Source organism: Procambarus clarkii, chromosome 67 (genome assembly GCF_040958095.1).
Source record: "Procambarus clarkii isolate CNS0578487 chromosome 67, FALCON_Pclarkii_2.0, whole genome shotgun sequence".
In the NCBI taxonomy this organism is placed as follows: domain Eukaryota; kingdom Metazoa; phylum Arthropoda; class Malacostraca; order Decapoda; family Cambaridae; genus Procambarus; species Procambarus clarkii.
In genome coordinates, this window is record NC_091216.1 from 20,326,952 (window position 1) to 20,399,040 (window position 72,089).

The following is a 72,089-nucleotide window of genomic DNA, read 5'->3' on the forward strand; positions in this document are numbered from 1 at the left end:
CGGAACCCCTTCTAACAGAATGACTGAGCGCTCTAGGAAGTGGAAAGCAAAACTGTACAGCATTGTCGACGGTGCCGGCCTCGCGTCCTCTTGTGAGGTTCCATCTTGCCACAAGTGGGTCGCGTCCGGTACCCGTTTGCTAAGCAGAGGAGATTTTGCTCACGCCATTCAGATTAGGGCAAACGCTGTAGCCACGCCGTCTAGAGCAGCTAGGGGTAGACCCGAGGCTTCTGGTCTCTGCGATGCTTGTCGGTAGCCAGGAACCCTGGGCCACATACCCTAGGCATGCCACAAGACACACGGGGCTCGGGTGAAACGTCATGACGATATCACCCAGGTCCTAACTGGCCGCCTGCGGCAAAGAGGTTTCGAGGTGGAACGCGAAGTTCGTATACCGGATGGAGGGACCTTCTGTAAGCCAGACATCATAGCTTGCAAAGGTAATGAGGCCTTTATATTAGACACCCAGGTCTCAGCTGATAACTTCCCACTCTCCCGTCCACATCAGAGCAAGTGCGACAAGTACGGCACCCCAGAGCAGAGCAATTAGCACTAATTGCAGAAGCCATAATCTCTTCCCTAATTACAGGTAACAATTCTTCCATCCTCCTACCCTAGTGGAGGAAGCTGAGGTGTAGTCACCGAATATAAGCAAGCATAAAGTGAATAGTCAATTGTACAATTTCCAGTCAAGAATGTAGCACTCGGCGTATGCAGTTCTAATCGACCCCAAGACGCTACAGCTTCGACACAGAACAGACAGTAGACTAGAACTGCATCGAGCTACAACGCTCTCCCACATAGAGCTCCACGACTCCGGCCTCACTCAGCTCTCTGCTCTGCTCCAAGCTCCGTCTCAACGTCCACGACACTGCTATATCCAAGACTACTAAATAAATATGAAAACCCACTAAACAGTGTGTATCTAATCTACTCAACAACGTACCATAATCGTACGTTACAAGCTCAACAAACGAATCGGTAAGGCATCTACAACCATGTCCAGACTGACAAAGAGAGTGTGGGCCAACAATAAGCTGAGTATACAAAGATCCAGGTTAACAGAGCCTGCGTCCTGAGCACTCTTCTCTATGGCAGCAAGTCTTGGACACTCCGCGCCCGTGAGGAAATGCCACATGCGCTGCCTCCGAGCGCATGTGGCATATCTTAGACATCACCTGACAGAACAAGGTGACAAACAACAGGGTTCTAGGGAGAGCAAGAATCACCAGCATGTACATAATGCTGAAGCAGAGTCGAATGCGCCGGCTTGGGCACGTAGTGCGAATGGGGGAAGGCAGCATCCTCAAGGATCTCTTGTACGGAGAGCTGTAACAGGGAACACGTTCAACAGGCAAACCCCAGCTATAGTGGAAATTCGCATGCAAGAGGGACTTGAAAGCCATGGACGTCGATCTTGCCCACGTGGAAAACATTGGCCGCAGACCGATCAGCCTGGAGGCAGTCTGCTCAGAAAGGTCTTTCAAAGTTCGAGGAGTCACTTGCCAAGCAATCGGAGGCAAAGAGACAGAAAAGGAAACCTGGTAGCCAGGAAGACAGACCAGTATCAGACTTTGTGCACAGTGTGGGATGGCTTGCCATTCTCGGATTGGCCTAATCAGTCACACCAGACGCTGCACCAGGAATGAAAATCAGAGCGCAACTCTATGGTCTCCCGAGACTGAATGATGCCTACTACTATTGTATATATAAATAAAGAAGTGTGGATCCTATTTTGAAAATAGATTTAAAGAAGAAGAAAACATGAAACGCACATGGAAACCCATCGCTATTGTCTTAGGATCTAACCAACAATCACACAAGCAGATTAGAAGTAGACGGTAAACGCGTCACTTTTCGGCAGTCTTCTGTCTTGATAACTTCCGCAGGGTTTTGCAGGCATCCATAAGGAGGAGGTTGCTTGGTGTTGGGAGGCGGTGTCGACCCCGAAGACAGGGTCTTGTTATTGACCCCTTGTCATCGTCCCCCTGGAGAGGAGTCCCCCTTGGGGTCCTGCGAGGTTATTGATACGGACGGAGGCTATCCGGTTGATGGAGGCACAGCGAGTGAAAACCCAATTGTGCAAGGCGCTGCAGAGGTTCACGGGAAGGTCGTTACATTGTTTGGGCGTGAACCCATTTTTTTGACCTGGTCCACTCGTTGCAGTGGCCTTGCGGCTCTAGCTTCTTTGCCTTTCGGCATATTTCCTCAATTTACCTGAGGGCCACTAATATTAGTGGCCTCGATGAGGACAGGAAGCCGACGGCTTGTCAAAGGTCCCCCATTTCCTCGATCTTTTCCAGCTGTGTTTTAAATCCCAGCAGAGTTTTGGCGTTTACGGGTTCGGTAGGTAGGCGGTTCCACAGATTTACAACCCTATAGGCGAAAAAACATCTCTTGTTTTCTGTCCTACATTGTAGTTTGTTGAGCTTGAACTCGTTGCTTCCCGTTCGTGTTACATCTTTCTTTTTGAAGAAATTGTCCAGATCGACATCCTCCAAATTTTTCAGTACTGTATTTTAAAGGTTTCGATGAGATCCGCCCTGCCATGCCTGGTTTGCAATATATATATATATATATATATATATATATATATATATATATATATATATATATATATATATATATATATATATATATATATATATATATATATATATGTATATGTATATGCACACACTTCCTTAAACACGCAAGTTAGAAGTATATACACTTTAGACACAAACACCCACCAGAGGACTTGAACCCTGGCCATCAAGATGGCAGGTAGGCACTTATACCCACTACACCATACTCAGAGCCCTAAAAGAAGTGGGAATTCTGGGGTATTTAACTAGAGTTAAATACCTCAGAATTCCCACTTCTTTTAGGGCTCTGAGTATGGTGTAGTGCCTACCTGCCATCTTGATGGCCAGGGTTCAAGTCCCTTGGTGGGTGTTTGTGTATGTGTATGTATATGTATATATATATATATATATATATATAGTGGATATATATATATATATATATATAGTGGATATATATATATATATATATATATAGTGGATATATATATATATATATATATATATATAGTGGATATATATATATATATATATTATATATATATAATATATATATATATATAAAATATATATACTATATATTTTATATAGTATATAAAATACTATGCCCAAGATTACCATCAGAGTGCCGTTGGGATGATGGGCAAATAGCCTCGGCTACCATCGTCTTTTGTACGGTCGTGATGGTCCTCACTCTAACAAATTGAAAAGCTGCCCAACTTTTGCCTTATTCAAAAATAAAATCATAAGTACCTAATTTCAATCTGTTTCTTACCTAGTGCTTTAAACTTGCACTGTATCTTATGCTATCCAATACCCCAATATATGTACCTAAGCCATACAACTTCACCATTGTAATCATTGCTAACATCTTATATCATGATTATTATATTAAATGCATATTTTACTGCATTATACCTTGAATTAATCCTTAAATTATGCTACAATTTACCTGTTGATAACTCTCAAATTTTACTTTAATGTACCTACTAATCTTTGTTAAATCTTCTAACAATGTACCTGTTAACATTTTTTCAATTTTTCTAGAAATTACCTACTTAAAATTACGTTAGAGTAAGGACCTGCCCAAAATGCAATGTGTTAGTGGCTTTACAAAAATGTAAAAACATCAATGCTATGTACTCTCATAAACCCTATGTACCTTCTTGTATATAAATAAATAAACAAATAAATAAATAAATAAATGGACCATTATAAGAGTTTGGCTTTGTGACAACAAAATTATACGCACATCCTCTGTCACTGTGATGGAGTGAAAAAGATATGTGAATTCAAAGACAATTCTATAACAAACTTTCCATAGATGTGTAAATATTTCATTCAAAATGATCTGCTACTGGGAGTCTTAGCCAAATATCCCAGTTTGCTAACTTTAGGAAATAACTAAGTGATTGTAACCTACCCACTGGACGGGAGGCGGTGTGCTAGATAAACATATCAATTCTGACACTAGCTCTCCACACGTCAGTTGCTCAATTTAGAAACTGTACCTGTGGTCGGTTTCAAGCCCATTGATGTGACGATGTGCATTGAATTTTGTAATTAGCCTATCAAGATTGTAAATTGCTTAGCTATATGAATTGTGGGGTTCAGTCCCTGAGCCCATTATGTGCTTATGTAACCCTTTCCACTACCACCTACAAGATAGGTATGGGGTGCATAATAAATTAACTGATGCAGCATTGGCAGGCTACACATTTCATGTGTAGGCAATCAAGCCCACACCTTAGCCAAAAGGCTAAGGTGTGGGGTTGGTTGCACATTGTGTAGGAATAACATGTAGAGCACATTTCATGCAAGATAGGATGGAGGGGAGACAGAGCTTGCAAGCAGGCAATCCTATATTTAATGCAATGCAAAGGAGTGAGCATGGTTTTTCAGTGAGGGAATAGGTCAACATCACACGAGTACATGGGGAGTTTTATAGGATCTGCAGGATAATATGTAGTGAAGGCAATAATGATCACTATGGTCATGTAATGACAGAACACTGGTTTCTACCCATAAGCTGTTTGGGAAGATTGAGAGGTCCCAAACACTTGGGCACATTTCCTCACACCAATGTTTGGTTAGAAAAAAAAAAGTCATTGGCATTATAGAACCTCAATAAACCTAACATGCTTCATGATTCAGACAATGGTTAACCATATTAACCCGATGATGGTGTCTTAATCCCAGCACATTATTTAAATAATCACTTTATAGTTATTTATATAATTTAAGAGTTACATTAATATTCCATATCCTCCAATAATTTGTTGCAATGCATGCTGCTTTTTTTTTATTTGGTGAATGATTAGTTTGCGAGATTTAAACTATACCATACCGCTAAGAGCTCTACCATCAAAACTCAAGTTGTAGCTAATGAGATTGTAGAGTGAAAGAATACTTCAAAGACATTATATATAAAGCACTAATAAATTAAAGTCAATATTTTGTGTGTTTGCCAAATCTTCACTCCCTGGGCCACACAAACATTTATGCACCTTTTACATTGGCCATGAGTCAAACATAACTATTCAATAGTGGTACAAATACAAAAGGAAAATAAAACTGAAAGCAATGTTAAATAAATTCATTATACTTTTGACGAATACATCTTTTAAAATCCTTATTTACACCATTTACATATAGCCCCCAAACAGAAGTAATTTACACTTGCATTTCTGCCTTTTATGAAAAATGCATGTACTGTGTGAGAAATATTGTAAAAAGGTTTATATACATATGAAAATTTTAAACATCTTTCATGTCCAAGTTTACAAATACACATCTCCCAGAATAAACTTAAGCAAAAATAAATAAAGTAATATCCACTAATTGCCATCACAGGAAAAGCAATTGGCTTCTGCTACTATAAAAATACCGGTGATAAGTTTGACAAGTTTAGAGTGAAAAATAGCCAGCAATGCAACATTATCTAATACTTTGGGCACACCCACCTCAAAAGTTCCGAGTGTTTTCAACATCACAAGAAGAAAGTAAAAAATAGGAGGAGCATAAACAAGGAAAGAATAGCCTTGTGGAGTATATGCACAAGTCAACCTATTGGACAGCAACAGAAACATTTCAAATACTGCCAATTATAATTTTAATGACAGTCATGAAATATGCCAAATAGCAAGTCGATTTGGGTATGTATGTATATATATGTGTGTGTGTGTGTGTATATATATTATATATTTATATATTTATATAAATTAACGTAGATATATGACCGAACCTAACCAACCCTACCTAACCTAACCTAACCTATCTCTATAGGTTAGGTTGGGTTAAGTAGCCGAAAAAGTTTGGTTAGGTTAGGTTAGGTAGGTTAGGTAGTCGAAAAACAATTAATTCAAGAAAACTTGGCTTATTAGGCAAATCGGGCCTTGCATAGTAGGCTGAGAAGTGAGTTCTGGCTACTAGGTACGACATATATATATATATATATATATATATATATATATATATATATATATATATATATATATATATATATATATATATATATATATATATATATATATATATATATATATATATATATATATATATATATATATATATATATATATATATATATATATATATATATATATATATATATATATATATATATATATATATATATATATATATATATATATATATATATATATATATATATATATATATATATATATATATATATATATATATATATATATATATATATATATATATATATATATATATATATATATTATATTATATATTATATATTATATATTATATATATATATATATATATATATATATATAAATAAAAGAGCTAAAGCTTGTGCATAAACTCTATTAACAGATGAAGACGTAGGAATTCCCAACAGTAATGTGCACAAAATAGAAATAATCTAGACAGATTACGAAGGAGAGATGTAGAAAAGTGACAATAAAAATATGAAAAACTGTATTGCAATAAAGTACTGCTGCAATGCAAATAATGAATTTATAGCTTTAACTTTCTCAAATATAGGTCTTTCACATGGTCAATAGTCCTATACAAGTACAGTATTAAGCAAATAAAGATGGGGAAATATGAAAGTTAATATATTCAATATCAAGTTACAAAGGTTGCTATTGCTAAAGCAAATGGGAATAACACTGTTTAATGCTATTGAACTTAAAGCTCCATTCAACATTAAGATACTTCCCATGATTACCATTCAAGTACTTATGGCTTTCCACAATTTTTTTTATCATAATTGAATAAATAAAAAAAAAGTTAATAGAGTAAAATATTATCTGTTAATACTGGAAGAGGAGCTTCAAAAGAGAAAACTATTAACTTACCAAGATACCAATATACACCCTCGCACATGGAATCTAAATTCCGATTTAGGTGGTAGTTAACACTGTAAACTAACATTGTCATATCATTGAAAGATATGGAACTTATTGGAAACAGGAAATACAATATCAACAAATATATATACAGTATGTAGACCTATACAATGTTATGTAGATATGATCTGTTTCCTATATAAATAGCTTTTCACACACTTCTTGATGGTATACATGAGGTTTAAAGAAGACATATTTTTAAACCCTGCAGTCAATAAATTTAAAAAACTAATTCATTATGATCACAGCAAGGTTACTGTTTTGTTAATATATAACCATAATTTGGTACAATAGTAAGCCTCATCAATTTCAATTAAAGTTGACAAAGAAAATAGAACAGCAAGTTCTTTAGGAATGCTTAAAGATATTTCATAGAGAATACAAAATAAATCTAACATGCCTCTAGCTTAGATCCTCATCACATTTAAGCAAAGTGTATTTAAGTACCTGATGAGAACTGTCCAGCAGTGATACCTGGGTCCTCAGATGTGCAATATGTAATTGCTCATTATCTAGTTTGCTTTTAAAGTAAACTTGTATTTACTGCAGGGCACGAGAGATTTATGACAAATTATCCAGACCTTATCCTGTGCTGTCAACATGGAACTACTCTCTCAATAACCAAGCAACACTTAGAAGAGAGCAGACTTATGCATGGTAACATTTGGAAATACTATACATACAGCATGAAAGTTTGTATACAATAACCATTTTAACATTGTATCAACAATTAACTATCCTTTGGTTATCCATAAATTATGAGGATGTCTTTCAATTAACATACTGTATATATAAAATACAGCAACAGTGATAAAATATCTACCTGAGTTCCATTAAGTAAAAAAGTAATATTTAGATCCTAAATTTCTTAGATAAAACTTACCAGCTTTCAAAACAGAAAGCATACAACTTCAAAATTCATATAGAATATGTGTGTAGTCTCTCTCATTCCAGTTCTATTAAAAGGATTGGGCAGAGTTCACGAGTCAAAATTCTAAAGATTACAAAATTACACCTACATAAATATTTGTCCTCCAACTTACTAGGCAGCATCTAACCGGACATTATTACAGTACAACTAGGACTGACTTTACTTCAAACATGAGCTAATCTTTAGAACCTTTTGAATAATTAAATAAATGCTGTAATTTTTTTCATATTTTTAATTACAATCTAAATTGACGTCTAAAGAGTAAACTCGTTTTTATATTAAAATCAAATAATACGCAATGTAAGATGACCATATCCAAACACAACAGCACAAAACACAATCCGGAAACTACTCATTCAACAAAGATGAAAGCAAGCACAAGAAAACAAAATTAAACTTGAATAAGGGTGTGAATGATACAAATTACCTAAGGATTCAACTTTGTTTCATTAAAATGCATAAAAACTAAAAAATAATGCTTTTCACATGTTGAAAACGACTTACAAAGTGCTAGCCCACTCAATCACCAGCACTATATCTAAAACTTTAAATTCAAGACTTCCATGCACTCTACTGGAATTTTCAAACATGGTTTTTAAGTATGAATGAGGTGCAGACACAAAGTACACCGAGAACACTAACAAGAAAAAAGCAGCTACACCATCCATGACCCTCCGAGATCGTCTTCGCCCGAACCCTTCATCAGTGCTGCCAGTGTTCAAAACACAAGCACAGACCAGCTTTATTTAACCCCAGGTCTGCTAGGTCATATCTCCATATTACAAATTTACACTCAATAATTTTAAGGAAATGTGATTGCTGTTAGGTTAAGATCTGACAAGGAAAAAAAAATGCATTACAGTCTTTCAAAACCCCAATAAAAAGTATTATTAGTTCCAACTTTTACTGCATTCAGAAGAATATATCCTTTTTAAAAAGTCCATTCTCTCTTCTAAAGATAAATAATTTTTTGTATAATTCCCCTAAAATATAAAAGTACTAATATACATTGTTTACTTAAAAAGAAATAATATATTTAAATATTTCCATAGGATTACAGCATTTCCCTTAAATAAATTTGTATAACCCATTACTTGACAAGGGTTACTATATAACGAGTATCATCCACATTTACAAGTTTTCCCCTTCTTTCATTCCCTTAATATAGAGCTTTCCCATTATGAACTCTTCTTCTCTCCATTAGTGTGGTGAACAAGACTCTGTGTGTCTGTTGGTCGGGTCAAGTTCTTTCCTGGGATAAACTCGGCAGCGTACGGGTTCAAGGTACTCTGAAAAATTACATTCATCACATTACCACCTCCACAACTATCATTACCCTATTATCCATTAACATTGAGGGTACGAATTCACCTAGAATGGATGAATAAAGGGATGAATTATATCATATGGATACTTCAAACCCCCAACCCCCCACCATAATGGTCCACTTTAAGCCGAGGGTTTGAACCCCCAGGGTTTAATTGAAAGTCATTCGATCATTGAAAGCAAAGGCAGATTTCTATGATTGGAATGTGCAAGGAATAAATCAAGAGCATAAGTGGTAAATGTTTGTAAAGAAGTTCGTTTGATGTGCTCGGTTTATCTGAAACAATGATAAAAAGAAATAAAGATGGAGGCCAAAACCATCAGTCGTTTTAAAGCATTACATGAAAGGGTAATGGGAAGTTCGGACACCATAAGCATAGCACTCATCCTGTAACTACACTTGAGTAATTACACTGACTGGTGGAGTGTCACTTGCAGAGTATATCTTGAGATAATTTCGGGCTTAGCGTCCCCACGGCTCGGTGGGGACGAAACTTCACAGGGAGCAGCAGGGCATATATTAGACACCCAGCACCTCTGGAGACACAGAACTTCACGAAGAGGCCAGGCCTCCTTTTTGTTACATAGCCCCAAGAAGCAGCCTGTAACAGCTGTCTAACTCCCAGGTATCTATTTACTGCTAGGTGAACAGGAGCATCAGGGTGAACATAACTCTGCCCATTTGTTTCCAGCCTCCACCGGGGATCGAAACCGGAACCTCAGGACTACGAATCCCGTGTGCTGTCCACTCAGCTGTCAAGCCCTCAGGGTACCAAAGGGTTCAGTTCTTGCAAAAGTAATGTTCATCGTCTACATAAACAACTTAGCCAGAAGGCATACAAATTATATGAATATGTTAGTAAGTAGTGACGTACATAGATGGTTTTTTAATTGAATGCAATTATCCTAATTGGTAACCGAATTGGGCTACAAGTAGCCCAATCTGGCATCCCTGGGTCACGTTATGGAACATGGAATCAGAAAAAATAAGACCACACACAACTTACAAATTATGTGGAAAGGAATTACAGAATTCTAATACAGAACGAGACTTGGAGGTGGTTTTGGACAGTAAGCTGTCACCAGAGGAACACACAAAGAACATTGCATGTTCCTTTTCACCATCTACATTAATTATATGAATGGTGAAATACTGAAGAAACTGTTCATAACCTTTGCAAGACCAAAATTGGAATATGCAGCAGTTGTATGGTGCCCAAATCTCAAGAAGCACATAAGGAAACTGGGAAAGGCACAACAGAATGCTGCAAAATGGCTTCCGGAACTGAGAAACATCTCTATGAGGAGAGACTAGAGGTGTTAAACATGCCAAAACTAGAAGACAGAAGAAAAAGAGGTGATATGATCACCACTTACAAAATACTAACAGGAATCAACCAAATTGACAGGAATTCCTGAAACCAGCAACTTCACGAACAAAAGGACACAGATTCAAGCTAAGGAAACAAAGGTGCCCAAAAAAATTAGAAAGTTTACTTTTGCAAGCAGAGTGGTAAACGGTTGGAACAAGCTAAGTGAGATGGTGGTGGAGGCCAAAACCGACAGTAGTTTCAAAGTGTTACACTGTACAACCAAGAGTACTGGGAAGATGGGACCCCAGAAGTGTAACTCTTATCTAGTAGCTATACTTAGGTAATTACACACACACACACACACACAATCTATCACTATCTTTCGCAAACAAAGTGGTAGACGGTTGGAACAAGTTAGGTGAGAAGGTGGTGGAGGCCAAAACGGTCGGTAATTTCAAAGCGTTATATGACAGTGCTGGGAAGACGGGACACCACGAGCGTAGCTCTCTTCCTGTAACCATACTTGGGTAAATATATTAGAAAGACTTTTTCAGTGTCAGCAGTTAACAAATAGAATGTGCTAAGAAGTGTTGTGGTGTAGGCAGACACCATACAGTTTCAAATGTAAATATTTGAGGGTCAAATAGGCTCGGCAACCTGTATATCAGTCCACCAATGATCGAGAGACAGGAGCAAACAGTCAAAACTCCACCCCCTGCAAGCACAACTAAGCAAGTACAACTGATGACCGATAGCCAATAGGTGTTCCTTAAATACTTCCACAATCTTGGAAAATTATCCACCTTTTTTAATTCCAATGCTAATGCATTTGTGATTAGCAAGTACAGTACATGACCCATAAATTATCAACAAAACTAACCTTAGCAGCTACGTTTTCACTCACTCCCATCTTCTGCAGGCTTGAAGTTAAATTTGACGTGGCATCATTTCTCATTCTGGAAACAAAATAAAATCAAAATATAACATATTAGACTGTAAAATGTATGAACAGTCAAAGATTATGTTATAACTGAAGATGGGAGAAAATTATTAGAACCACATACAAAGTGATGAATAGATTAAAATAAGCAGTTTTGTTATGATCAAAATAATGATAGCTGCTTTGTAGGAGTAATGCCTAAAATAACTGAATAAGTGAGGTTGTGAGCTTGAGCATGTGGGGATAATGGGAAAATTGGACAGAACCAAGAAAAGTATGTTTGATGATTTAAGGAAAACAGAACATGCACAAGAGAAATAAGGGGGTCAGGTAAGGTAAGGTAATTATCAAAAGAAGGCACCAAACTGGGAAGGCTATGTAGCACCATCAAAGTGCGAAATAATCAGAGAGCGCTAAATATCACCAAGAATGCCAATACGAGAACAAAAACGCATAAGGCGAACGATATCAAAAGTATCCGATTCACCAAGAATTCTATCGAGGGGCAAGTGACTGCGAGAGACGGTAGGAAAGCAAGTCACACGCACGTCCTGGAAGTCAGGACATTTAACAAGGATATGCTCAACTGTAAGAGGGACAACGCAATTTGGACAATAAGGAGCAGGGCGGCGCTCCATTAAGTGACCGTGAGTTAAGCGAGTATGGCCAATCCACACCCTTGCTAGAGCAGTTTGCCACTGCCAGTTACGGTGGCAGGAGGAAGGCCACGAGGATAGATACTACGCTTGAGAGTACGCAGTTTGTTACCAACTACAGAAGACCAACAACCCTGATATCGGGCAAGGATGGAGGAATGAATAACAGGATAAAAGTAGGAATAAGGAATACTGTACTTTTACGGGAAATGGGACAAGAACGGATAGCTTCCCTAGCGGCAGCATCCGCACGCTCATTTAAAGAAATGCCCATATGGCTGGGAACCCAGCAAAACTCTACCGAATTCAATTTACTAGAAATAAGAAACAGCCAATGTTGAATCTTGATGACCACCGGATGGACAGGGTTAAAGGACCCTAGAGCCATGAGGACACTACAAGAGTCAACTACAACCACACAGGAGGATCGACAATGAGAAAGCAAGAGACGGAGAGCATAGAGAATAGCATAAAGTTTGGCTGTGAAGACGCTTAGCCTCCGAAGGGAGGCGACACATGTAAGTGCAGTCAGGAAAAACAACAGAGGAGCCCACACCGTTCGCAGACTTAGATCCATCGGTGAAGATGGAAACAGAGTGGGAGTGCGAAGAAAAGTGGTCAAGGAAAAGGCGTTTCAGAACCGTAGGAGGGGTAAAAGCTTTAGTGATGCCGGTCAAGGATGTACAAAACTTTGGAAGAGGGACTCTCCACGGGGACAAGGAAGGAACAATACGAGGAGAAACATTAGAAATACGAACGGAAAGGGAATCCTGTAAGCGAGATAGACGGACAGAAAGAGGGAGGAGATGAAAAGGAACAGGAACCACAGGAGGGGTAAAAGTTAAAGCACAACAGAGGCGAGAGGAAGGATGCTGTAAGGACCGCGCAAGATAGCGAAGACAGTAGCGAGAAATAAGAGGGTAATAAGTAATTTTTTAAAATACTTTAAATACTATACTTTCCGACCTTGCTATCGGACCTCAATCATTCGTTTATTCCATTTATTCGTTTGTGATCCGGCCCCCCCAAATCCTATGTAGTTCCGCGGCCACCCAGAGTTTTGGGCGCCGCCGCTGTTTTTTGTTTTTGTTTACCCGCGGTGGACAAAACAATCCCTCTCTCACGCCTTTATATCTGTTCATATTTTTTGCATCCTGTTACTATTGCATCTAGAAATGCAGTAAATGTGTTGTTTAGGGCTTCAACAAGCAGTGAAGTAAGAGAAAACATTGTTGTGATCTATTATCAGAGCATATAGCTTATAAAGGAAGACAAATATGGTATGTCTCCTGTGTGGTGAATAGAGGTGCAGAGGAATGTGTCCAAATTTGAGATTGTGATTCTCTCTCTCTCCTGAGCAAATTATGATGCCAATGAAACAAGTTTGTACTGGCATATATTAACCTAACCAAACCCAACCAAACATAACCTAACTAAATCTAACCAAATTTAACTAAAACTAACTAAAGTAAACCTGACCAAACCTAACCAAACCAAACTAAATAAAAGCTAACCAAACCAAAGCAAACCAGACCTAACCAAATCAATCTAACACCAAAGTTAACTAAACCAAAGGTGACTAAACCAAAACCTAACCAAACCTTACCTAACTAAACCAAAGGTAACTAAACCAAAGCTAACCAAACAAAAACCCAACTCTCCCCTCAACATCTATGCTTCAACCCTCAGTTAACACCACCACTCATACAAGTATGTGTGAGTATGGTGGTGTTAATTCTCACAGGTTTCTTTAAGGAATTTGACTGGAAAGAATTGCTGTTAGGAACAGCGAGTCTTTGAAACCTCAAAACCTTTTGAAACCTCAAAACCTTTTGAAACCTCAAAACCTTTTGAAACCTTTGAAACCTCACACAGGTTTCTTTAACCCTTAACCGCCAGCCCGTCCTCCAAACAAAGACCCTAAAGTGATTCCATGCACCCGCCATACCCCGTTTATGAATGAAAAATGGTTTACACACGATGATGTTCGAACACATCATAACACTTCGGGAACAAGTGGTTCACTGGCGAATTTTGTATGAACTTCAACGCTGTAAATGCTTCACCCACACACTATAAATTATTGCCAACAGAACCTTAACACCTAATCTAGCCTATGCATATATATATGCAAAATATGTTAATATATTATAATAATTTATATTTGAGGAACTTCCCATTTTGAATGAATACACTTAAAAATTTCTGAATGCGTTTGTGGGGTCGACCGCTGGTTGTAAAGAACTTAAGTCAAGTAAGGGTTGTAAACTGCTCGTATTACAGTGCATATTAGGGGCCTGGAAGCCAAAAATATTAGAATTATGAAAAAATAACCTTTATCTGATTTTGTTGTAACCTTTACATCCTGCAGTGCATATATTTCCCTAACTGTGTGAAGATAGAATGAAATTGGTCAACAAATAAATTATTCACAACTTGCAAAACTTGGGACTTCATTTTCTTTGGCTGATTTTTTCTGATTTCAAACTATTATCTTTGTCTCTTTAGGTTGTTTTGATGATTAGGGACCATATTAGGGCTTTTTCACTTATACAAAGTATACCCTAAATATATCCCCTATATCATTATTATAATTATCCCTGTATTTTGGGGATATTTTTTCTTGACTTCATTTCAACACACATTAACCTACAACTTTCACATAATCGAGGACGAATGCCAAACAATGTTTATTAAAACATACAATTAAATTAACAAATTAAAACTACAGTACCTTTATTCATTGTTGATAACTTCAACTTCAATTATCTCTGAAACTAGAATTTTAACTGAGTGGCTTCTAAATTCCCCTTTTTGACCGATTTTCACTATATTTACATTGTGTGCTCAGCTGCCTGTTCTACAATCCCTTCAGAATGGATTTTTCATAACTATACATTTGGAGTTGTAATTTTTTTTTGGTCTAAATTTGCCGCATATTTCAAATGCCTTATTGACAATTCTTTTTACAGTAAACGATACTGGAAACCTATATTCTAATTTGATGAACATGAAGATCATATACTATTCTGAGAGAATAATAACATTAAATGAAGAATTGGTGATAGCTCATAATTTTTATTCTGAATTGAAAAACTGAAGTTTTCAATATTCAATTTTAAAATTAGTTTTGTTTCTCTTGTTTTTCAAGTTGTGTTGTAATCATTTAGACAAAGTTGGAGCATTTGCTTAGATGATTATGGAATTTTTTTTTTTTAAAAGTGTTTGTGCAAGTGAAGGCACAAATATTCATAACAAAACAGATGCAAAACTAGGAAACAGGATTGGTTCAACAGAAATTGCGTGAGGGCCAGAGACCAAAAAGACACAAATATGGAATCAATATAGGAAGAGGACAAACCCCCAAACATACCAGCAATAGAAAGATGCGAGATACAACTACACGGCAGAAAAGGAGAGAGGCAGAAAGAAATTTTGAAAAATGGATAACGGACAAATGTAAAACAGAACCAGCTCTATTCTATAAATTTTTAAAGAACAAACTGCAGGTAAAGGATAATATTCAGAGGTTGAAAATGAAAACTAGATTCACGGAAAATGAAAAGGAAATGTGTGAAACATTAAATGAAAAGTTCCAAAGTGTGTTTGGACAAAATGAAATCTTCAGGGAACCACACACATTAAGAATTCCAGAGAACAACAGAGCACATACAGGTGTCTAGAGATGAAGTGGAAAAAACCCAGCTTTGAATGTAATGTAATGCCATTTTCCGGGTAAGACCCAGAGGCTCCCCGGAGCTTACTGGGCTGATATGCTAATGTCAGACTTTGGCATCAGTCATGTGTATGGAGTTCTGTGGGCCTACCAGGGACCACGAGCCAGAACCTGGCCCCCTCAGAGAGGCATGGGGAGCAATGGCCTATAGAAACCCCCTGTGTGGTTGGAAGCATTCTATGTCTGCCATCGACCGGGTCAGGTACCCAGAAAAGTAAGCATCCCAAAACAAACCTCTATTCTGGTGAAAATATTGCTACCAAAAGCCGAACAACTGGATAGAACTCCCCTAAAAGAAATGAGCAAACAAGCATGACGTCACATGTCGCCGCGCCGCTGTCTGCGCAGCTTTCCCTTGACTGGGACAGGGAAGGTTATCTTGAGATGATTTCGGGGCTTTCAGTGCCCCCGCAGCCCGGTCCTCGACCAGGCCTCCACCCCCAGGAAGCAGCCCGTGACAACTGACTAACACCCAGGTACCTATTTTACTGCTAGGTAACAGGGGCATAGGGTGAAAGAAACTCTGCCCATTATTTCTCGCCGGCGCCTGGGATTGAACCCGGGACTACAGGATCACAAGTCCAGTGTGCTGTCCGCTCGGACGACCGGCTCCCAGAAGGGGGAGCCCCAAACCCCTCGCACCGGCTATCCACACTTCAGTTCTGAGGCTGGATGTTGAAACATGCGAAAAGCTGCCGACCAGAAGGAGGGAGGGATGCCAGGGAGCCATCTGGATCTCGCCTAGAAAATGGCGTTTCATTACATTCAACACTGGTTTTCTGGGGGAAGAAAGTCTTCCCTTTGACTTCCCGGAACTAACTACTCACAGAGGAAAACATAGGGACTTACCCGAGAGGCGGTCGCTGCACACTCCTCAACTCGAAGTCAAGACAACTGGCTGCAGCCTGCCAACCCAAAGCGACACAGGCCCGACGAGGCCCAGGGACGTTCACTAGGTAACGAGCAGCCAGGACCCTGTTCAACCGCCAAAAGCCCCGTGCCCGAATGTCAGCCCAGGACATGTTGCTAAAGACGGCAGCAAGAGCAGCGAACTTACGAATGTTGTGGGCATGGAGATAGAACGCAGGGTGGTTAGCCTTAATAACTCTGCGGACGACCTGGGAGACCCGCACCCGCGAACAGGGAAGAAGGTAAACCGGATCAACCCAAAGTGCGTACCTGGACACAGAAGCCCTGGAGCGCAAATAACGGCGAAGAGCCACAACCGGACACAAAACATGATGCACCCCTGGCCTGACCAAGCATCAACAACCCAGGGACCCTTCCAGAAAGCAAGTCTCATTCTTCACCAGAAAAAAGGGAGATGGCTGCAAACGAACAAAACCATCACGAAGACCGAAAGGAGCAGAAACCCCTGCGCCGGAGGAGAGCATGAAGCTCCCCAACTCGACCCCCAGAGGCCAATGCCAACAGAAAAAAAATTGCCTTGGAGAAACAATCCTAAACCGAAAGGGCCACAACACACCGAGGAGAAGAAAGAAAAGAGCACTCTGTCCAAAGACCAGGAAGGCTCGGGCAGTGCATGAGCAGGCCAGAGGTGAAACAATGCACGAGACAGCTTGCGAAACGATGCAGAAGTAACATCAATACCGAAAGCCAGCTGAAGTGGCTCCACCAGCATCGCACGATACGAGGCGGCAGTGTTCGGCATAAGGTGACAGTCTTGGAACAACCAAGAGAGAAGGAACAACACACGAAGAGAAAGCGAAGCACAATGACGAAAAGGTAAAAAGAACCGGAAGGACCGCCAGGAGACTTCATACTGCCGCCGAGACGAAGCCCGCAGGTAGGACACCAACAAAGAAGCCACCTGATCACCATAGAGATGATGATAAACCAGAGTAAAAAATGCCATACGCAAAGACTCAAGGAGAAGATCGAACCAGCCATGTGACACACCGGGCCGATCTGTTGGAAGAGGCAGTCACAGGAAAACCTCCAGGTTTGGACACCGGGCAACCAGCGCCCAAAATGACAGCTGGGCTGGCCATCCGCGGGGCCAAGAGGACTACTTTTCCCTGGTAGGTCTACAAGCGAAACAAGGACCTGAAGCAACAGCTGAACCAGGGGAAAAAAGTACAGGAATCCCCATCTCGACCAGTCCTGCCGAAAGGCATCTATCCCGATGGCCTTGCAATCGGGAAAGGGCGCCACATATTGGGGTAGGTGCTGCGACCATGCTGACGCGAAGAGGTCCACCTCGAGGCGCCCGAACGTCTGGCAGAGCCAACGGAAGGAGTCGGCGTTGACCGTCCATTCAGTGGAGAGGGGAACGAAACGAGACAGGCCGTTAGTCAAGACAATGGACACTCCTCGCACATGAACAGCCAGGAGAGCCAAGCACTGCATCGAACCCCCTTGGTTCAGGCAATGAACCTACTGGGGAGCATAACGAATGGAACCAGATCGTCAATCCGCGGACGCCCCGAACTCTCCGAAGCGCAAAACCACACTGCTGCGAACTCCCGCACCATGCTGTGGGCTCGACAGAAGGACGGACCCCACCGCCCCTGACCGACCTGGTGAGCACTGGTCACAAAGCCCCAGCCAAGAGACAAAGCTTCCGTGAACACATCAAGCGAGGGCTCAGGGCAGGCGCCAAGGAACTAAACCCTAAAAAACCCTTAGAGAAGGCCGGCGACGCAGCAGCCGAGAAGTGGTCTGCCCCACCAGCCCCGAACCCCCCGAAGGAGGGGGATGGCCATCCAACGCCACTGCGGGCCAAAGGAAATGCCCACAAATCGTGGGACCAGGCGTGAGTGAACAGTGCAAGCCTCCCTCCCATCACTCCATCAATGGGGCGAATCGCGAAAGGGCCAGAGCCACTTACGAGACCCATAACCTCACACAGAGTGAGCACCGTGCCAACCAGACGAAGGCGGGTCCGAAGGCAGAGCCGAACCCAAAACTGGCACCAGTGGCCTACCATGACGACTGGAGCCCCAAGCCCTGGCACGACCTCTCCGGGAAGGCCCCCCCCCCCACCCGGAACCCCCGGAGAACCAACAAGTCCGACAAAATGGCAACTGCCCGAAACAGCCTGAATATACTGAGCCATGGCCGAAGAAGCAAAAAGCAAAGGAGAAAAAGCCAAAAACATCCTAAGAGCCAAGGCCCAGGCCGATTCCAAGGAGGAGGCAAGCACCGCCTGCCGTCTGCAAGCCGGGAAGCGTAGAACAGGGATACCGCATCCCACAAGATTGGCGCAAACAGCTTCAACAAGGCAGACGATGCACTTGCCGCCGAGCCCAAGGCACCGGACCCCAGAACGGCCCCAAGCACCCCCACATCCTCCCCAAGCCAGTCCGAAGACAGCTCCAGGAGGGAAAAGAAGCGCAAGGCCAAAGCCAAGACGCCACTGACACGCAAGTCCTCGGCCACCTGCGCAGCCGAAAGGGAGGGAACCTGCACATGTAAGTGCAGAACGCCAACATCCCAAGGAAGGGCAGGAGCAAACAAGCACTCAACGAGGTGCTCAAGGTCGCTCCCTAGGAAAACATGTATCATCATCGAAACCTCACGCCACTCAAGTGTGCGGGAACGACAGAAAGAATGCCAAGCCTCCAAAGCAAAAATAGGACAGTCCCCAGCCAGGATGACTCCGGAACCTCATAATGGACCCAGATAGAGAACGAATTCCCAAACTTGAAAGACAACGGATCCATCACCGAGGCGTAATCCAGGTCACGCAGGACATAAGATGTCAGGGCTGCCCGCACTGCACACGGTTGGATGCGGGAAATCGAAACCTCTGGAAAGATGGAACCAATGCATCCGAGGGAACACGGAACCGAATCCAACTCATACGCAGAGGGTGGAAAAAAAGAGAACCCCACTCCTTGTAACAATAGGCCCCGCTCCGAGGGTAGAAAAACAGGCGGGATCCAGCGGGGCCCAAGGTCCCCAAGTCAGCCCCAAGATCCCCCTCCTCGGGACCCGGGGCCAAGTCATCCCCCAGAGCACCGGCCCCTAAAGAAAAAGCCGGCGCAGCCGAGAAAGCCGAACCGAAGGGGGGGCCCACTGGTCAGACCCAGAGGCTTCTGCAGGACGAGTGGATTCGAATGCCTCCATCGTCACACCGGAAGGGGCATCCCCCGAGACCGCCGAGACTCTGAAACCCCCAGACGTTTCGGGGCCGAAAGCAGGTGGTGGGGGAGGGGGGGTTACTCGCATGACTCCGGGTTGAAGTCGCACCGACCCGACAGGCAGCGTGACGAAGGCAAAAACCATGAGGGTCACACTGAGCCAAGGGGACCGAGCAACCCCTCAAACTCACATGAGGCGATGGGGGGACTCAGGAGACACATCCATCGGACCCACGTGCCCCCTAGGGAATTCCCAAGGTCCTGAGCGCATAATGGAAACTCACGCCCAGGTAATCCCAGGGAGGGTACTGCTAACCGGTACCCAAAACTACCAAACAACTGTCTAAAGCTAAACCCCAAGGATGTGTACATTCACAGGGACCTAGCAGGGGGCACCACCAGAAGAGAACCATGCACAGGTCAGGTACAAAAATGGGGGAAGCAAGGCAGACCTTCCTACAAGGCAAAAACAAAAAGAAAAACAAAACCCCGCAAAAGGACAACTTACCCCAAGGAACAGAGCCGGCCATTGTAAGTGGTGAAAACTAGCTGCACAGTACCCAGTACCCCACCAGTGCAAGCCGAGAAGGTAAACCAGGAAGACAAAACCCCTAAGCATCCTAAGGGCAGTAATACGAAAACCAAGCAGTACTACGGCCTAGCAGAGGCAGACCCCGAGGAACTTATGGAAGGTAACCCCAAGCTCCTAGGGCAGTACTTACAGAGCACTTAGGGATGATAACCCTAGGCGCATCCAGCCCAAGTACTGTAGAATAACTCCTGGCTCTCGCACCCCTAGAAGACAGCCACCACACTCAAAGTAAAGTGCTGGAAACTCTGGAGCCAAGCACATGACCTCCACGTCTAGCATCAGCCTGAGAACTGAAGGGTAGATAGCTGGCGCAAGGGGTTTGGGGCTCCCCCTTCCCCCTCCCAGGGAGGGGAGAGCTGCGCAGACAGTGGCGTGGCGACATGTGACGTCATGTTCGTTTGCTCGTTTCTTTTAGGGGAGTTCTATCTAGTTGTTCAGCTTTTGGTAGCAATACTTTTACTAGTATAGGGGTTTGTTTTGGGATGCTTACCATTCTGGGTGCCTGACCCAGAAATGTAAGCAGACATAGAATGGCAGACACAGTGCTTCTAACACGGGAGTTTCTATAGGCCATTGTTCCCCATGCCTCTCCGAGGGGGGCCAGGTTTTGGCTCATGGTCCCCGGTAGGCCCACAGAACTCCATACACATGACTGATACCAAAGTCTGACATTAGCATATCAGCCTAGTAAGCTCCGGGAAGCCGAAGGGGCTCCCCAGCAGAAAATGCTCAAGGAACTAAGAACAAAGCAGTTGGCCCAGATGGAGTTTCACCATGGGTTCTGAGAGAATGTGCACCTGAGTTTACCATTCCACCAACTAATTTTCCAGGCATCCCTGTGTACAGGAGTCGTAGCAGATGTGTGGAAAAAGGCTAACATAGTATCAATCTACAAAAGTGGCATCAGGGAAGACCCCCTCAATTATAGACCTGTATCACTGACAAGTGTAATAGTCCAAATACTGGAAAAAATAATTAAAACTAAATGGGTAGAACACCTGGAGAAAAACGATATAATATCAGACAGACAGTATGGTTTTTGATCTGGAAGATCCTGTGTAGCGAATTTACTCAGTTTCTATGATCGAGCTACAGAGATTTTACAGGAAAGGGATGGTTGGGTTGACTGAATCTATCAGGACCTAAAAAAGGCTTTTGACAGTTCCACATAAGAGGTTGTTCTCGAAACTGGAACATATTGGAGGGGTGACAGGTAAGCTGCTAACATGAATGAAAAATTTTCCGATAGAAAAATGAGGGCAGTAATAAGAGGAAGTGTATCAGACTGGAGAAATGTTACAAGTGGAGTACCACAGGGTTCAGTTCTTATACCAGTCATGTTCATTGTCTAAACGATTGATCAGATGGAATATAGAATTATATGAACATGTTTGCTGATGATGCTAAAATAATAGGGAAGATAAGTAACTTTGATGATTGTCATGCCCTTCAAGAAGACCTGGACAAAATAAGTATATGGAGCACCACTTGGCAAATGGAATTTAATGTAAATAAATGCCATGTTATGGAATGTGGAATGTGAGAACATAGACCCCAGACAACCTATAAATTATGTGAGAAATCTTTAAAGAATTCTGATAAAGAAAGAGATCTAAGGGTGGGTCTATATAGAAAACAATCACCTGAGGACCACATAAAGAACATTGTGCGAGGAGCCTATGCTATACATTCATTATTGTTTTTAAATACATGGATGGTAAAACACTAATGAAATTGTTCACGACTTTTGTTACACCAGAGTTGGAATATGCAGCGGTTGTATGGTGTCCTATCTTAAGAAGCACAACAAACTGTAAAACATGCAGAGACATGCCATTATGTGGCTCCCAGAACTGAAGGACAAGAGCTATGAGGAGAGGTTAGAGGCATTAAATATGCCAAACTAGAAGATAGAAGAAAAAGAAGTGATATGATCACTACATACAAAATAGTAACAGTAATTGATAAAATTGATAGGGAAGATTTCCTGAGACCTAGAACTTCAAGAACAAGAGGTCATAGATTTAAATTAACTAAACAAAGATGCCAAAGAAATATATGAAAATTAATTTTCGCAAACAGAGTGGTAGACAGTTGGAACAAGTTAGGTGAGAAGGTGGTCGAGGCCAAGACCGTCAGTAGTTTCATAGCGTTATATGACAAAGAGTGCTGGGAAGACGGGACACCACGAGCGTAGCTCTCATCCTGTAACTACACTTAGGTAATTACCACAAGTGTAGCTCTCATCCTATAACTACATAGGAAAAAAAATTAAGGAAGCATTAATGACTATAAAGCACTAAGTGATGCAAGAACAAGTAGCTGTGATATAAAGAAAACCTATAAATAATACCAAAATACATTATTGTTATCATACCTTATCTCTTTTCCTTGATATAATACTTTTCTCTGCTTTGAAGTGTTATAAAGACTAAAAAGTCTATATACAAACATCAACTATGTTATCACATGTACTGTAACATTTATATTCTATATCCAGATTAACAGATCAATTTATTTTAATTTTGTGCACACTTTAAAGGAATCGCCAAAGATTGGTTATATTTATTAGTGGGATTTCTAGAGCACTTGGTTACTAATAATGGTAGTGTTTATCAACCATACTAAGGTTAACGTTTAAATATTTCTACACCAGGTTGTGCACCAAATGGACTTTTTTGTATGTATATTAGAGAGACAATCAATTTGATTTATTGTATTACAGTACTGTACATGGATTCGGAGATACAGTATGTGGTACCTATGTTATTTTAAGTTACACCTGTCGAGAACAAATAAGTACACTGTACAGTAATGTAAAAATTCTTCAGTAATCCTCGAGTCTTCTCTATTTTCAGCATTAAGTCAGGCTTCCACTCTACATTTTATATTTTCTAAATTTTGATTTATACTTATAAACCAGTGTACAGCAAGCGTTCTGTACTTTATCACGTGCTGATTTTGAGGTGGGAAAGTGAAGTTTCAAATTTTAATTAAAAAATAAATGTATTGTCATTGTCTCTGGAACCAAACCCCATTTTTCCTATATCATGCAAATAAAAGATCACACAAATTTAAATTTAGATAGATGTATTTGATATACCTGCATACATACAAGTTGGAATACAGTAAAGTGATCCAATAGCACAACCAAGACTCAAATTTTCAGCTGGACAAGGTGTATAAAAATTAAGACAATGGTATGCAGTATAATACCATATAAATTTACAGATTTGGCTAAAAAAAAATTCTCTTAAGAAAATTAGACAAATGGGAATATAGTATATTCAGAGGGAATAAAGATCACAAACTTGGTAGTCATCATCTATATACAGCACTGTACATGCCAAATAAGATGCCTGATTTGACTGAAAATAGACTATACACCACAGTACTCACTTCTCCTCCTGGTACTGGTGGTAGTAAACAGTGTCACGTTGCTCCTCCTCCTCTAACATGCGACGGAGGAATTCTTCTTCATCCTCCCGCAGAGTACTTGACTGTTCCATCATTACTTGGTTCACCTCGCAGATTACCTAATTGACAGATTACTCTCAATAAATACAGGAATGAAATATTCAATCTTAATTTAAAAAATTCATCTTACCACAAGACACCATAAATGAGCTCTAAAACAAATTCATCAACAAAATCTCATATCCATGGTCCGCTGCATAGAATGCAAAATGCTGACAATAATGTATGAAACAAAAAATTTTGATTATTTGCAGATAACTGTCTGCCTTAAAAAATTATCAGGTGAAATCTCTTAAAATGCTACTCTAAACTTGGTATTTTTTTTACATTTAACATGAATTAAGAGGGTTCAATGACACATGAACACAGTGGAAGATTTTTAAAATAGACTAGTATTTATGACATGCCATTTTTGATAGTAGAAATATAATAAAAATTTGTAACATTGAAAAGAACAACAAACATTTATATCCTTTACCAAGCTTCTCTACTACTAATACCACTAAAATGTTATTACAATATAAAATGTATTACAATAACCAGTGAATAGTATAATTTCTTTAGTTTATCTAACCCTACCGTAATTATGGTAAAGTGTTTTACCCATCCTCATTAACCTGGTGCAGTCAGATTCTGGTGCTTCTTCTATGTTCTTCATTTGGAATCTTGTAACGCAAGTGATCTTCGATCAGTTTTCTTCCTTTTCTTAGATAACCTAAAATTGTAGAATCTAGGGACCCAACATGCTAGTCCTTTGACCAATGACATACAGTACTGTACTGACTTAATGCAATATAAAAAAAAAAATTATCCTTTGTTAGCACTCAAGGAGGTCTGGATATCAAACTCCTAGACAGTGGCAAAATATCTTTCAAAGATAAACCAATATGACCTGTCAAATATGGTAACCTGCTTAGGTTAACCCAATTAGATAATTTTCAAGACCGTTGTGTTATATCGATAGGGAAAGTTTAGTGTTCAAAATTAAGTCCTAAATGTAACAAATTTATAATTTTCAGAAACCATATTCATTCATCAGCATATTTTTGTCTTTGTAAATTACCTACCAGCCTGCTTAGCGCATAAGATCAGGAAAAACATGCAAGACTACTGTAGTCAGACTGCTTAGAACTAGTTAATTTAATGCATTAGATTAACTGTACGATGTCACATAATACTGAACATCAAACAAAACAAAAGTATTCTCTATGTATGGACTGTATTTAGCCATTTGTGATGAGCCTACTAACCCTATTCATAACAACCATGTCAAAATTATTGAGCCTGAATTTCCATCATAAACAAGCAGAGAATAAGTAGAATCTGGCCAACTTCCCAAAATGGAAAATGGTTCATATCCAGATATTGTTCAACATAACCTAACATTTGCATTCACTCCATTTGTTGCCAATAAGCAAATCATAAAGTGTAAAAAAAAAATGTTAAGTAACTAGAACAATTTTGATGTTACACAGATGTCAATAAAATAAAGTCAACTACTATCTGAATAGGTTTGTGATTATATATAACAAGTGTACAAGTGGCCATCAAACAAGGAGTTCTGCATCATGAAACTGAAGAGACTTCCAGAAAATCATGTAATTTATACAAGTAAAGTGGTCTCAAAATATACAGTAGCCAAGAGATAATACAGTATTGATCTCTTCCATCCATCCATCAAAATAAAAATAAATGGTATAACCCTTCACTTATGAAAGAGCGCCACTAAAATACTACTATACAGTACTGTACTTCAAACTTAAATGGGAAAACTATGGCCATTCTAAATAAGTGCAGTAAAATGTTAAATCTGAATTTTATTGTATTCATATAATTAAGGGGATTTACCTGTTACCCATTTTACTAATACTGTATTCACATGAGTTTTTTCCATTTCCATTAAGTGAAACCTAATTTATACAATTATTTAATTTAATAAAGTGTTTTTACATAAGGGTTTTTCAAAGCAAATATAAATTTTATGTGAATAAAAATATAAAAACTTATTGACAGTGGCCTAAGTAAAATAATATTCATTGTATCAGGAACAGACTTCTCTTTAGATATGCAAGAGGCCTTCAAAGATTTCAGCAGCAATTTATCAACAGTAACTCAACATTATCCACTAATAGATGTGTTCCATGTGTTTTAGCCTATTACATCCCATTATGGACCATGCTTTTGTTATAAAAATAAATTTTTCTAAATAAAAATTAAACCAATTAAAATAGAATACTGTACCTTAAAAAGAAAAAACTTCCGTCATCTTTAAACTTGATTTATACAATGAAGCCAAAAGCAAAATTTAAACTTCACCTAAAATAGAATTAGAAAGGATTTCACTTTGCAGGGATAATCCATGCTACTGCAATGGTTTGACCCATTGTCAACAGTACCAAACTTCAATTCATTCTCATTATGTAAAAGACTACACAGAATACATTTGCACAGAATACATTTGCACTTCACTTGAAACCACAGTACATTTGTATTCATTGTTAAACCAAATACAATATAACAAATTTTTCATTGTATATTTATAAATTTCTTATTACAACATTATAAAATTCATGTAAACAAGAGAATGAATCAAGATATGGCCAAATTATTTAAATATTTCTCTACTAAAACACACCCACTTGAATAAAACAAGAAACAGACTAACTGTTAATCTGATGAAAGTAGATTTAGTATTGCCAGTTGATGGATTTTTAATTAACAGCCTTACAATAGTGACTTTACCTTTATAAACATCTCAAAAGTGCTTTCTTAATGTAGAAAACTACACCAATGAAGCACACAATGACAGTTATCAGGGTAAATGCCCAAGATGAACCGTCTCATGCAAAACATGTGAGAGAGCCTTCCTCCCGCCATCTCCTCCTCATAGGCCAGCCTCACCTTGTGGTCAAAGGCCTCCAGATCCTCCTCGGCCATCCACATAAACTCAGAAAAGTCAGGCTCAGCGTTGGGATTCATCCTGGCACTACCAAAGCCACCACTGGACTCACTCCCACCAGGACTATTATCGGGTAAGCGCATGAAGGAGCTGCCTGCAAGGGCCATCAGTGGGTCATTAGTAATGGGGATTAATATTATTAAAGTAGGTTAGTAGTGATATATCAAGGGGTAGGGCATCAGTCATGAGTGAAGGTTTATTATTATTTAACCGTATGTCTAACTAGGTTAGGTCAACGAGGAAATTATAGTACATATTCAGTGCAAATTTAGAAGTAACACATCAAGGTCAAAGTAATACAGTAATTGATAGAAAAACTGGTGCCACAGAAAATATTTGTGTACACCCATATATTAAAATTACAGTATAATATATTGTGCTGATAGCACTTAATTAGTAAATGCTCTGTATTTACCAGCAGACAGATCTTACAACTTTTATTAAGCTTGCACTGTTTCAAGTACGATATATACCAACAGGGATTCCTATTTAAATCTAGAAATATTACAAACGTACACTGTATTCTAAATGATTGAGTCACATATTCTATCTTATTGTCCTTTTCGGTGTTTTATTACGAGATGAGTATTGAGCTCCGCACTAGAACGAATACCATTTCAGTTTTGTTATTCATTGCAATTATTAACGTGTACTAAATCAATAGTTCATAATTTAAAATATTAATAAGTATTTTCAACCTGAAAGATGATGCCCAGCACCAAATTACGAAATACCCCCAGCATTAAATTATGCACTTCTCTCTTGACATAAAATTGTCTGAACAACCTAATATACTTGTCAATAACTACATCAGTACAGCGAAGAAAATGTACAGCTCCACCTAAGACTCAGATTGAATCTTTCACTACCACTCTTCTCTCTCAAAATCTATACCAATTTTCCAATCTAAGGGGGTTGTCGTGAGAGAAACTACCCTTCAACCTTCAAAACACCATTACTTTCAAACACCTAAATGACTTTATAACCACAATACAACCAGAATGTTCATGTGCAATATAATTCTAAACACTTGTTGAAGACATAATTAAGTGTAGTTACAGGATGAGACCTAATTTCGTGGTGTCTTGTTTTCCCAGCACACTGTCATATAACGCTTTGAAATTACTGACGGTCTTGGCCTCCACCACCTTCTCACTTAACTTGTTCCAACCATCTACCACTCTTTTTTGCAAAAGTATATTTCCTTATACTGTATTTCTTCAACATCTTTGTTTTGTTAATTTAAATCTATGACCTCTTGTTCTTGAAGTTCCAGGTCTCGGGAAATCTTCCCTATCAATTTTATCAATTCCTGTTACTATTTTGTGCACAGTGATCATATCACCTCTTTTTCTTCTATCTTCTAGTTTTGGCATTTGCCTCTAACCTTTCCTTGTAGCTCTTGTCCTTCAGTTCTGGGAGCCATATTGTGGCATGTCTTTGCACCTTTTCCAGTTTGTTGATGTGCTCCTTAAGATATGGACACCATACACCCGCTACATATTCCAGCTTTGGTGTAACAAAAGTCGTTAACAATTTCTTTAGTATTTAGCCATCCATGTATTTAAAAGCAATTCTGAAGTTAGAAAGTACAGTACAGTATAGCATAGGCCCCTCATACAATGTTCTTTACGTGATCCTCAGGTGATAGTTTTCTATCTAGAACCACCCCTAGATCTCTTTCTTTACCAGAATTCTTTAAAGATGTCTCACATAACTTATAGCTTGTGTTGTGTCTAGGTTCTCCTATTCCACATTCCATAACATGGCGTTTATTTAAATTAAAATTCCATTTGCCAAGTAGTGCTCCATATACTTATTTTGTCCAGGTCTTCTTGAAGAGTATGACAATCCTCTATCTTGAGGTTATCTTGAATATCTCTAAGTTACGTATCTTCCCTATTAACTTAGCATCATCAGCAATATCATATTCATATAATTCTGTATTCCATCTGGTAGATGGTTTATATTGACAATGAACATTACTGGTGCAAGAACTGAACCCTGTGGTACTCCACTGACATTTCAATACACTTCCTCTGATTACTGCGCTCATTTTTCTATCAGTAAGAAAATTTTTCATCCATGCTAGAAGCTTACCCGTCAGCCCTCCAATATGTTCCATTTTCCAGAACCACCTCTTAAGTGGACTCTGTCAAAAGCCTTTTTTTTTTTTAGGTCCAGATAGATGCAGTCAACCCAACCATCTCTTTCCTGTAAAATCTCTGTGGCTTGATCATAGAAACTGAGTAAATCGTAACAAAGTATGGTTTTCGATCTGGAAGATCCTGACGGTGTGACATAGTTTTTCTCCAGGTGTTCTACCCATTTAGTTTTAATTATTTTTTCCAATATTTGAACTATTACGCTTGTCAGCAATACGGGTCTATAATTGAGGTGGCCACATTTGTAGATTAGAACTATGTTAGCCTTTTTTCCCACACTTCTATGACTTCTGTACACAGATGCCTGAAAAATCAGTTGAAGTCGAATGCTGAGTTTGGATGCACATTCTCTCAGAGCCCATGGTGAAATTCCATCTGGGCCAACTGCTTTGTTCTTACTTAGCTCCTTTAGTAGTTTTTCCACTTTGTCTCTAGACACCTCTATGTGCTCTATGTTGTTCTCTGGGATTCATATTGTGTCTGGTTCCCTAAAGATCTCATTTTGTACAAACACACTTTGGAACTTTTTGTTTAATGTTTCTCACATTTCCTTTTCATTTTCTGTGAATCTGTTTCCCATTTTTAACCTTTGAATATTATCGTTTACCTGTAATTTGTTCATTAATTTATAGAAAAGGCCAGGTTGTGTGTTAAACTTGTCTGCTATCCCTTTTTCAAAATTTCTTTCTGCCTCTTTCCTCACTGCCGTGTAGTCGTTATTCACATCACTGTATCGCTGGTATGTTTGGGGGTTTGGCCTCTTCCTATATTGATTCCATTTTTGTGTCTTTTGGTCTCTGGCCCTCTCACAATTTCTGTTAAACCAATCCTGTTTCATAGGTCTGCATCTCTGCTTTGTTATGAATGTGTGTGTGCCTTCATCATATATTTTACAAAATTTGGCATACATCTCATTTACGTATATGCCTAGCAACAAGTTTGTCCTATTATGTACTCACTAAAAAAAAAATTTTAAGAACCCCATATTGTCCTCTCTTTGAATTGAGTTTAACAACTGTTTCAATGTCCCCATTTTTTTCTAGATTATATCTCAAAGCATATGCAATGTCCATCAAGACATGATCACTTTTTCCCAAGGGAGGAAGGTACTGGATGTCAAATATGTCTTTCCTGGTGAATATTAGATTTAGTACCAACGGAACATCCTTTCTCTCATTCGTGTAGCCTCCTTATCTCAAGTTATCTTGAGATGATTTCGGGGCTTAGCGTTCCTGCAGCTCGGTCCTTAACCAGGCCTCCTTTTTGTTACACACCGTTAGGAAACAGCCCGTAGCAGCTGTCCAACTCCCAGGTACCTATTTACTGCTAGGTAACAAGGGCATCAGGGCGAAAGAAACTCTGGCCATTTGCTTCAGCCTCCACTGGGGATTGAACCCAGATCCTCAGGACTACAAGTCCGAAGAGCTGTCCACTCAGCTGTCAGTACTCCTGACAGCTACTTGACATGTTGATACATGTCTCCAGAATGAGGTTTACAAATCTGTCTCCAAATGTCCTCTGTTCTTGCTTCGTAGACCTCCCAGTCTATTGCTTTAAAGTTGAAGTCCCCCAGTACCAACAATCATGATTTATCTTTGTCTGCATTTACTATAATCTCTCTATGACCATTATGAGGCCCTCTCGTTTGTTATCCAGTTCTTCCTTTGTCCATGTGTTGCTTGCTGGTGGGCTGTAGGGATCTATAATTATCAGATTATCATCCTGATTCCAGACCTGTATTGCCACCAACTTATCTAGGGTTATCAAGTATTAACTCTTGCCTTCAGGTGTTCTTTCACCAGCACAGCCACTCCCCCCCCCCCCCCTCTTCCTAGTTTTCCTGTCACATCTCCAAACTGAGTAGCCCCTTGGATATACGACCTCATTTAAAATATTTTCTTCAAGTTTCATCTCTGTTAATGCTACAATACCTGTGACCTTAAGCTGAATTATATCTTTCAACTCCAATATTTTTTATCTCACTCCATCTATGTTGGTACTGTATATACAATTTACAGGAACATGTTCCCCTTACCTTTGTCCGTTGCTCCCCCCTTCCTCTAATGATTTTGCTTTGTTTTTACGTAGCATTTTACTAGCTTTCCAGTCCCTAACACTCTGTAGAAAAAAGAATTTGTCTTCATTTCTAATCCCATTTAGACATTTTGCTTCAATGATGTTCATTTTCAGCTTTTCTCTGTCTTCCTTTGAGAGGTCTTGCCTTATTGACCAAAGTTTGCCATCTTCATCAGAATGCAATTTTCTGGCATTCCTAAGCACTTCTGTTATATCACACATAACCCCTAAACTGCGCAAAATGTCACACGAAGTGTGACATTGAGCTCGGTTTTTAAATTTTCTTAAACTCTTTCAAATGTTTTGTGCATAATCTACTAGGCAAATGCTCCAACTTTGTCTAAATGATACCAGCGTAACTTGAAAATCAATAAAATAAAAAAATAATTATATAATTGAATATTGAAAACTTCAGATTTTGAAATCTGCTGCAAAAGTAGTTTACTTTCAGTATATTGTAGTTTACTGTAAAAAAAATTGTCAATATGGCATTTGAAATGTGCAAATTTAGACAAAAATTTATAACTCCAAAAATTTAGTTTAAGAAAAATCAATTCTATTGGGATTGTAGAACAGACAGCTGTGCACATTACATGTAAAAATGGTGAGACTTGGTCAAAGACTAGATTTTTGGATACTGAAGTTGAAATTCTAGTTATAGATATAATTGAAGTTGAAGTTATTGACAATGAATAAGGCAGTTCTAATTCATGAATTTACTTTTATGTTTGAATAAACATTGAAAGAGAAAAATACCCCCTTACCCAAAAAAAAAATACCTGAATAGGGATAATTATAATACTGTAATTATAATGATTAGGGGATATATTTAGGGATATTTTATATATAGGTAAAAAAGCCTTATCTGGTCCCAAATCATCAAAACAATCTAAAGAAACAAGAAAAATAGTTTGATATCTGTGAAAAAAAAAATCAGCCAAAAAAAATTCAAGGTCCCAAGTTCTGAGAATTGTGACTGATTTACACACAGAAATCACACTAACGTGATGCATCCAATGAACAAATCCACAAGGGCCGTGACGAGGATTCGAACCTGCGTCCGAGAGCATCCCAGACACTGCCTTAATCGACTGAGCTACAACAGGGTTAAAAAGAGTTGAAACCGAAGTTCTACTGAACTTACTGGATCCCGCAGCCTCTCTGAGGCACAAACCAGGGTTTTACACAACTCCAAACGTCGAGTTAAGGGGCCTAAATGAATGCTTTCCCTGCACTCGAGCTATGTCAATAGGCCGTTTCCCCTCTTCGCCCTTACATCATTACACAAGGACTATTGACATAGCTCGAGTGCAGGGGGGAAGGGAGTTGTGTAAAACCCTGGTTTGTGCCTCGGAGAGGCTGCGGGATCCAGCAAGTTCAGTAGAACTTCGGTTACAACTCTTTTTAACCCTGTCGTAGCTCAGTCAATTAAGGCAGTGTCTGGGATGCTCCCAGACGCAGGTTCGAATCCTCATCACGGCCCTTGTGGATTTGTTCGTGACTGATTTATTTGTTGATCAATTTAATTCTGTCTTCACATAGTTAGGGACGGGTAGTTAGGGACAGGTATTCATTCTCCAGGATGTAAAGGTTACAACAAATTCAAATAATAAACAAAGGAGGAAAAAAACTAAAACCTAAAAAAAAAATTATCTTTTGGACATTGTTGAAAGTAACTGAAAACAACATTGGGCAATGTATTTATATGATATATAACAAAATAGAGCATAATAACATACTTAATAACAAATAATATTGATTATGTATTACTCACCAATGCTATAAAGACACCAGCTGTATATCCACTTTGTGGTCAATTCTTACTACTATTCTTCTTTGTGCATCGTACAAGTACTTGCATCTCTTTATTATTGCATTATCTATCAGTTCCAGTTAATAGCTGCTCTCCTTATCAACAAAGCATTTTTTTTTTAAATATTCGTCTAAAATCAATTTCTGAAAATATTTTGATGAAAGTTTCATGACGCTGAAGCCAATAAGTTGGAGATTTGTTTAACATTTTTAAGTAAGGTTGACATAACTAATATTTTTCGAATTATACCCCCTTATGCTGAGCAGTTTAAAGGTTAAACAAACACGTGTACTGAATGCACAGTACTGTACATCATACTTGCCTCCTCTTAATTAGAAAATATTTTAGAAACATTATTCTCAATCATTATACAGAGTCTCTGCCCTGAATTAGTTCCTAAATGAACACTCACAGAGGCCTGGATTTCAGTCACCTAATGTTTTCAATCTACAGTATAATGCTTATACAGTACGCATAATATTATATTATATATATATATATATATATATATATATATATATATATATATATATATATATATAATATATACTGTATACAGTATATATATATATTAGTGTATGTATATATGTGTGTAGTATATATATATATTAGTATATATATATATATATATATATATATATATATATATATATATATATATATATATATATATATATATATATATATATATATATATATATATATATATATATATATATATATATATATATATATATTAGTGTATGTGTATATATATAATTATATATATATACACACACACACACATGCACATACTTTTTAAAAAAAAAATTTAACATAATTTAATTTTAATCTTTTTAATTTGAAATTTAAAAGTAAATACATAATTATTGAATAGGTAAAAGAAGAAAAAAATTAATATACAGGAGAAAAATGTTGGCAGAATTCAGTCATTATTGCAAATAAAATTCATAAAATACACTGGTAAATTTATTAATATTTATGGAGATTTTTTTGTATATTGGAACACTTATGGTCTTGTACTTTTTTTTTTTTTTTTTTTTTTTTACACAATACTGAATGTTAATTTATCTACAATAATAAAAAAATAAGGATTTTTTATTGTGAATATAAAGAGCACTTTTCACATTAGTAATGTAATAAAATTGAGAAAACAAAAAACCAATGTCCCTATTCCAAGGTACATATAATAAAAAAATACATCCTCAAATCCTTTGGCAATTATGATCATAGATTGTGTTTATAGTATAATGATATTGATACCTCACAGTATACCTGTAGTGCCAGTACATTTCTTTGCACAAGTGATGCATGAGTGGCTACGATAATACCTGTACAGTGACATGTGGTGCCGATAAATGCCATTACTTTACAATGATAAACATTCAGTAAAGTACTGTACTGTATTTTGTAACAGTGCTATTCTAATCTGTTGTAACAATGCTATTCTTATTATTTATATATATATATTATATATATATATATATATATATATATATATATATATATATATATATAAAATCTATGCAAACATAGATAATATAAAGTTTGTTTAAACTTTTATATAGGACACAGGTTTTGTTGTCAATATAAGCATGACAATCCTAATTTTATGCTCTGAAGCTACTTGCTATGTAATACAGTATGCTATATAATATGGGTAAATTTGTGAAAAATTAATCACTATGAATATCTCCAATACTGAAATACATGAAAATTAATTTAAATACTACATCTCTATGTAATAAAATATTGAAATAATCAGCCTCCAGTACACCTAAACACAAATCTAGTTGTAGATTTCTGTTGCAAACAGTGAGCCTCCAGGTGCCTCCCTCATTATACAACAGTGAGCCTTCAGGTGCCCCCCTCATTATACAACAGTGAGCCTCCAGGTGCCTCCCTCATTATACAACAGTGAGCCTTCAGGTGCCCCCCTCATTATACAACAGTGAGCCTCCAGGTGCCTCCCTCATTATACAACAGTGAGCCTCCAGGTGCCTCCCTCATTATACAACAGTGAGCCTCCAGGAGACCATCACACAACTATGAGCCTACAAGTGCCCCACATTATACAATTGAGCCTCCAATTACCCTACATTATACAATAATGAGCCTCCAGTTATCCCACAATAAGCACAATAGGCACCTGTAGCAATAATGATCTACAGGTGCCCCACATTATACAGTAATGAGCTCCAGTCATCCTACATTATTCAACAATGAGCCTCAAGTTGCCCCACATTACACAATATCAAGCCTCCTTACCCCACATTATACAAAATAAGAGCTTCAAGTTGCCCCACATTAAGCAATAGCGAGCCATCAGTTGCCCCACATTATACAACATCGAGCCTTCAGTTGCCCCGCATTATACAATATCCAGCCTTCAGTTTCCCCGCATTATACAATATCCAGCCTTCAGTTGCCCCGCATTATACAATATCCAGCCTTCAGTTGCCCCGCATCATACAGTAACAAGCCTTCAGTTGCCCCACATTATACAACATTGAGCCTTCAGTTGCCCCGCATTATACAATATCCAGCCTTCAGTTTCCCCGCATTATACAATATCCAGCCTTCAGTTGCCCCGCATTATACAGTAACGAGCTTTCAGTTGCACCGCATTATACAAAAATGACCCTTCAGTTGCCCCACATTATATAACATCGATCCTTCAGTTGCCCCACATTATACAATAACGACCCTTCAGCTACCCCACATTATACAATAATGACCCTTCAGTTGCCCCACATTATACAATAACGACCCTTCAGCTACCCCACATTATACAATAACGACCCTTCAGTTACCCCACATTATACAATAACCTTCAGTTACCCCCACATTATACAATAACGACCCTTCAGTTACCCCACATTATACAATAACGACCTTTCGGCTACCCCACATTATACAATAACGACCCTTCGGCTACCCCACATTATACAATAACGACCCTTCAGTTGCCCCACATTATACAATAACGACCCTTCAGTTACCCCACATTATACAATAACGACCCTTCAGTTACCCCCACATTATACAATAACGACCCTTCAGTTACCCCCACATTATACAATAACGACCCTTCAGTTACCCCACATTATACAATAACGACCCTTCAGTTGCCCCACATTATACAATAACGACCCTTCAGTTGCCCCACATTATACAATAACGACCCTTCAGTTGCCCTACATTATACAATAACGACCCTTCAGTTGCCCCACATTATACAATAACGACCCTTCAGTTGCCCCACATTATACAATAACGACCCTTCAGTTGCCCCACATTATACAATAACGACCCTTCAGTTGCCCCACATTATACAATAACGACCCTTCAGTTGCCCCACATTATACAATAACGACCCTTCAGTTGCCCCACATTATACAATAACGACCCTTCAGTTGCCCCACATTATACAATAACGACCTTCAGTTACCCCCACATTATACAATAACGACCCTTCAGCTACCCCACATTATACAATAACGCCCCTTCAGTTACCCCCACATTATACAATAACGACCCTTCAGTTACCCCACATTATACAATAACGACCCTTCAGTTGCCCCACATTATACAATAACGACCCTTCAGTTGCCCCACATTATACAATAACGACCCTTCAGTTGCCCCACATTATACAATAACGACCCTTCAGTTGCCCCACATTATACAATAACGACCCTTCAGTTGCCCCACATTATACAATAATGACCCTTCAGCTACCCCACATTATACAATAACGACCTTTCAGTTGCCTCATCAATACGTATTTTGATAGGTGGTCATCAGAAGAAAAAACCTTCATACAAACTGAAAGTATCGCGAAGAAGTTGTAGTATTTTGATACGCAAAGGTTTGTCCACAACCTATAAAAAAAGGAGACTGAACTACCGATCCTTCTTCAGACATTTACGTCCCTCCAGGTACTTCATCACGGCGAGGAATATTGCTCCTCCAGATATATTTTTACACCGAGGAGTAATGCCTCCAGAGATCCATCCATATCTAAAATGACCTTCCAGCTGTTGAAAGTGAGCGAGGCTTGGCTGCCCCCCATCTACCCTGTCTGGTGTTGTTACACTTGTGGCAGGTTCCCCAGCAGCTGGGGAGGGTGGAAGACCCACGTCCTCACCTGGTGGTAACGCAGGACAGGTTGGTGAACGTGTACTCACGTGTCAAGACGGGTGCGAGTGAAGGAGAAAGGAGCGAGTCCTAGACAAGCGGAGCGACAATGGCGTAGTGTTGTGGTGGTGGTGCGGGTGCTGCCATCTCCCGACCAGGCCTACCCCGCCATATTTTGAATCTCTGACGCAAGTCATTTTCGGGTTGGAGTTGGAGTTAAGGCATATCACCTGCGTGAAAGTTACTATGGCAATCACAATAGTCACTGACCAACTAGCAAGACTTTAAGACGGTATTCAGTTTCTTAGTAAAGGAAACTCTGTACAGTACTGATGTTCACATTGCAGTTCGAACTCTACCTGCTTTATCTTTATGTTTCAAAAGCATTTGACAAACTAAACAAGCCATACAGTCTTATTACTGAATCTCTGAATAGGTACGAATAGTACGCAATTACTAGATATATCTTACTTGGCAAGATAACCAGGATTTGAAGATCAAGGCAAATGGGGGGAACCTTTGACAAGCTGCCGGCTTCCTGTCCTCGTCGAGGCCACTAGTGTTAGTAGCTCTCAGGTAAGATAACCTGTTCTGTAAAATTTAGGTCAAACAATTTAAGGCTCTCACTTATATACTTTTATAGATTAAGTTTTAAAATATACCTTGAAAAAATTATCAAGGCAAGTGAGGGAAACTTGGCAATTACAGCGAGCGGGTAAGCGGTTCCATGGGGTTATAACCCAATGGGTGAAAAAGAATCTCCTGTTTTCTGTCCTGTAATGTAGCTTGTTGGGTTTGAAACCGTAGCTCCTTGTTTGTGTTCCATCCGACCTTTTAAGGAAGTTGTCTGGATTAATATCCTCCAAATTGTTCTGAATTTTAAAAGTTTCGATGAGATCCGCCATGTGCCATGTCATGCCTGGTATGCTATGTTGTTAGCCCTGTGGCCCTCAACCTTTTCTGATACGGGATTTATTTATTTATTTATTTATTTATATATATACAAGAAGGTACATTGGGTTTGTGAGAATACATTAGATAGTAAATATTTACACTCTTGTAAGTATTTACACTCTTGTAAAGCCACTAGTACGCGCAGCGTTTCGGGCAGATTGGGGGATTTCGGGGATATGGATTTAAGTCCATTTACACCTGGGGGCATTTGAGTCTTTTAATTTTTATTTTTATTTTAATTTTAAGTTCACTTCCTGGTCATGCCCAACCACTTGGGCTGGACGGTAGAGTGACGGTCTCTCTTTATGCAGGTCGGCGTTCAATTCCCAACCGTCCAAGTTGTTGGCTTTCCCCCGTCCCATCCCAAGTTCTTATCCTAAGAGCCCCTTCCAAGTGCTCATAAAGAGCCCCTTCCAGGTGCATAAACTTACTCCACACATTCTCGGTAGCCTGGAAGACAGACCAGAATCGGACTTCGTTTGTGCCCAGTGTGGGATGGAGCCTACTATAGTGTCATAATGGCTTGGCGCTTTCTCTCGATAGTTCCCTTCCCTTCCTTTCCTAATTATGTCGCACATTCTGAGTATAGCCCTTAATTCGTTATCCTTCCCCTCCTTCAAACATGTGTGTGGGCAATGGGGTGTCGTCTAATCTTTCTAGTGTGAACAATGATGTAAAGTATTTATTCGGAGTGTTTGCTGCCCTGTCATCGTCCTTTATAATTGGTTAATCTCATCTTTAAATGACCCTACCGAGTCCTTTGATTTGGTTTTACTAATGAGACTCATTATTAACTTACTTTTGGTTATAATAATAGTAATAATAATAATTTATTTAGATAACAGTACATACATTAAGTATGTTTTCGGTTTTCAGACAACACAGCCCCTCTGTTTAAATCCCTAAACATGCTAAAAATAAACTCATTTCACACAGGCTCTTGTGCCATTTACATATACAAAACCTTGTTCCTAAATGGAAATCCTGATTTGAAACTCTTCCTTGAGAGATTTGACAGAACCCATAATCACCACACCAGAAATAAATATATCTTTGATATCCCCAGAGTCAAACTAAATCTGTGTAAGCACCTTACAAATCAAATGGCTTACAAAGGGAATACTGAAATCCATTAACAAAAAACACGACCTTGAGAAGAAGTATAGGTTAGGAATTGTCTCCAAAGAATTCTCAAAGAATTACTCATTATTGCTAACTAAGATAATTAGACGAGCCAAAACTAATTACTACGAAGATAAATTTACTCAAATAAAGAGCAACATTAAACAAACTTGGAGCACAATTTCACAAATATTGGGATCAAAGAAATCTTTAAATAACAAACCGACTCTCCTGTCTAATAACGATGGTCAGCTTTCAGCCTCTGATTCTGCTATTGAGTTCAATAGGTTCTTCTCTTCCATTGGTTCATCCCTTGCAAATGATATTCCATCTTCCAGTACTGACATTAAGGACTATCTTACAGGTAACTATCCACAGTCTCTGTACCTAAAGCCTATTAACTCCACTGACGTCAATGAGATAATCCTTTCCCTTAAAACCAAGTCTGGTGCCCTTGAGGAGATACCAACTTTAATTTACAAAAAAGCCTCCAGATCTTTAGCCCCTGCTATTGCTTTGCTTTTCAACAAGTCACTTGAACTCCAAACCTTTCCAGATATTCTAAAAAAAGCGAGAGTAACGCCTGTCCACAAATGTGGTGACCCCTCAGATGTTAACAACTACAGACCTATATCAATCCTGCCAAACTTGTCAAAAATTTTTGAAAAACTTATATACAAGCAGCTTTACTCATATCTAGCCAAACTCAATATACTTAGCCCTTGCCAATATGGCTTCAGACCCAAAAAAAGCACTAACGATGCACTTATTAGTATGCTTAACTCGATTCATACAGCCCTTGATAAAAAGGAGCTCCCTGTTGGGTTATTTGTGGACCTGCGGAAAGCTTTTGATACTGTCAACCACCATAACCTTCTTCTTAAATTACATCATTATGGAGTCAGAGGACACTCCCTACAATACCTCGAGTCCTACCTTACTGACAGGCTCCAATATGTTTCTGTGAATAATACAATTTCTCCCACCCTACCCATCAACATTGGTGTTCCTCAGGGCAGCATACTTGGCCCTCTCCTCTTTCTCATCTACATTAATGACCTTCCAAATGCCTCCCAACACCTCAAACCAATTCTATTTGCTGACGACACAACCTTCATTTACTCCAGTCCTGAGCATGACCCTCTTGCTCTAAATGCCACAGTAAATACTGAGCTAAATAAAGTCCATCTTTGGCTAACTGCCAACAAACTCACCCTTAACATTGACAAAACCTTCTATATTCTGTTTGGCAATAAATCCTCTAGTCTTATAAATCTCAAAATAAACAATACCCAAATTTGTAACAAATTAGATGGCAAATTCCTTGGCATTCTCATTGACCACAAGCTGAATTTCCAGGGACACATTCTAAATATATAAAAAAAAGTTTCAAAAACTGTGGGCATTCTTTCTAAGATCAGATATTATGTACCACGCCCTGCTCTGGTGACTCTCTATTACTCCCTTATCTATCCTTATCTCAACTATGGTATTTGTGCTTGGGGTTCTACTACCCAAAATCACTTACGTCCTCTAATTACCCAACACAAAGCCGCTATTAGAACAATATCCAACTCTGGCCCCAGACATCACTCGGTACCCCTACTCAAATCTCTTAATATGTTAGATATTAAGTCACTGCACATTCTCTCATGTGTATTATACATATATAAAACGCTAAACTATAATGCCAATCCTGATCTTAAAAGCTTCATAGAAGGTTGTAACAGAACCCATGAGCACCACACCAGAAATAAATACAGTTTTGATATTCCTAGAGTACGTCTTAATCAAACTAGAAATGCTCTGCAAATCAAGGGGCCCAGAATGTGGAATGACCTTCCCAACCATGTTAAAGACTGTACCTCTCTCAACCAGTTTAAGATAAAAACTAAACACTACCTAATAAATTCCCTGTAATCTACCTCACTCCTCTATTGTCAACCCATGTCTGTTATTTTCTTTTTTTTTTCTTTTTTTTTAATCAACACTGTTTGTCAACCTATTGTATTTGTGCTGCTTTTTCAGTCATGTTCCCCCTTTTTTTTATCTTTATTTGTATTTGTTCTCAACATCTTTTATTCTTTATGCTCAATTAGTATTAAGTTCTAGATATTAATGTTTTTCTTGCCCGAAACGCATTGCGTAATAGTGGCTTTAGGCATTGTATGTACTAGCTCTATCTATATATCAATCCATTAATTTAACATCACTTGTATGTATATACCTTACCTGAATAAACATCTGAATCTGAATCTGAATCTGAATCTGAATCAAGGGACCCAGTCTATGGAACTCACTTCCTAATGAATTAAAAAGCTGTCCAACCTACGCATTATTCAAAAGTACAAGCAAAAAGTACCTAATTTCATCCTCATAGTTTCCTACCTAGTGCTTCAAACTGGCTATGGGTTACTATATATGGATGAATTAAACTGGATATATAAAAACCTCTCCTCTTACTTCAGGGATAATCACTGATAGGATCACAGACCATTACCCCACATTTCTCCTAACCAACATTAATAAACCACCTCTAGATACAATGAAGATAAACTTTAGGCTGCTCAGTGAAACTTCTATAAGCAACTTTATTGCTGCTGATGCTAATATCAACTTGGAAACTGAATTAGGTAACATAGTGAGCATCAACCTAACAGTGCAAAGATTTCTTCAGAAAACTCTGAGCCTCTATAACACCCACTATCCAATGCTAATGAAACAAGTCACAACTAAAAGGCTAAACAATCCATGGCTTACAAAGGATTAAATCTATTAATAAAAATCTTATAATATTTGATTATTTATAATAAATATTTATAATCTTAATCTTAAATCTATTAATAAAAAACATGACCATGAGAAGAAGTATAGGTTAGGAGTCGTCTCCAAAGAAGTTTCAAAGATTTACTCATCAATGCTGTCTAAAATAATTAGGAGAGCCAAAATACTACGAAAATAAATTTAATCAAATTAAGGGCAACATTAATAAAACATGGAGCACTGTGTCCAAAATATTAGGAGCAAAACAAGATTTTGAATAAAAACCAATACTCATATCCAATGACGATGGTGTGCTTTCAGCCTCTGACACTGCTATTGAATTCAATAGGTTCTTCTCATCCATTGGGACATCCCTTGCAAATGATAGTTCATCCTCCATAACCAACGTTAAGGACTACCTTACAGGTAACTATCCAGAGTCTCTGTACCTAACTCCCGCTAATTTCACTGATGTTAATTAGATAATTCTTTCTCTTAAAGCAAAGTCAAGTGCCCTTGCTGAGATACGAACTCTAATTTACAGAAAAGCCTCCAGATTTCTAACTCAGTTCAACTAAATGAATTGTGGGGTTCAGTCCCTGAACCCATCATGTGCCTCTGTGACGCTTTCCACTACCGCCCACAAGATGGGTATGGGGTGCATAATAAATTAACTTTTATTTATTTATTTATTTATTTATTTATTTATTTATGCATATACAAGAAGGTACATTGGGATTGTGGGGATACATAATATAGTAATTACAATCTTGTAAAGCCACTAGTACGCGCAGCGTTTCGGGACTAAACTAAACTAAACTGCTGACAAACTCACCCTTAACATTGACAAAACTTTCTATATTTTGTTTGGTAATAAATAGTCAGATCAAATTAACCCAAGAATAAACAATATCCAAATTAGTAAGAGAGTAGATGGTAAATTCCTTGGTGTTCTCATCGACGCAAAGCTGAATTTCCAGGGACACATTCTATACATAGCTAAAAAATAATTCTAAAACTGTTGGCATTCTTTCTAAGATCAGATATTATGTACCTCGCCCTGCCCTGGTGACGCCCTATTATTCTCCCATCTATCCTTATCTCAATTATGGTATTTGTGCTTGGGGTTCTATTACCCACAATCATCTACTTCCTCTAATTACCCAACACAAAGCTGCTATTAGAACCATATCAAACTCTGGCCCAAGACAGCACTCGGTACCCTTACTTAAATCTTTGAATATGTTATATATTAAGTCCTTGCATATCCTCTCATGTGTACTCTATATATTTTAAATTCTGCACTGTAATGCCAATCCTGACCTTAAACACTTCCTAGAAGGTTTTAATAGAACCCATGAGCATCACACCAGAAACAAATACCTATTTGATATTCCAAGAGTGCGATTTAACCTAACTAGAAATGCTCTACAAATCAAGGGGCCCAGAATGTGGAATGACCTTCCCAACCATGTTAAAGACTGTACCTCTCTCAACCAGTTAAAGATATAAACGAAGCACTACCTAATAAATTCCCTGTAACCTACCTTACCCCTCTATTGTCAACCCATGTTTGTTTTCTTAAACAACGCTGTTTGTCGACCTAATTGTATTTGTGCTGCTTTTCAGCCATGTTTCCCCCTTTTTAATCTTTATTTTCATTTGTTCTCAACACATTTTATTCCTTATACTCAATTAGTATTAAGTTTTAGTCATTAATGTTTTTCCTGCCCGAAACGCTTTGCATAATAGTGTTGTTGTTGTTGTTGTTGTTATAGATTCAGCTACTCGGAACAGGTTCCAAGTAGCACGGGCTATGGTGAGCCCGTAACTTACCTGGCACAGGAGCGGGGCAAATAGCACGGGCTTTTGTGAGCCCATAGTGCATAATAGTGGCTTTAGGCATTGTATGTACTAGCTCCATCTATAAATCGATCAATTTATGTAAAATCTCTTGTATGTATGTACCTTACCTGAATAAACAATTTATTTTTATTTTATTTTTTATTTCTAATCTTTTTTCATTTATTTATTTATTTATTTATTTATTTATTTATTAATCTAAGAAACTTATAAGTAGGTAAATACTCGCAAAATTTATAAAAATGATAACAGTTACATAGCATGAAAAAATAAAAGATCAGAGAAAAATTGTAAGTATATTAAAGCACATAGGTAGCTCGGAATGATTGCAATGACAGCTTGAATGGTAGTTTAACACATATCTCTCAGGCAGCTATCCAAACTCTCTTCTCCTTTCACCAATCAGCCCGGCAGATGTTGTGTCCATCATACACTCTCTAAAAACCAAGGCAGGGAACACCAGTGAAATTCCGTCCATTGAGTACAAGAGAGCCTCCCATGCCCTTGCCCCACCCATAGCACTACTGTTCAACAAATCTATAGAGTGTCACACCTTCCCTCATATCCTCAAAAAAGCAAGAGTAACGCCAGTCCATAAAGGAGGCAATCCGGCGGACATAAACAATTGTGTGTCCTGCCCGAAACGCTTTGCGTAATAGTGGTTTTAGGCATTGTATGTACTAGCTCTATCTATTAATCCAACAAACTTTGTAAAATCTCTTGTATGTATGTACCTTACCTAAATAAACATTTATTTATTTATTTATAATTATAGACCAATATCAAATCTACCCATTCTATCAAAAATATTTGAAAAAATTATTTACAAACAGCTCTATTCCTACTTCGTAAGATTCGACATACTCAGCCCCTGGCAGTTTGGCTTCCGGTCCCAAAAGAGCACCAACGATGCAATCATTAGTCTCCTTGACGTTATCTACTCAGCCCTTGATAAAAATGAGTTTCCGATTGGACTCTTCATTGACCTAAGAAAAGCCTTTGATACTGTTAATCACAACTACCTCTTACTTAAACTCCAGCATTATGGAATCCGAGGCCTTACCCTTGACTACATCCGATTCTATCTTAGTGACAGACACCAATATGTAACCATCAATGATACAACTTCTTCCACTCTACCAATTACCGTTGGAGTGCCACAGGGCAGTATCTTAGGACCTCTTCTATTTCTTATATATATAAACGATCTGCCTAATGTCTCTAATATTCTCATACCTATATTGTTTGCTGACGATACTACCCTTATCTATTCAGACCTCAACCCACTTACACTAAATAATGTTGTGAATAATGAATTAAAAAAAGTCCACTTATGGATGTCAACGAACAAACTAACATTAAACATCGAAAAGACTTACTACATCTTATTTGGAAGCAAATCATCAAATGCAATTCAGCTACAGATAGACAACATTAACATCGGTAATAAAAATGATGGCAAGTTTCTTGGCCTATTCCTAGACAAGAGACTCAACTTCAGCACCCACATTCAACACATAACTAAGAAAGTCTCTAAGACAATACAATACAATACAATTTTATTTAGGTAAGGTACATACATACAATAAATATTTACAAGGATTGTTTAACTTATAGGTATAGCTAGTACATACAATGCCTAAAGCCACTATTACGCAAAGCGTTTCGGGCATGATAAACTTAAATGACAAGCTTAATACTAATTGAGCATAATGAGTAGAATGAAAACAAGAAATGAAAACATAGATGAAAAAGCAGCACAAATACAATTATGTCGACAAACAGCGCTCTTTAAAGAAAAAAACAGACATTGGTTGACAATAGAAGGGTAAGGTAGGTTACAGGGAATTTATTAGGTATAGCTTCGCTTTTACAGTTGGTATACTCTCCAAAATCAGATATTATGTTCCTAACTCTGCTCTCCTCTCACTATATTATGCACTAATCTACCCCTATCTTAATTATGGTATCTGTGCATGGGGGTCTACCACTGCAAACCACCTTAAGCCCATCATCACGCAGCAAAAATCTGCTATCAGAATAATAACTAACACTGCTTTCAGACAACACTCAGCTCCCTTGTTTAAATCTCTTAACTTGCTAAATATTAACTCCCTCCACACATTCTCTTGTGTCAACTACATTTACAAAACCCTGTTCTTAAATGCAAACCATGCTCTGAAACTCTTCCTGGACAGATGTAATAGGACCCATTATCACCACACCAGAAATAAATATCTCTTTGATATCCCCAGGGTCAAACTTAATCTGTGTAAACACTCTATGCAAATTAAGGGACCTAGTCTATGGACCTCACTCCCTAGTGAATTGAAAAACTGTAAAACTTTTGCCTTATTTAAAAGCAAAACCAAAAAGTACCTAATTTCATCTTCTTAGTTTCCTACACTGAGCCTTAAATTTGCTCTGTACCTAGTGTTACCCAATCTCCTAATTTTTATGTAGTATCAAACAACCTTATCATTGTGTTCAGTGCTGTCTTCTTTTATGTGCTAGCCATATGCTGTATTGTGCCTACCAATTTTTGTCAACTACCATTCAAGCTGTCATTGCAATCAATCTTAGCTACCTATGTGCTTTAATATACTGTACCTACAATTTTCTCTCATCTTATTTTTTTCATTCCATGTAACTGTTATCATTTTTGTTTGTTTATAAATTTTGCAAGTATTTACCTACTTAAAATTTTCTTAGATTAAGGACCTGCCCGAAACGCTGCGCGTACTAGTGGCTTTACAAGACTGTAATTACCATATTATGTATCCTCACATTCCCAATGTACCTTCTTGTGTATGCATAAATAAATAAATAAATAAATAAATAAATAAATAAATAAATAAATAAATAAATAAATAAATAAATAAATAAATAAATAAATAAATAAATAAATAAACAAAACTTAGCAGGCACAATACAGCATATGGCTAGCACATAAAAGAATTCTTTCACATTCTTTCCATTAGTTAGCTTAGTTCATTTAATATGCACCCCATACCTATCTTATGGGCAGTAGTGGAAAGCGTTACAGAGGCACATAATGGGCTCAGCGAGTGAACCCCACAATTCATGTAGCTAAACAAGTTACAATCTTGATGAGCTAGTTACAAAATTCAATTCACATCGTCCCATCATCAATGGATTCGAGATCGACCACAAGTATAGTTTTTAAATTAAGCAACTGACACATCTGGAGAGCTAGTGTTACACTTGACATGTATATCCTGCACACCGCCCCAGTGCGTGTACTTTCGATACTTTTGTCTACCTGATTAATTTTACGATTTGCAGTTGTTTTCTTTAAGAGTGCCTTGTATTTCCGTTTTCTTTTCAATTATAGGGGCTAACTTTTTTATAAATAAATAGACCGTTTAGAACAGAGGGAAATCGAAAAAAATAATATTTATTTATATATTTATTTATTTAATTAAATTAAATTAATTAAATTCAATTATTTTTTATTCAGGTAAAGTACTATTGAATTCAATAGGTTCTTTTCACCCAATGGGACTTCCCTTAATTGCTCATGATATTCCATCCTCACTCACTAATATACCTTACTTACTACCTTACAGGTAACTATCTATGGCTCAAAAGGGCCACCGCTTACGGGCTATTCGTGCACGTGCCACCTTTTAGGTGGCTTAATCTTCATCAATCAGTCAATCCATTTGGTCGGGGAGACATCTCCCGTCACGCAGGGTGCAGTCGCACCTCTACAGATCTCCAATATCAGCTCTTGATAATGGTAATGGCTCAAAAGGGCTACCACTTACGGGCTATTCATGCCAGTGCCACCTCTTGGGTGGCTTAATCTTTATCAATCAATCGTGTTTGTCCACGGGAGACATCTCCCGTCATGCAGGGTGCGGTCGCACCTCCACAGATCTCCAGTATCAGCTCTTGATACTCGTAATGGCTCAAAAGGGCCACCACTTACGGGCTATTCATGCCCGTGCAACCTTTTGGGTGGCTTAATCTTCATCAATCAGTCAGGTAACTATCCAGAGTTTCTGTACCTAGCTCCCGCTAATTCCTCTGATGTTAATAAGGTAATCCTTTCCTTTAAAACTAAGTCAAGCGCCCTTGATGAGATACCATCTCTAATTTACAAAAAAGCCTCCAGATTTTTAGCTCCTGTCAGGGCATTGCTCTACAACAAGTCACTTGAACTTCAAACCTTTCCAGATATTCTAAAAAAAAAAAAAAGCGAGAGTAACCCCAGTCCACAAATTTGGTGATCTTACTGATAACAACAACTTCATACCTATATCAATTCTGCCAACCTTGTCAAAAATATTTGAAAAGCTAATCTACAAGCAGCTTTACTCATATCTAGCCAAACTCAATATACTTAGCTCTTGCCAGTATGGTTTCAGATCCAATAAAAGCACTAACGATGCACTTATTAGTATGATTAACTTGATACATACAACTCTTGATAAAAATGAGTTCCCTGTTGGGTTATTTGTGGACCTCCGTAAGGCTTTTGACATTGTCAACGACCAAAACCTTCTTCTTAAATTACATCATTATGGAGTCAGAGGTCACTCCCTGCAATACCTTCAGCTTTACCTTACTAACAGGCTTGGTGTGTGTATGTGTGTGTGGAAAAAAAAGAAACAGTTGATTGATTGCCATTTAAGAGGCGGGCCCAAAGAGCCAGAGATCAACCCCGGCAAGCACAACTAGGTGAGTGCAGTGTTTTCCCAGAGTGTCTGATTTCCATCCTGGTTCACATTGGTGACCACTGGAATCATGCCTACACGACTGCTAATTATTGATTGTTGAAAGTCCATAAATTGTTTCATCAAAACTCTTGTAGTTCTTTAATTATGAAATCAGTTTTTTCTCCGCTGTTCTCATTACCCTCATCCGAAACATTGATGGTGGTGCTTGGGTCATTTAGGCCCTTGCCACGATTATTGCAGGTTAAGCAGTGAAAATGAAAAAAGATATTTGCCTTCAGTTTGCTCGTTGCTGTGCGCTTCGATTAAATTATCTGAGATTATTTGACATTTGCTGTGGTATATCTTATGGCACAGCTCGCATTCAACTGACTACTGCCTGAGAGTAATTTTCCTCTCACACGTCAAACAATCGTCATACCCTCTATAGTATATACAGGAAGCCTGTGTATAATATACATACCCTGTACATTAAATTCAGCCACCCAGGAAATCAGATCAACCAAAAGAAAGTAGTCGGGGTCCTTCTCGACTCACAATCGGGAATCCCAATTTCGAATACAGGGCAGGACAGAAATGGTTGGGCACGTTTCCATTCATTTAGGCTTTTGTTTACCTAGCAGTAAATAGGTACCCAGGAATTAGCCAAAAGTTGTGGGATGCAACCTGGGAAAGGTCAGTGGTTCGAGGTTTGGGGGAGGAGGATACCAGCCTAACATACACACGCAAGGTGTCTACACCCCGACGAAACGAATGATTATTTACCTGAATTTGGGAATTATAGGAATTTGGAATTAAGGAATTATAAAACATAAAGAGAGATCCAGTCTTTCTTTGCCTATATAAGATCACACCAGACAAGTTATAATTGTCGATAGAAGAACACCAAAGACTCTGAATGAATACTTCCGTCATCAGTGCTCACATTAGAAAGATTAGACAACATCCCAATACCACACACAGATGTTGGAAGCAGGTAAAGAGAACGAAGTAAGGGATACACCTATAACGCGCGACATAACCAGAAAGATACTTGGCAAACTAAAGATTCAAAAGCCCAAAGTGTGGATTGAATTCAGCCCAAAATATATATAAAAAAATAGGAGATGAAAGAAGTTTACCAATGAAACTCCTTTTCAGAAAATCTTTGAACAAAGGGATAGTTCCCATAGATTGGAAATTCCTCTATATTCAAAAAAGGAAGAAAAACTACCGTCTCATCAGCCTAGCCTCACACACTCACGGAGAGATTCCTAAGTGAAGGAATCATTCACCTTCTCATCGTGAACTATCTTATAAAATCAACGCAATATATGATTTTATTAGAAATAAATGATGCTCTACAAACCTGCTCACATTTTTAGAAACGGTAACCAGCTAGACAGAAGAGTTCCAGCAATAATAATAATAATTCATTGCATCAGGGAACAATTGCGGTGTGTGAGGTGGGGGAGAGTGATGGTGTGTGAGGTGGCGTCAACACCACAATATGCAGCATCACAGTGAGTGTCCACTAGTCCACAAGGCCATCTCATGTAACCCTTACTCCTTCACATACAATAAGGTAGTAACCTACTGCAGTTTACCTAAGCGTGTTAAAAAAACGGAAATTTATATTTTATGATAAACCTGTACGTATATATGCATTTGTTAAAAACAATATACAATATTTTATAGCAACCAGTTTATTATTTAGGGATATTTTGTTTGAGCTTTAAAAAAAAATGATTTTTTTTTTTAAAGCGTAGGTACAGTACACAGTGTATGCTACTACCCTATTCTATGTATGCCTATATATTATTATACCATTCAAGCTTGTTCGCATGCCTATATATTATATGTAAGGCCTATTCCGAGGTCTTGCCCTGAACCATATTCGATCCTATCTTAGTGATAGACACCAATATGTAGCAATCAATGATATAACCTCTCCCACTCTACCATTAACCGTAGGAGTGCCACAGGGCAGCATCCTAGGACCTCTCCTCCTCTTATATATATATATATATATATATATATATATATATATATATATATATATATATATATATATATATATATATATATATATATATATATATTATTAAATATGACCGAAAAAGTAAGATTAATAATTCTAACACGAATTTTCTCAATCTTTCGTACATTACGCTTCACTGTTGGAGGTAAATCAAAAATCACTTCTCCAAAATTCATTTTTATTTCTAGTCTGACGCGACACGGGCGCGTTTCGTAAAACTTATTACATTTTCAAAGACTTCACAAATACACAACTGATTAGAACGTATCTCTGATTTTATATCTACATTTGAGTGAGGTGGTAAGGGTGATGTGGCATTAACACAAGACAGAACAGGAGGGGATATTAATAGGGTATTAAAAGTATCAACACAAGACAGAACAGAAACAATGGGTATTGAATAGAAGTGTTTGTAGAAAGCCTATTGGTCCATATTTCTTGATGCTTCTATATTGGAGCGGAGTCTTGAGGTGGGTAGAATATAGTTGTGCAATAATTGGCTGTTGATTGCTGGTGTTGACTTCTTGATGTGTAGTGCCTCGCAAACGTCAAGCCGCCTGCTATCGCTGTATCTATCGATGATTTCTGTGTTGTTTACTAGGATTTCTCTGGCGATGGTTTGGTTATGGGAAGAGATTATATGTTCCTTAATGGAGCCCTGTTGCTTATGCATCGTTAAACGCCTAGAAAGAGATGTTGTTGTCTTGCCTATATACTGGGTTTTTTGGAGCTTACAGTCCCCAAGTGGGCATTTGAAGGCATAGACGACATTAGTCTCTTTTAAAGCGTTCTGTTTTGTGTCTGGAGAGTTTCTCATGAGTAGGCTGGCCGTTTTTCTGGTTTTATAGTAAATCGTCAGTTGTATCCTCTGATTTTTGTCTGTAGGGATAACGTTTCTATTAACAATATCTTTCAGGACCCTTTCCTCCGTTTTATGAGCTGTGGAAAAGAAGTTCCTGTAAAATAGTCTAATAGGGGGTATAGGTGTTGTGTTAGTTGTCTCTTCAGAGGTTGCATGGCTATTCACTTTCCTTCTTATGATGTCTTCAATGAAACCATTGGAGAAGCCGTTATTGACTAGGACCTGCCTTACCCTACAGAGTTCTTCGTCGACTTGCTTCCATTCTGAGCTGTGGCTGAGAGCACGGTCGACGTATGCGTTAACAACACTCCTCTTGTACCTGTCAGGGCAGTCGCTGTTGGCATTTAGGCACATTCCTATGTTTGTTTCCTTAGTGTAGACTGCAGTGTGGAAACCTCCGCCCTTTTCCATGACTGTTACATCTAGAAAAGGCAGCTTCCCATCCTTTTCCGTCTCGTAAGTGAAACGCAGCACGGAACTCTGCTCAAATGCCTCCTTCAGCTTCTGCAGATGTCTGACATCAGGTACCTGTGTAAAAATGTCGTCAACATACCTGCAGTATATGGCCGGTTTCAAGTTCATGTCGACTAAGACTTTTTGCTCGATGGTACCCATGTAGAAGTTTGCAAACAGGACACCTAGGGGAGAACCCATGGCGACCCCATCTACTTGCTTATACATGTGCCCATCCGGGCTCAAGAAGGGTGCCTCTTTAGTACAAGCTTGGAGTAGTTTCCTCAGAATACTTTCTGGCATGTCAAGAGGAGTACAGGCTGGATCACGATACACTCTGTCGGCTATCATTCCGATTGTCTCGTCCACAGGTACGTTGGTAAACAGCGATTCTACGTCCAACGAGGCTCTTATCCCTGTGGCCCGTGTGCCCCGCAGTAAGTCCACAAATTCCTTTGGAGACTTCAGGCTGAAGGCGCAAGGAACATAAGGAGTCAGCAGGCCGTTGAGTCGCTTTGCCAGTCTGTACGTGGGTGTGGGTATCTGGCTAATGATTGGCCTAAGTGGGTTTCCAGGCCTGGAAACCCACTTGGGTTAGTGTTCTGCTGAGCTTCTTCTGCCTTTTTTTGAAAATAGGAATAACATTTGCATATTTCCAATCATGGGAAACTATCCCTTGGTTCAGAGATTTTCTGAAAATGAGTTCCAGTGGTATGTATAGTTCATCTGCCAGTTCCTTTACGACTTTGGATTGAATTATATCTACACCTGGGGCTTTTGAGTCTTTTAATTTGTCAATGCTCTTCCGGATTATGTCGCATGTTATGGGTGACGTTTAATTCGTTTTCTTCACCTCCTTCAAACATATGTGTAGGTGATGAGATATCTTTTAATCTTTCTAGTGTGAACGCTGATGTAACGTATTCATTCAGTGTTAGTTGCCCTTTTATCGTCCAATATAACTTGGTTAGTTTCATCTTTTAAGAGTCCTACAGGCTGCCTGTCCCCTACACAATGAATTGTATAATCGGGTACATAAAGTGCATATATATGCACGTTAGTCTTAAAAGGTATCCGCAAATAATTTTAAGTAGGTAATTTCTAGCAAAATTTAAACATTTTTAATAGGTACATTGTAAAAAAAAATTGAAAAACGTTAATAGGTACATTGTAAGAAAATTTTAATTTGATTAGTAGGTACATTATACTAAAATTTGAGGATTATCAACAGGTGCATTATAGCATAATTTGATGATTATTTCTAGGTATATTGCTGTAAAATATGCGTTCAATTTAACAATCATGATATAAGATGATATCAGTGATTACAATGGTGAAATTGTATTTAAGGAAAGGAATGAGTTGTAAGGAAAGGAACAAGTTGTATTAAAGGAAACTTTGGGCAAAACTCTTAATTAATTTTGTTTTTGTTTACCTGTCCTGCCGCAAGGAGTGAACCCGGTACCCTAGGGTGTAAGTCGACGACGTAGACTGCTGCGCTACAAACCACAGAAGCGTTAGAAGAATTTCATTGTTTAGGTTGTTAATAATTAATTAGAATTTGCCTTAAACTAAATATTAAGTCGTCGAGTTAACTAAAATTATTTTTATTTCAAATGTAAACATCATAAAAAGATGGAATCTAATGAACAAATCCACAAGGGCCGTGACGGAGATTCCACCTAGCTAGATGGAATCTAGCTAGGTGGGTGATGGTATTAAATTGAGAGTGACAGGGAGGCGGGGCTGGGAGCGGAGCCTGACCCTGCCAGCAAGGAGAGAGAGGGAGGTGCGTGTAGGTGAGTGGTGTTGAGTGTGCATGATGGCGTGTGGTGGGTGAGACTAGGGAGGACGGGGGCCCCGAGTGTGGCGGCGGAGGAGGAGCGTCGAGCGTCTTTGTGGTGACGGTGATGACCATCACCATGTTAATCAGTGGCAGTGCAGGCTGGCCAGGCACCGTCCACGTCTCCTGGTGACTCGTCCATCACTCCCCATCACTACACCTGTGCCGCAGCTGTGCTCATGGAGGGAGTACGCTATAGGAAGGTGGGTCCTCTGGGGGTGCTGCCCCCCTGACCTCCACCTCATCCCCCCTCTCACACCTCATATACACACACACATGGCACTCTTCTCCCCCCTCGTGTCATTGACTGTTGCTAGGAAATAAAATGTAACTTAGGGGTTGGTGAGAGGGAAGATATAGATGACAACGGTAGAGCCGTGTGAGACCTGGGCGGCTGTGATGTGCTGCTCCTGCAGGTGTCGGCACACTCATCATAACTCATCAAGTGTGTTGATTCATTAAGCTGCTCAGTTAAGACTCATTTGCATCACTGGGTAGTGGACATGCAATTCTATTGCTAATTCGCGAGGAAAGTTTCGCTTGGGAAAGTTGACCTGTTTATTGAGAGATGTACTTGTAGTGTCACATTTAACACATCACAAGTGAGCTGTGCTTCATAATCCATTATCAGTGAGCTGTGCTTCATAACACATCACTAGTGAACTGTGCTTCATAACACATCACAAGTGAGCCGTGCTTCATAACCCATTATTAGTGAGCTATGCTTCGTAACACATCACTAGTGAACTGTGCTTCATAACACATCATAAGTAAGCCATGCTTCATAAAACATCACAAGTGAGCCGTGCTTCATAACACATCACAAGTGAGCTGTGCTTCATAACCCATCACAAGTGAGCTTTGCTTCAAAACACATTATTAGTGAGCTGTGCTTCGTAACACATCGCAAGTGAACTGTGCTTCGTTACACATCGCAAATGAACTGTGCTTTGTAACACATAGCAAGTGAACTGTGCTTCATAACACATCACGAGTGAGCTGTGCTTCGTAACACATCACGAGTGAGCTTTGCTTCGTAACACATCACAAGTGAACTGTGCTTCGTAACACATCACAAGTGAGTTGTGCTTCATAACCCATTATTAGTGAGCTGTGCTTTGTAACACATCACAAGTGAGCTGTGCTTCATAACACATCACAAGTGAGCTGTGCTTCATAACACATCACAAGTGAGCTGTGCTTCATAACACATCACAAGTGAGCTGTGCTTCATAATCCATTATTAATGAGCTTTGCTTCAAAACACATTATTAGTGAGCTGTGCTTCATAACACATCACGAGTGAGCTGTGCTTCATAACACATCACGAGTGAGCTGTGCTTCATAACACATCACGAGTGAACTGTGCTGCGTAACACATCACAAGTGAACTGTGCTGCGTAACACATCACGAGAGAACTGTGCTGCGTAACACATCACGAGTGAACTGTGCTGCATAACACATCACGAGAGAACTGTGCTGCGTAACACATCACGAGTGAACTGTGCTGCGTAACACATCACGAGAGAACTGTGCTGCTTAACACATCACGAGAGAACTGTGCTGCGTAACACATCACGAGTGAACTGTGCTGCGTAACACATCACGAGTGAACTGTGCTGCGTAACACATCACGAGTGAACTGTGCTGCGTAACACATCACGAGTGAACTGTGCTCCGTAACACATCACGAGTGAACTGTGCTCCGTAACACATCACGAGTGAACTGTGCTTCGTAACACATCACGAGTGAACTGTGCTTCGTAACACATCGCGAGTGAACTGTGCTTCGTAACACATCGCAAGTGAACTGTGCTTCGTAACACATCATAAATGAACTGTGCTTCGTAACACATCGCAAGTGAACTGTGCTTTGTAACATGCCACTAGTTAATTGTGCTCTGTAACACTCCACTAGTGAGCTGTGCGTCATAACAAGCCTCTAGTGAGCTGTGCTTCGTAACACGCTGCTAGCAAGCTGTGCTTCGTAACACGCCTCTAATGAGCTGTGCTTCGTAACACGCCTCTAGTGAGCTGTGCTTCGTATCACGCCACTAGCCGGCCCATCCTCATAAACAAAGGCCAAGTCCATTCCATGCACCCGCCAAACCCCCTGTTTATGAATGGAAAAACTGTTTACACATGACTCTCAACTGATGACGTCCAACCACTTCTGGAACAAGTTCTTCACTGGCGCCTTTTGTCCAAACCACAAAGCTGTAAATGCTTCACCCACGTACTACAAATTATCACCAACAGAACCTATATATCTAACCTAACCAATGCCTAAATATGCATACTATGCTAATACTGTATATAATAATAATCATTTATATTTGAGAAAATTCCTGTTTTGCATGAACAGCATGTTAAAATTGATGAATGCATCTTTGAGGTTGACCACTGGATGGAATGAACATAGACTGAGGAAGGGTTGCACTAGTGAGCTGCACTTCATAATATAACTAGTGAGCTGAGCTTCATAATATCACTAGTGAGCTGTTCTTCATAACAGTGGTGAAAGAAAGAGTAGCCATAAAATACAGCAAAACATTGTAGTGCTGATGAAAGTAGAAAAGAATATTTTGGGCACTGTAAGGTTATCTTACACAAGCATTTTCAATAAATATGGTTTCTAATTCAAGTACAAGACAGTTGCCCAACTCATGGGATACCTTTTTACTGCTAGGTGAACAGAGGCATTAGGTGAAAGGAAACATGCTCAGCTATTTGTCCCACTTGGGGATTGTACCTGGGAATCTCAGTTGTGAGTTGACAACATTAGCATTGTATTAAAGGACCCTAATATGATGGAATATCGTCTTGTGTAAAATGATCAGTCTGTATTTGGGCCTTGCCTTTGGTACAGTTCAGTGTAGTACAGCTTCCTTCAATTTTACTACATTGTGTAAATAACAGTTTTTGAACTGTACTGATAAGCACGAATTCTAATTCTGTAACTAGTTTTTCCTCTTCTTGTGTGTAACTTGAAGGAATAAGGTGGAAGAGTTGTGAAGTATTGTTATACAGTACCTGGCAAGGACTTGCTTGGCACTAGTGTGTCCACTTATGTGGTTTGTACCTTTTATCTTGATCATGAAGACTTGGTCATCATTTACTAAGTAGTTTGTGGACCCAGAAGCATTATGAGGTTACTGTATCTTCATCCCAAGATTATTATGAACATCCTCATAGCACTTTGAGCTCATAAATTTTTAGCAAATACGAGCATCTTAGCTACCACAAGACCATTCAGCTCATCTTTGTAGAATTGACTACATCAGTGTGTGCAGCACATATTCATTATGTCTAAAATGCTGTGAATAATTATTGGATTAGTAAAGTATACAAAATTAGTACCTACTAAGTAACCATTGTAATCTGCATTTTGTTTAAATTAAATACATTAGTTAATATTCTAAGGAATATAGATATGTTGGGTACAGGCACATAGGGCACTGCAATACACTACTGTATTTGAATACAAGTTAAATTAATTAACACTGCACTGCTTGTACAGTGTGTAAGAGAAATATATATAGACATAATAGAAGAAAAATAAATTGGTTAGAAAGGTGGGCTCCAAGAGCTAATAGCTTGATTCTGTAGATACAAATACATAATAAATACAGTATTGTTTTTATAATCCTACTTTGTGCTGTATTTAAATAGTGCAGCACCTGAAAGATGCTAGTATCCAATATACAGTGCATATCCACAATTGTTAGGTAGTTTAATTATTCAGATGATTCTCAAATTATTCCTGAGAAGGGTGCATGCTCTTTAGTAAGATATACTCTCCAAAGAGACATCCTGTACCAGTATCATCATTGAGGCATGAAAAATACTGAAGTACCAGTACAGTACATCCCGGAAAAAGCAGCAAGTGGCCGCCTTCTCTGAACTGGCCAAGAGATCCAAAACTTTCTTCAAGCAGGGAACAAGACAAGGCATCCTCCCTGATGCGCAAGGAACCAGATTTACTAATCTGGGAAATAACTTCCCACAGGTCTGACTGAGAGAGAATCTTGAGCATTTACACTCACTGATACTAGTCACAGTAATAGATAAGGTGAGAGGAACAATAGACCAACAAAAAACTAATAAAATAAAATAAAATAAAATAATAAATAGAATCATATACAGTACAAAGCTGAAGCAAACCACGCAGCTATGAGCACCATTCTTTGCCACCCAAATGAGTAAGTAATTTACTAAGTAATTTACCTACTCATTTGAATAGGTAATAGTTTTAGCATAGTATGGCATTCCTATTGCTGGGTAGAGAATCCTTTTCACCCTCGGGAAAACAACATTTGTTGTCGATATACAGTACAGTACACTACAGTACAGTACCTTGATTCTGGCTGAGCTGTTTTCTTGGTTGACAGCTTATGAGTATTATCCTGATAGTTCCCTTACCCCGACCCCTTCCAAGTGCTACATAGTCGCAATGGCTTGGCGCTTTCTCCTGATAGATCTTTTATGAGTATTATCTGAAAAAAATTTAAGCTTTAATTTTTGTTATTTTACATTGTGTATTATGATAATGAAATCTTGCAGAATTTATAACTGAGAGAGATAATTTATAACTATTCTAAAGCTATTGGAAAACTTCATATTAGTGAATAAACATTATGCTAAAAGTAACATTGAGTACAGTGCAAAATTTATTTAATTTTAATTATTACTATGGTATACTTTAAACTACAATACCAACATAATTCATTAGTGTTGTACCTGTATTGTCCTTTCTTCATATCTAGGTCGTAACAAAATTTTTATTACACTTGTCTGAAACCTAACTTAGCCTCTCCAGGTAAGTGAAGAGCTGGCATAATTTTGGCTTTATATAAAGGTTATACACTATATTATAAAGGTACCTTTATACCTACCATATAACATTATGACAAGTACTGTTCGATTTTATAAATGGGTTATGATTATTTGCTAATGTGATTTCATGTAGACAATGAGGAGCGTTTCATGTAGACAATGAGGAGTGTTTCATGAAGACAGTGAGGAGCGTTTCATGTAGACAGTGGGGAGCGTTTCATGTAGACAGTGGGGAGCGTTTCATGTAGACAGTGAGGAGCGTTTCATGTAGACAGTGGGGAGCGTTTCATGTAGACAGTGAGGAGCGTTTCAAGTAGACAGTGGGGAGCGTTTCATGTAGACAGTGAGGAGCGTTTCAAGTAGACAGTGGGGAGCGTTTCATGTAGACAGTGAGGAGCGTTTCACATAGACTATGAGGAGCGTTTCACGTAGACTATGAGGAGCATTTCACAGACAACAAGGAGCATTTCAAGTAGACTATAAGGAGAGTTTCAGGTAGACTATGAGGAGAGTTTCAGGTAGACTATGAGGAGAGTTTCAGGTAGACTATGAGGAGAGTTTTACGTAGACTATGAGGAGAGTTTTACGTAGACTATGAGGAGAGTTTTACGTAGACTATGAGGAGAGTTTTACGTAGACTATGAGGAGAGTTTTACGTAGACTATGAGGAGAGTTTTACGTAGACTATGAGGAGAGTTTTACGTAGACTATGAGGAGAGTTTTACGTAGACTATGAGGAGAGCTTTACGTAGACTATGAGGAGAGTTTTACGTAGACTATGAGGAGAGTTTTATGTAGACTATGAGGAGAGTTTGATATTGAAAATAACATGTTGAGAGTCAAATAAATATTAAAGTAGTGAATTAAATTGCACTAATTAGAGGAAATTGTCAAGTTGTATAGATTCCAGTTCAATACTTTTAAATGTGAATAGTCAATGTTTAGTGGAATATTTAATATACAACAATTTATTCTTTGAAGATGTTCAAGATTTTCACTTTTAATTAGTTATTGTAGAGTACAGTACATGAAACGTTTATATTAACACTAGTGGATGATTTGAACTAAACTGTTAAATAGTTATCACTACCTGTATCAAGATGCATTTTGAACTGTTCCCTATGATAGGATGGTTATCTTTGAGATATTTCGTGGCTTAGTGTCCCCGCGTATATATTTTGAAAGGTTCCAGTCTGCACAGAGCTGCGCAAGTGTAACTGAGAGCTCTTGCAGCTGTATAGTGAACAGGTGTTGTGGTGAGAGCACAGTAATAACTCAGGGTAACACCTGCTGCCACCTGGTGTGACTGTCCTCTACTATTTGCCACACAGCCATCCCAGTCACGTGCAAGTGCAGATGCTTCTCAAACTAAGTTTAGACCGCAGTTGTGAAATAATGTATAAATTAAGAGTAGTGTGAATATAATAATTTATTTTACTGTACTCAAAAAGATGTCCAGTGTGAAGACAGAATAAAATCATATTACAGTAATCTACAGTCTAACAAAGACTGTATTGTATATTCGTTTAATACTGTCACTGATTTATTATTGTCTGTTAGAAAAAAAGTTAGTCAATACAGTATATTAGTAATTAGGGACATAATTGGCTGAACACAGCATGAATAGTTTAAGATCCCGGGTTGTGGCACCGAGAATTGAAGTGAGCACACCATCTGACGGCAGTTGTTTTACAGAGGGAGATTATTTCGTTGACATTGAAATGGTATGTAGAATTATTTTATATTTTGACAAAAATTTTAATTTGTACCGTACTCAAAATTTATATGCCATTGTATTTAATTTCACATATGGCCTGTAAACATGTAATTACAGTACAGTATTTGACCATGTATCCTCAGCAGCTTCTTGCTGTTTTTTGTTTATTTTTTAATATTTTTTGTGATTTTCATATATTCATAAAGTTCTATTCAATTGACTCCTTGATTTTTGTGCTGATATGTTCTTCAATTTTTTTTAAGAGTATTATGGAAAACCTGGAATTCTTTGTTCCATGGCCAAGAATTTGTACAAATTAAAATTAATGTACAGTATTTATTATATGAAAAAGTAAAAGTTTTACTGATAAAATGCAACAAGAACTCAGACAGATATACTGGTGTGAGGGCAGACCTGTATGCCAACTGAATTAAATAATAATTTGTTTGCCATTCAGAACTGAAATTGTTACTGCATATACTGTACAGTCATTTATTAAAAGAGTTTCTATAATATATATATTGACTGTCTATATTACAGTAAAAAATCGTACATTGGGCTTATCCTTCTGGAGGAAATATTCACCACCGAGACCTCTTTTGGGGGGTTGGGGATCGCTGAGTATAGTGTTTGTTAGCACAAATCTCAACTATGTGTCAATTGTGCATATACAGTAGAATTCATTATAAATTAATGAGTACTGCAAAACAAGGTCCACTTTGCACCTAGTCTCCTAAATGAGGCAAATGTAATGTTTGCAGCTTTAACTCAAACTCACACAAAAGATTATTATAAGTGAAATATGGACTTATAATATCGTTTCAGCTGTGATCGAAAACATTGGTTAAAGGCTGGGGTCAGACTGTACATCAATTAGAGACTCATCTGCAAAGAGCTCCTAACACCAACAATTATATGGTGGAAATGCTGATACAAAATAGAAATTCTAAGTGTGGTGACTGTCCTGATATATAAATCACCAGATGCAAATTTTCAGCAGTTTAAAGACCAGCTTATGAAAATGGAATACTGCTTAGAAAACCTTACAAACCCTGCCCCAAACATCATCTTGCTTTATTACTTCAACTTATGGCACTTAAAATGGAAAAATGTGGCAAATACCAGGTACACTACAGTTATTAACGGCAGAGAGAATCCCAGGAAGCTGTCTAAGTGAACACTCACATACAAATGACCTCTTCCAGATGTGTGACAAATTTGCCTTAAACCCACAAATAGTACAACCAACTAGAAAAGAAAATGCCTTAGACATTATTTTTATAAACATTGATGAGGTACAGTACATAATGATTACAAATACATGTTATTCAGATCATGACCTAATTGATGTTCAGACATGCATGAGTAATTGACATGTACAGGTAATTATTTAGGTAATTATGCTTAAGTGTAATTATGGATTGAAAGCTATGCTCGTGGTGTCCTGTCTTCCCAGTACTCTGTCATATAACACTTTGAAACTACTGACGGTTTTGGCCTCCACCACCACCTCACTTAACTTGTTCCAATCATTTACTGGCTGTGCAGCCAGTCTTAAATCCAAGAGGAGGAGAATACAGCAAATTCAATTTTAATAACAAACAGATAAACAGGCATATACTCTATGCAGAAACTTGCATCACTGTGCTTGATCCATCACCAGGATATGTTAAATCATTGAAAAAAAAACCCTATGGTGCATGAGGTTCACAGCAGCCATACAAAGGAGATCATACTGCAGGCAATGTTCAATTTAACTTCTTGAGCAATGCTCATGTAGTCAATAAATTGCTTAATCTCATTACTCACCAAGTACGATCTTCAGAGTATTGTACTTGCTAGTAAATTGTAGATCAATGGAAATACATAGTACAAAACATTCTATAATGTGGTCTCTTGATTTGAGCAAGTTTGAAGCATGCAAATTTGGAAAGGCATATTTGATTTTTACTCCCAAATTGTGGGTGATCAAGGTGTTCTCATATACATGAACTACTGGGCATGCATGACTATTGACAGAGTTGTTTCAAGCCCCGAGCTGTTGCATTCATGGGTGGCATCTTTTGTTGTGTTTTTTCCATGTATACCACCTCATTCCCTGCTTTGCTTTGTTATTTGTGGTGTATTCCTAAGTGCTATGTTATGTGTGTGTGTATGACTTTCCTAAAATATCCTGTGTTTTACTACAGTAATTTTTAGTTCATATCCCTGCATCATAGTTTCCTCCAAGCAGTTTGCATCTTCTGGATAGATAAAAAAAATCCCAGAAAGATGCTTAACCCTTAGACCGCACAATACATACATACTGTATATGATTTGACATAAAATAATTTAACATAAATTTTTAAAACTTGCTCAAATACTTTCCAATTTTTTGTGCATAATCAACTAGGCAAATGCTCCAATGTGAAAAACATGAGAATCAAAATTAATTTTAAAATTGAATATTAAAAGCTTCAGATTTTTAGTTCAGATTATTTAATGTTCATTTAACGTTATTATTCTCTAAGAATAGCATATGATCTTCATTTTCATCAAATTAGAATATAGGTTTTCAGTATACAATGGGGCCTTGACTTACGATGCTAATCCGTTCCCAGAGACGGATCGTAAGTCAAAATATCGTTTTAAGTCGAAGCGATTTTTCCCATAAGAAATAAAGGGATTTGAATTAATCCGTTCTGCACCCTCCAAAATATTAACATACAATTACATTTTATACTGAATACAATGTTTTTTTCTAACTACAATACAGTAGAGTACCTAAGTTTATCTTACCTTTATGGAGGGCTCTTGATGGCATATGGAAGATGGTGATGAGGGGGGAGGAGGAGAGTTGTTACTGTTTGGAAGGGGAGTCCCCTTCCATTATCACATCAGGCAGTGATGTTTTCTCTGGGGTACTCTCTTTCCTACGTTTTGCCTGAATACCACTAGGACCTGGTTGTGGTTCAGTGCTTGTTTGTCTCACTACAAATTTGTCAAGAGACATTTGTTTTTCCCTTCGTTTTAACATTTGTCTGTAATGATGCATCACTTTAGCACCCATAATGTCCTTTTTCTGAGCCAGTATGGTGAATATCGTTGACTGAGATATGTTGTACTGCCTAGCCAGTCCAACAACCCGCACACCATCTTCATATTTACGAATGATCTTGTGTTTCTGCTCTTTGGTCATCCTTACATGGGATCTCATATGTTGAGCCTTACCATTGACTTTCCTGGGACTCATGGCGTGATATATAATAATTACTTTAATGTTCAAAATGCAAAAAAATCACCAAAAAAAGCAAAATTTCTTATAGGGGCGATTGTAGCTAAGCAGGCAGCTGTAGTAAACTGAGGCAGGTCGGCCGTGTGACTGGGAACCACGCGCTCGGTCGATCCGAACGTGTACCAACAAATATCGTAAGTCGACGACACCATCGGATGTCGAGTCACATTTTTTGATGAAATTTATTTCATAACTCGAAATTATCGTAAGTAGGGGCAATCGTAAGTCGAGGTGTCACTGTAGTTTACTGTAAAAAAAAAATCATCAATAGGGCATTTGAAATATGCAGCAAATTTAGCGAGTTTTGCAAGTTGTGACTGATTTATTTGTTGACCAATTTCATTCTATTTTCACATAGTTAGGGAAACACATATGCATTCTCCAGGATGTAAAGGTTACAACAAAATTATTTAATAAACAAAGGAGAAAAAACTAAAATCTTAAAAACAAAATTCCTATAAAAAAAATATTTTTGGGACATTGATGAAAGTAACATATACTAACATTGAACAATGTATTTATATGAAAATAACAAAATAGAGCATACTAACATATTCATTATTATTTGTGTTACTGTATTATGTATTACTCATAGATGATATAAAGGCACCAACTGCATATCCACTTTGTGGACACTTCTTACTACTGTACTATTCTTCTTTGAGCATAGGACAGGTGCTTGCGTCTCTTTATTACTGTATAATCCTTCAGTACAAGTTATTAGGAGCTGTTCTCCTTATCAACATAACTTTCTTATTTTTAAAAAATTCGCCTAAAATGAATTTCTGAAAATATTTTGATGAAAGTTTCAAGACACTGAAGCCAATAAGTTGGAAATTTTATAACATTTTTAAGATATTTTTACATAATTCAAATAATTTTTGCTACCAGGCCCCCAATATGCGCGGTAATATGTGCAGTCTAAGGGTTAAGGTCACTAAAATGTTAGAAAATGTCATGAATTCTGATGAAGCTAGAGGCTTGGGGTATGCTTCTGTGCTTGGCTGTGTGTGTATAACATGAACAAATCTAACATATACACTGTTAGGAAGAATGCAGAGAAAATGAAGTTATTTGTGTTTATCTAAGCTCACTAATACAGCATTAAGGCAACATTAAGGTTTAGAATTCCTTCTATAGACAAGATTGAGGGAATATTAGTTCTATAGTGTGGGTGGAAGGGCAAAATGAGTGCCAGGACTGTTTTCTCAGGTTTTTGATTGGGCAAAGGCTTTACCAGTTTACAAAAAATTAAACCAAATCATTCCACATATGCACAACATCCCATAAAAAAGCTATGTAGACTCGACAAAAAACACATGCATCACACAAACACAGCCATGTTGACCCATACTTATACAGCCACCACGACCCCATACTTATACAACTGCCATGACCCATACTTATACAGCTGTAACGTACGATTATGTCACGTTGTTGGGTAGATTAGATACACAGTGTTTAGGGGGTTTCATATATATTTAGTAGTCTTGGTTACAGCAGTCAGTCGTTTACAGTGTCGTAGACACTGAGACGGAACTTGGAGCAGAGCAGAGAGCTGAGTGAGGCCACAGTTGCTGAGCTCTATGTAGGGGAACGTGGTGGCTCAATGGGGAATCGTGAGTGTCTAAACTCGATGGGGAACGAGAGTGTTGTAGCTCGATGCGGTCATAGTCTGCTGTCTACCGAGTCGAAGCTATAGTGTCTTGGGGTCGATTAGAACTGTACACACTGAGTACTACATTCTTGAGGTTGAAGAGGTGTGGTAAATCCGAAGCGTCTGTACTGAAGATAACTGAATTACTGTGGAAATTGTACTGTTGGCTATTCGCTTTTCGATGCTTATATTATTGGACTATACAATGGCTTCCTCCCATTGGATGGAAAGAATGTTACCTGTAATTAGGGAAAAGATTATAGCTTTTGTAATTACTGCTAATGAGTTTGTCATTAGGCTAATTAGAGCTTGGAGCAGGTATATTGACATAATATCCTCGCTACACAGCCACCACAACCCATATTTATACAGCTACCACAACTCATACTACCGAAACCAAAAGGGTCCTGGTAGTACAGTCGGGTTTATTCTCAATGCACAATCGAGAATTCCAGGTTCGAATCCCGGGCCGTACAGAATTGGTTGGGCACATTTCCTTTCACCTAATGCACATGTTCACCTAGCACTGAGTAGGTACTCAGGAGTTAGTCAGCTTGTTGTGGGGTCGCATCCTAGGCGGGGTCAGTAATTAGGCCTGGGGAGAGGGAGGAGACTTCGATAAAAGCCTAACGTGTAGCTGGCACTCTGGGTTCCCGTCCCGACACAATGAATTATATTATACAGCCACCACGACCCATACTTATACAGTTACCACAACCCATATTTATACAGCCACCATGATCTATACAAACAGCCACCACATCCCATACAAACAGCCACCACAACCCTTACAAACACAGCCACCACAACCCTTACAAACACAACCACCACAACCCTTACAAACACAGCCACCACGACCCTTGCAAACACAGCCACCACGACCCTTACAAACACAGCCACCACAACCCTTACAAACACAACCACCACAACCCTTACAAACACAGCCACCACGACCCTTACAAACACAGCCACCACAACCCTTACAAACACAGCCACCACATCCCATACAAACACAGCCACCACATCCCATACAAACACAGCCACCACATCCCATACAAACACAGCCACCACATCCCATACAAACACAGCCACCACATCCCATACAAACACAGCCACCACGACCCTAACAAACACAGCCACCACGACCCTAACAAACACAGCCACCACGACCCTTACAAACACAGCCACCACGACTCTTACAAACACAGCCACCACGACCCTTACAAATACAGCCACCACGACCCTTACACACACAGCCACCACGACCCTTACAAATACAGCCACCACGACCCTTACACACACAGCCACTACGACCCTTACAAACACAGCCACCACGACTCTTACAAACACAGCCACCACGACTCTTACAAACACAGCCACCACGACCCTAACAAACACAGCCACCACGACCCTTACAAACACAGCCACCACGACTCTTACAAACACAGCCACCACGACCCTTACAAATACAGCCACCACGACCCTTACACACACAGCCACTACGACCCTTACAAACACAGCCACCACGACCCTTACAAACACAGCCACCACGACCCTTACAAACACAGCCACCACGACCCTTACAAACACAGCCACCACGACCCTTACAAACACAGCCACCACGACCCTTACAAACACAGCCACCACATCCCATACAAACACAGCCACCACATCCCATACAAACACAGCCACCACATCCCATACAAACACAGCCACCACATCCCATGCAAAACACAGCCACCACATCCCATGCAAAACACAGCCACCACATCCCATGCAAAACACAGCCACCACATCCCATACAAACACAGCCACCACATCCCATACAAACACAGCCACCACATCCCATACAAACACAGCCACCACATCCCATACAAACACAGTCACCACATCCCATACAAACACAGCCACCACATCCCATACAAACAGCAACACTTGGAAAAATCATTGTTCTGTTCAGTTTGAATGTGATTAAAATTGCCATACTCTCTTTATGAAGGCTATATTGGGGAGGGAGGTGAGAGGCTAATTACCCAGTCAGACTTAATTGGACATATGACTTGTATCAATGCTTCAGTATCTCATTTCTATGATATTTGAATAACTTATCTCTCAGACTGAAGTTACACATCAATCCATATTATTCAAACATCACCGTAGTGTTCATTAACATGTTGGGTGAAATACGACAGTTTGTTTATGAATCAGTACCGTATATTTGTGAACCAGTTGGGTACGCCTCTCACCAATGGTATATCCTTTGATACCCTGTGAATGCCACCTAGTTTATATATAGCATAGGTGGAGAATGGAGGACACGATTAAAGGGAGCTGTGGTTGGCATGCCAAGAGTGTACTTAATAGCATGCCACTACTCTTGGACTAAAATATCTCTTATTTATTATGTGTACAGATGTTCTGTTTTATTCCTTTTTTCTTCTAAACATGGCTATCTATGCTTTTTACATCAGTGTGCACTCCACTGCCTGTACTCTTTACCCAGCCTGTACTCTTTACCCAGCTTGTACTCTTTACCCAGCTTGTACTCTTTACCCAGCTTGTACTCTTTACCCCTGCCTGTACTCTTTACCCCAGCCTGTACTTTATTCCCCAGCCTGTACTCTTTACCCCAGCCTGTACTTTATTCCCCAGCCTGTACTCTTTACCCCAGCCTGTACTCTTTACCCCAGCCTGTACTCTTTACCCAGTCTTATACTACTTTCTTCTGCATTCATTATACTGACATGTCTGAATTTTTTACTTTTTCTGGGGGGAGCCCCGGAGGCTCCCCGGAGCTATCCCAGGCTGATATGCTAATGTCAGACTTTGGCATCAGTCATGTGTATGGAGTTCTTAGGCCTACCGGGGACCACGGCCAGAACCGGGCCCCCTCAGAGAGGCAAGGGGAGCAATGGCCTATAGAAGCCCCCGTGTTAGTGGAAGCATTCTATGTCTGCCATCGACCGGAACAGGCACCCAGAAAGGTAAGCGCGATGGTGGTCTACCCGCCGGGTCGGGTTTGGCTTCGACGGCTGTTCTGGTTCCTTCGGGGTTCCCCCTTCCGCCTCTCTCGCGATCGCAGAGTTCGACCCCCGGGGGACTTGCGTCGGTTGCTGCGTCACCGGTTTCCTCTTCGGGTTTTTCGGGGTTCAGTGCCTTGGCGCCTACCCGAGCCCTCGCTCGATGTGTACACGGATGCGTCGTCTCGGCTGGGGTTTTGTGACCAGTGCTCACCAGGCCGGCCAGGGGCGTTGGGATCCGTCCTTCCGTCGAGCTCACGGTACGGTGCGGGAGTTCGCGGCAGTGTGGTTTGCTCTGGGGAGGATTCGGGTGGCCCGCGGATCGACGATTCGGCTCCATTCGGACTGCTCTCCGGTGTTTCATTGCCTGAACCGCGGGGGTTCGATGCGGTCCTTGTCTCTTTGGGGTTGGTCGCTTCGGGTGACTCGTCTGCTGAGTTCTTGGGGTTTGGCTCTCCTGGCGGTTCACGTACGGGGCGTGTCCAACGTCTTGGCGACGGTCGACGACGAGTCCTTCCGTTGGCTTTGCCAGACGTTCGGGCGCCCCGAGGTGGACCTCTTCACGTCGGCGTGGTCGCGGCGTCTTCCCGTTTATGCGGCGCCCTTCCCCGATTGCGAGGCCGTCGGGGTCGATGCCTTTCGGCTCGACTGGACGAGGTGGGGGTTCCTGTATCTCTTTCCCCCGGTTCGGCTGTTGCTCCAGGTCCTGACTCGCTTAGAGACTTACCGGGGGAGAGTTGTCCTTCTGGCCCCTTGGTGGCCGGCCCAGCCTTGGTTTCAGGCGCTGGTTGCTCGGTGTCCGAACCCGAGGGTTTTTCCCACGGCTCCGCCTCTTTCAGCAGATCGGGCCGGTACGTCACGTAGCTGGTTCGATCTTCTCCTCGAGTCTTCGCGTATGGTTTTTTTGACTCGAGTCTATCATCATCTCTATGGTGATCAGGTGGCCTCCTTGTTGGTGTCCCACCTGAGGGCTTCTTCTCGGCGGCAGTATGCAGTTTTCCTGGCGGTCCTTCCGTTTCTTTTTGCGTCTTCGTCGTGTTAGCTCCTTGTCTGTTCGGGTTGTCTTGTCCTTCCTCTCGTGGTTGTTTCAGGACCGTCATCTTATGCCTAACACTGTCGCTTCGTATCGTGCGGCGCTGGCGGAGCCGCTTCAGCTTGCTTTCGGTATCGATGTTACGTCTGCGCCGTTTCGCAAGCTGTCTCGTGCATTGTTTCACCTCCGGCCTGCTCATGCGTCGCCTGAGCCGTCCTGGTCTTTGGACAGAGTGCTCGCTTTCCTTTCATCTCCTCGTTTCGTTGTGGCCCCGTTCGGTCCAGGATTGTTTTTCCAAGGCACTTTTCTTGTTGGCTTTGGCCTCTGGGGGTCGGGTAGGGGAGCTTCATGCTCTCCTCCGGCGCAGGGGTTTCTGCTCTTTTGGTCGTGGTGATAGTTTTGTTCGTTTGCAGCCGTCTCCTTCTTTTCTGGCGAAGAATGAGACTGCTGCGTTCCGGAGGGGTCCATGGGTGGTTGATGCTTGGTTGGTCTGGCCGGGGGTGCATCATGTTTTGTGATCGGCGGTTGCAGCCAGTTGTCTCGGCTTCGAGTTGAGGGGTGAGCGACGACCGCCTCCCGGGTAAGTCCCTCTTTTTCTGTCTGTGGGTAGTTAGCTCCGGGGAGCCGACGGGGCTCCCCCCAGAAAACCAGCGTTGAATGTAATGAAACGCCATTTTCTGGGTGAGTCCCGGAGGCTCCCCGGCATCCCTCCCTCCCTCCGGTCGGCGGTTTTTCGCGTTTTTGACATCCAGCCTCAAGAACTTGAGGTGTGGGTAGCCGGCGCGGGGGGTCTGGGGCTCCCCCTTCCCCCTCCCGGGGAGGAGGGAGCTGCGCAGACAGCGGCGCGGCAGTGTGTGACGTCACACTAGTTTGCTTGTTTTCGGTTGGGGAGTTCTATCCACTAGTTCGGTTTTAGGTAGCAATTTTAACCAGAATAGGGGTTTGTTTTGGGGCGCTTACCTTTCTGGGTGCCTGTTCCGGTCGATGGCAGACATAGAATGCTTCCACTAACACGGGGGCTTCTATAGGCCATTGCTCCCCTTGCCTCTCTGAGGGGGCCCGGTTCTGGCCGTGGTCCCCGGTAGGCCTAAGAACTCCATACACATGACTGATGCCAAAGTCTGACATTAGCATATCAGCCTGGGATAGCTCCGGGGAGCCTCCGGGACTCACCCAGAAAATGGCGTTTCATTACATTCAATGCTGGTTTTTTTTTTCATTCCATGAACTCATTATTGTATACAATACTAAGTGTATTTATTGACCATGAACTCCTTACACATCCTTGATATGCTGGATTGAAGATCTTCTTTCTCAGTTACTCATGTGAACTAACCATAGAATCTTTTAATAAATCCATTCTATTTTTGTATTATACATTTTAGGAAGAGTCAGCATCTAATAAGAAATTCCAGCATGTTTTTTGTAGAAATTGCTTGTTTGACAAATTTTCTTGATTTCCTTTATAACATTTTACCATGTTTGATGAAAGACATTATACATTACTTACTGTATCTGGAATTTCAAAATGCATTTGATGAAGTTCCTCATTGTAGAATGCTTTTGAAAAGTAAGAGCATATGGTTAGACTATTGTCCAAGTTGGTTATAAAATTGGTCATCTGGATGCAAATGTGTACAGTACTTCTAAATGGAAATGTGTGTTGGATAAAACCTGCAGGTGAAGAGGGCCACAAAGAGTTTGTCTTGGGACCAATTTTGTATTTTATTTATATAGTAGGCATCCATCAGTGTCGGGAGACTATGATTGATTGATTGATGAAGATTAAGCCACCCAAAAGGTGGCACGGGCATGAATAGCCCGTAAGTGGTGGCCCTTTGGAGCCATTACCAGTATCAATAGCTGATACTGGAGATCTGTGGAGGTGCGACTGCACCCTACGGAGAGGTCGTGACCTCATGTGACGAGTCGGGAGACTATGGAGTTGCGCTCTGCTTATCGTCTGGAGTGGCCTCTCCAGGACGCAAAGCCAGGGTAGCCATTATTGATACCATTTATTTATATAAATGGTATCAATAATGGCTTATGCTGTACACAATATAAATTTGCTGATGACTTCAAATTAGGAAACAAAGTTATAGTATCGACAAAGTGATCGAGATTACAAGCCGACTTAAATTCCAGAGTAAATTAGTGTAACGAATGGCAGATTCATTTTAAAGTTGATAAATGTAAAATAAATGTACATTACAGTATATTGGAAATGAAAATGAAATGGCAAGCTACTGTATGAACAACAGAGTTTATGAATTTTTTTTTTAAGTACTGTATAACAAATTTAATACCCAAACTTGTTTCACTTCTTTAGTAGCAAATATTATTTTACAATAATTTACTCAGTACAGTACCATTTGGCACTTTAGGCGAGTTTCAGTGAAATCCTTAAATTTTTGTTAAAGATTTTCCTTTGGATTGTTCACAATAAGTTCCTGACTTACCTGTAATATTTTAAAAATTATAAAAATTATGAGAAAATAGGAACAATACAGTATTTTATATAAAACACAAATATCTAAGCAAGGCATGACTGGGACTTGTGACTTTCCATGTACAGAACAGGTACTCTGGTCCCATAGTTTAGGGGTGAGAAGCACCATGTATACTAAAATAGGGAGCAGAAGCACTGTGTGCCACACTCTATGGTGTACAATAGGTCACTGGAGACTGGAGACACAGCATTGGAAGACAGCTAATGTAGTCCCAATATAGAAAAAGGATGACATGCAGGAAGCACTGAACTTCAGGCTAGTGTCCCTAACTCGTATAC

The 72,089-nt window shown here is 39.4% G+C and overlaps 2 protein-coding genes across 2 annotated transcripts in view; one reads left to right on the forward strand and one right to left on the reverse strand.

The window, feature by feature from the left end:
* Positions 1-6,739: 6,739 nt before the first annotated feature.
* On the reverse strand, positions 6,740-37,357 carry Paip2 (polyA-binding protein interacting protein 2). The gene is made up of 5 exons (XM_045757721.2): positions 37,231-37,357; positions 26,929-27,080; positions 23,950-24,086; positions 11,401-11,476; positions 6,740-9,170 (listed from the first exon to the last, which is right to left on the reverse strand). Exons 2-5 carry the CDS (start codon positions 27,067-27,069, stop codon positions 9,060-9,062), a joined length of 465 nt encoding a protein of 154 aa, XP_045613677.1. The 5' UTR covers positions 27,070-27,080; positions 37,231-37,357; the 3' UTR covers positions 6,740-9,059.
* A 22,779-nt stretch (positions 37,358-60,136) lies between these two features.
* LOC123767745 (ectonucleoside triphosphate diphosphohydrolase 5) overlaps positions 60,137-72,089 on the forward strand; it is a 69,091-nt gene continuing 57,138 nt past the window's right edge. The window contains 1 exon segment of the mRNA XM_069310382.1: positions 60,137-60,324. Coding sequence (XP_069166483.1) covers positions 60,220-60,324 — 105 coding nt within the window. The 5' untranslated portion in view covers positions 60,137-60,219.

Excerpts from the sequence above, each read along its gene's own strand:
- Paip2 (XM_045757721.2), bottom strand. The coding sequence starts at position 27,069 with ATGCGCTTACCCGATAATAGTCCTGGTGGGAGTGAGTCCAGTGGTGGC. Across the intron at positions 24,087-26,928 it reads TGGAGGCCTTTGACCACAAG|GTAATCTGCGAGGTGAACCA; the intron begins GTGAGGCTGGCC and ends TCTGTCAATTAG. Across the intron at positions 9,171-11,400 it reads GTGAAAACGTAGCTGCTAAG|AGTACCTTGAACCCGTACGC; the intron begins GTTAGTTTTGTT and ends GTAATTTTTCAG.